At 36.0% G+C, this 72,089-nt stretch overlaps 4 protein-coding genes and 1 long non-coding RNA gene across 10 annotated transcripts; 3 read left to right on the top strand and 2 right to left on the bottom strand.

Moving 5' to 3' along the window:
* Positions 1-1,104: 1,104 nt before the first annotated feature.
* LOC106065189 (nuclear pore complex protein Nup50-like) lies at positions 1,105-14,877 on the top strand. 2 transcript variants are annotated; one of them, XM_056044465.1, is made up of 8 exons: positions 1,105-1,224; positions 3,665-3,744; positions 3,892-3,981; positions 4,892-5,399; positions 7,506-7,667; positions 8,827-8,899; positions 9,305-9,423; positions 10,579-14,877. In XM_056044465.1, exons 2-8 carry the CDS (start codon positions 3,676-3,678, stop codon positions 10,785-10,787), a joined length of 1,230 nt encoding a protein of 409 aa, XP_055900440.1. In that variant the 5' UTR covers positions 1,105-1,224; positions 3,665-3,675; the 3' UTR covers positions 10,788-14,877. The 2 variants fall into 2 exon arrangements, with proteins under 2 accessions (XP_055900440.1, XP_055900441.1); XM_056044466.1 differs by lacking the exon at positions 1,105-1,224 and adding an exon at positions 3,313-3,426.
* Positions 14,878-18,086: 3,209 nt separating this feature from the next.
* Positions 18,087-30,907, top strand: LOC106065188 (nuclear transcription factor Y subunit alpha-like). 5 transcript variants are annotated; one of them, XM_013223955.2, is made up of 9 exons: positions 18,087-18,155; positions 20,166-20,347; positions 21,131-22,117; positions 23,049-23,105; positions 23,750-23,894; positions 24,273-24,403; positions 26,371-26,565; positions 28,580-28,690; positions 28,900-30,907. In XM_013223955.2, exons 2-9 carry the CDS (start codon positions 20,204-20,206, stop codon positions 28,960-28,962), a joined length of 1,833 nt encoding a protein of 610 aa, XP_013079409.2. In that variant the 5' UTR covers positions 18,087-18,155; positions 20,166-20,203; the 3' UTR covers positions 28,963-30,907. The 5 variants fall into 5 exon arrangements, with proteins under 5 accessions (XP_013079409.2, XP_013079411.2, XP_055900828.1 ...); XM_013223957.2 differs by lacking the exon at positions 18,087-18,155 and adding an exon at positions 18,318-18,474 and having other exon boundaries at positions 21,134-22,117; XM_056044853.1 differs by lacking the exon at positions 18,087-18,155 and adding an exon at positions 18,318-18,474 and having other exon boundaries at positions 23,753-23,894.
* Positions 30,908-32,056: 1,149 nt separating this feature from the next.
* On the bottom strand, positions 32,057-34,812 carry LOC106065190 (uncharacterized). The gene is made up of 3 exons (XR_001217304.2): positions 34,653-34,812; positions 33,568-33,731; positions 32,057-32,308 (listed from the first exon to the last, which is right to left on the bottom strand). It is a non-coding gene; the product is annotated as an uncharacterized LOC106065190 (long non-coding RNA).
* Positions 34,813-53,641: 18,829 nt separating this feature from the next.
* On the top strand, positions 53,642-61,981 carry LOC106054266 (E-selectin-like). Its single transcript, XM_056044958.1, has 4 exons — positions 53,642-53,725; positions 54,666-54,779; positions 57,292-57,489; positions 61,232-61,981. Exons 1-4 carry the CDS (start codon positions 53,668-53,670, stop codon positions 61,471-61,473), a joined length of 612 nt encoding a protein of 203 aa, XP_055900933.1. The 5' UTR covers positions 53,642-53,667; the 3' UTR covers positions 61,474-61,981.
* A 1,605-nt stretch (positions 61,982-63,586) lies between these two features.
* LOC129928585 (histidine-rich protein PFHRP-II-like) lies at positions 63,587-64,111 on the bottom strand. Its single transcript, XM_056043251.1, has one exon. It carries the CDS (start codon positions 64,109-64,111, stop codon positions 63,587-63,589), a length of 525 nt encoding a protein of 174 aa, XP_055899226.1.
* Positions 64,112-72,089: the final 7,978 nt, after the last annotated feature.

Below are 72,089 nucleotides of genomic sequence, written 5' to 3'. Positions count from 1 at the left end.
ACAGACCAAAGGATATGTGAAAGTGAATGTGAAGTTAAATGTGAACCAGGCCTAACTAATGTCTTATAATGAATATATAATTGCTCTAATTGTTTTGTAAAGGGACAATCTCTTACTCCTCAAGAAAAAAATACATTACCGTAAAAAAAAAAAATTCCTTTAGTTTAGTGTTCTATCGCCATTAGTATATAGTAGCTGCAGTTCACGCGATTATATGAAAAGCCACTTATTAATTGTTGTTTTAAATTATGTCCAACTTATATGTATAGCCTACTAAATAGATTTTTTTTCTCTTAAAAAAAGTAATTTTATTTGTGTGTAAATGTAGTAGTTAGTATAATAGAAGTTACTTTACTTAATAATACAAATGTAAAAAAAAAATAATAATTTTTGACAAGAAATCTAAAACCGTCTGCATAAATGTATTGAAAATAAGGTAAATTGTAACTTCCCCTGCTAAGGAGCCTTCCGTGTTTGTTACTATTAATAGTGAATAGTCGTAAAAGTCGTGTATTTTTATGAAAAAAAAAAACTGCTTGCATAAATGATTTAAAAAATTAGAGTTTTCGATTTCAGAAAAAAAAAAGTAGCCGTTGCATCAGAACTTTCAATGTTTTAAAATATTTTGATGTCGGATTTTTAACTATCTTTTCTAGTTTACGAGATATAAACGGGACGGGCTGACAGACGGACGGACAGACATTCCACACAAAACTAATAGCGTTGTTTCTGCTTTCGGGGGTTCTAAAAATACAGATTAAAAAAACGAAAACTCAAACAAATCCCGGCGGACAATTGCTTTGTTTGCATCAAATATGTCAAAATATACAGGTCGGAGCTGGATTAGCATATTACAGTTTAATTTAAAGTTCGAAAGTTCTTCTTTATACAAAAGCTATTTAAAAAAAACACTACATGTATCGTTAAATCTTTGGAATCTTCCAAGACATGTAAATAGAAGTCTGAAAATATTCGAGCTGTAGATTGCTTTCTGGGGTATCGATGATTACAAATAAAAATAATAAAATCCCTGACATATATAAACTAGCTTTTTCTTTTTTTTTTTTCTTGCGGTTATTTGCGTTAAAATGTTTACCAAGCACTCTTCACAGCAAAAGGTTGGAATGCAATCTATTGTACTATCAAATAATTTAAAGACCGGATTCTCTTATCAATGAATGTGCGTGTTTCCTACATTAATGTTGATCTAGAGGAAGATCAAGTGTAAGAAAGTTATTCATGGTTAAATTTATTTAGATCTAAGTAATGTTTACTAACTTACTAGATCTAATTTTGCTAGGACCAATTCGCATAATCGCTAGATCTACTTCTTCCCTAGCCTAGATTAAGATTAGTGATTAGATAATCAAAATAGATAGTCTAGACTACTCTAGACCTAGGCCTAGAACTAGAGAATAGATAATACTAATAATAGAGTCAGAGTCTAGAAGTTGTAGAATAAGTAGACTAGTCCAGTCTATATCTATAGATCATAGATGATGATGATACTCAAACTCAATGATAGTACTAGTAGACTTAAATAAAACTAAAAGAGATCTATTCTAGATCTACTACTCAGTCCAGTCTACTGATCTAGTCTACAGTCTAGCACTAGCACTGTAACTTACAGTGTAAGTGTAGCAGTGCTGAGTGCAGTACTGCCAATACTAGCACTAGACTAGTGCAGTCACTAGACTAGTAGAGCCAGGAAAACCAGTGACTTGGCAGAATTTAACTTTTAAGTCATCGGTTAATATGCATGACTAAGCCTTAGGGCTTAGGACGTAATCATCTTCTTTTTTGAAGTAACGTCTCTACTCTGTAGTGTATTAGTATTATATAAGTCAAGTTAATAAGATAAGATTTAAGGTCACTACTAGTACTAGTAGTAGTACTAGATTATAGATAGATAGGTCTAGTACTGTAGTAGTATAGAGTTTATAGACCTAGAAAAAAATCTAGTAGTAGCAGCTAGAGTAGATTGTACTCAATTCTAGCAATTCTACTGCTACGCTAGATCTAGATAGATTGTCAAGACTCAGATTCTGCTACTCACTGCTAGCAGCCTAGCTGCTACTTATTATGAAGGCGCTGAATCAGCCAAGAAAACTAGGCTAGATTGTAGATATTGAATCTAGACTTATTATAATGATCTAGATGTGACTTATCTAGATCTAGACTACAAGAAAAGTAATAATTTTTTCCCACATTCATCACATTGAAAAAGGTGCCAGAAGGAAAAAAAAAAAGCACTAGTCTTGATAGAGACTAGATGTAGAATTTAGACTCGCCTAAAGACACTAAAGTAAAGTATTAAAATCAATAAAGTTTTATAAAGATAAGATTGTAAATGGTCTACTAAGATTCTAATCTACATAACTCTAGACTTAAGTGTGATTAGGGCTTATATGCAGATCTGATTTAAGCCAGCAGTTTTCAAAACTATTCTAGAAAGAATTCTAGATATATATTAATTTGACATAGATTATGATAGATTCTCCTGCACTGTTATGCTTATTGGGGAATTGGATGGCAAGCTGTCATAGACATAAAGATATCTCATCTGTTGCTAGCAATGTTTCCAGCATCTTTCCAACTGGTTTCAACTACTTGAGGTCCTCTATAACGTTAATAAAGGTTACAAATATAAGGTGCCAAGTTATATATGTTCAAGCTCTCTTCAGAGCTTATTTATGTTTCGTCATATATTCTTCACCCTTTTCTCATTAATAACCTTGGTACCATAGTGCTGCTATTACATGTTACATGTCATGTCATGCTTATTTATAATTTGTTTCAGTATTAAAAGCTTTCAACTCATTTTTGCTTCAATAGTTTAATTACTTCCACTTCTGAATTTATCTTTTTGTAATGTTTTTATGTCATCTTGTGGTATTGTAGGAGAGAGATAGACGCAAGTCAGTGATGATCTTTGTCTTTGAAAAAAAGCCTTGGTCTCAAATATGTGTAGATCTTAAATCTAGAATTTTTTGTGATCGCGATTATAGAAAGGAATCTGGGTGGGCTCTGGGAGAGGCTTATTTAATTGTATAAACCTTGGGTAAAGATGCGAGATAGCAATGCTGACATTAAAGGTTCTTTTTTGGGGACCTGGATGGTTTTGGTAGATGTCTAGTTCCTGGTAACTGCTAGATGATTGGAGGTCCTCCATGGTTCTAGCCCTCCTCGGAGATTGTGAATGTTTCAACATATTTTCTTCACCATCTTCTCTCAATAACCTTGGTACTTAAGTGCTGCTATTGTTATATATAATGCTTATTCATTAATTTGTTTATCAAGTGGTAAAGTGTTTGGCTTCTGAACCAAAGTTCAAATCATGGTGAAGAATGAGACTTTAAACGTCAGGATTTTTTGGAAATTTTTGAGTTCATCCAACTTAATGAGCAGCTGGCGTGCATTGGCAAAGTAAGTCATTGTGCTGGCCACATGACACCTTTGTTAATTGTTGGCCATAGGATTAGATGAGCTTTACATCATTTGCCCCAGACATTGCAAGGTCTGCAAGAGATACATTTATTTTCTAATTGTCTGCAAGAGATACATTTATTTTCTAATTGTTAGGCAGTCATTAAATGTATACTTTGTGACACATGTTTATATTCAGTTGAAATATTCAAACTGGACTTTTCGTGCTTGTTTTTAGGTACAACAACTATGTCCAAAAGAGGTGCAATATCTGATCTTAACGACAGAAACTGGGACGAGGAGGAAGAGCCAGAAGAGGTTTTTATCTCTTGAATGAATTTTTAGATTAATATCCTGTCTACTCAGCATTGATAAGTTTTACTAATTAAATGCTTTAATTAAAATATGCATAATGGATCCTGCTATAATTTTCTTTTTCAACGTATCAAATACTCTTTTTTTAAGGCTGGAGTATTTCAACAAGCATCCGACACAGTTTTACAACAAAGAACTTTTAAGAAAGCCAAAAGAAGAGTTGTGCCAGAAGATAACGCTGTAAGTTTCAGCTATGTTTATTTTTCTTTCAGTAGTAATACAATAAAAAAAAAAAAAAAGAGGCATTGCTTTGAAGTTTTGTGATTAAGGAAGACTGCAATTATTTAGCTGTGACGCCCCACATAGTTACGCATAGGATGGCTGCCTGGACTGTCATTCAGATTTATGGATGGTCCCAGGTTCAAACCTGGCCCGACCCGACCATATTTGACATCGGAGTCAACAAATAAGCTTGCTGTGGCATTCATACTCTCCCGCCTTGACTACTGCAATGCCATGCTAGCAGGTATACCCGATGACAAAATAGCCAAGCTGCAACGTATACAGAACAACGGTGCTCGAATAGTCCTTAGAAAAACAAGACAAGATTCTGTTTCTGCGTATGCTCCATTGGCTTCCTGTGAAACCAAGAATCATCTACATGATGGACACACTTTGTCATCAGTGTATATATAACAATTAAATGCCCTTATACCATAACGAACTGATCACTCCATATGTCCCTGGGAGAGCCTTGCGCTCAATGGACTCAACGCTTTTAGTGGTGCCTCGTTTCTCCTTCAAAAGCTACTGTCTGCGGGCGTTTTCAATGGAACTCACTCCCCATTGATCTCAGACAGACAACATGCTACACCACTTTTAAGAAGAACATTAAGACCTATCTGTTTAAAACTTTTTTTAGATTAGTTTGTCATGTTAGCTCTTGTGTTTGTGTTTGTAATGTTATCACAGCGCCTTGAGCCTACATTTTGTTTGTTAACACCGCTTTATAAATAATAATATTATTATTATTATTATATCTGATTACATTATTATATCTGATTACATTGCTAGCTACTTTAGCATAAAGTTAATACTTGAAATGGTTTCCTAAAATAAAATTGTTTACAATGTGACTTTATTTTAACAGATTGCAAAACCTGCTGCCTTTGGTGGATTTTCTGGTTTCGGGCTGAAACCAGCACAAAGCAAGGCTGCTGATTCATTCTTTGGGTTCAAGCCAAAAGATAGTGACGAACAACGGCCGCAGTCGACAGGTGGAGCTGCATCTGTCAATGGAAGCGAAGAGAAGAGTTACGCAAGCCAAAGAGATTCTAAAGATTCTTACCTAAACTTTTTAAAATCTTTGAATGAAAGTGTTTTATCCTGGATAAAGCAACACGTGGAAGACAATCCTTATATTATACTGACTCCCATTTTCAAAGACTATGAAACCTATCTCAAAAATGCCCAGTCAGAAGGCTGCACTAATGTGACTGGAGCTAGAGACATAAAAAGTAATGACAATGGAAGCATCACTTTAAAAACAACAACTGCTAGTCAGGAGAAAGGGCTAACATTTCCATTACCCGTAACTGCCACAGATTCTTCCACAACAAAAGCTCCCAGCATTCCTAGCTTTTCCAGTAATATTACAAGTGAGTAAAAAAAAAAATGAAGTGGTTTTGTTTACAGCTATGTTTGTATACTTTTTATATTCTTATTTATTAGCAGCACTTTTCAGCCCTATTTTCTTTTAATTTGACATTTTATTTAATCTGAAATTTAGATTTTCTTTTCTTTCAATTAACAGTGTCTTATTAAGGCATATCAATTTGAGGCCTAAAAACTGCTAAAATTCAAATTTATGCAAATCATGTGGAAGCAAAAATAATGAGTCGTCTTTCATCCTGTTCCCTGATACTGATTTAAAGCTCTAAAATACATGTTTTGGTCTCAATTTCTTATTTCTTCAATCACCTATAGTCTGTAGGTAGACCGAAGTCATATATATGCTATTTTTTTTTACATTAACTTAGCCAACCCATTATGGCTTTTATTAACTCTTTCTCTCCGTAATTATTTACCACATTCTGGTGGAATCAACGTTGGTATCGTCAGTTAGGAGAGAAAGAGTTAAAGTATTCTATTGTAGGACCAGAGTCATCCTTTTTTATTTTTTCTCTTCATCTATAGATTTATCATGGATACATTAATGGCATTAGTAAAGGCAGTCTAAGTTAAAGATTTTCTGTCCACAGATCTCATTTCAATAAGGGCCGTGTCAAAATTTTAAAAAATGTATATAATGAAAATAATACTGATATAAGCAACCCAGTAACTTTGATGAAAATGCCTTGTCCAATCATCATGATGTTATAAAAAAATTTTTTTTTTTTAATTTACTTTGTTGACATTTCACTATATTTGAGATATTTCTGTTTCTACTCCCCAACTACAGGTTATAAAAAACAAACAAATATTTAAAAGCTTACTTCTTCCTTAAAAATATTGATACAAATAATAACAGCGCCCTGAATGTTATTGTCAGGGTTGTGTTAAAGCCTTAGCTCGTTTGCCTGGGCCCCTGACATTCAACAGGCACCTTTGTGCTTGCAATAAACAGTCAACAATATATTAACAGTATAAATGTTTAATGAGATGAATAGACTTTATGATGTAAAATTGATAAAGTAATATCCTTGTAGTTACACGTTTTACAACATAATTGTTATATTACTTAAATAATCGTAGCACATTTACAAACACAACACAACACACTGCTGACTCGACTCTAGTATGATAAGTATCTAGATCTAGTGTAGACTTCGAATCCCATACTAACTCCCTGTAGAGACAAAAGTAAAGACAAACTATAAAGGTCTAGTATACTATGGCATTGAAACAACTGCGAAATGCAGTCATGCCTTAGATACTCACCCTAAACAGGGGAACACAGAAGAATCTCAAAAAACGTTACACCAGCATAACAAAACCACTCCATAAGCTTAGGCAACAAGCAAGGCAACAAAGAAAGTGTGTTCAAAAATTGTGCACTTAATAAACATTGGTGCTATAATACCATAACCTACGCACCGACAGTTATCTTTGATTATATTCTTAAATAACAAGAATTACCAGCGCTTAATCCTCTGATAGCTATGGTTGTCATCTACTTTAATGAATAATCAAGTTGAAAAGGTTGTCATGCTTTTCCCTATATATACAGCCTAACGTTGTTTCTGTGATGTTAAGTAGTAATTTTTATATAAAAACATTAGTTGTTGAAAAGATTGAATGAAAAACAACTTAAGCACAATAATATTTTGATAAGATAATAATAAAAAGTTTGCAAACGTCCACCAAAACCTAAACCCACTAAGGCTCATTTAATATGAAAAACAAAATTTAATTATAAGAAGTTTAGAAGAATAACCAAAACTGGAGGTATATTTTGATATGAACAATATTGTTTTGTGTGAAATAATTAGGTTTGATTGGAATTTGAAAATTACACATTTCATATTTCATTCAAACAAATTTCTCGGAGCTAAAAAAAAATATATACATATATCAGTTAAACAATATTTTTTATAAATCAAAAATATTTTTGATGTCTCATTTTTTTATGGTGACACACACTGCTATGACTAGTTTTGAAGCAATATCCACAATGGTCTTGGCCTAATGATAGCACACTGTTTAGTTTTAGGGGGTCAATAGTTTTGACTAGTAATGGAATACATGTTAAATATGTTTGCCAGCTTCATTCAAGTTTGGTCAGAAAACAGAAACAAGTACATCTGCTACACCAACATTTTCCTTTGGCTCAACAAGCGCTCAAAAAACTGGATTTTCCTTTGATTTCAAGAAAACATCACAAGATTCAACTAATACTGGAACTTCTCAAGAAGCTGATACTAAAGGTGAGAATTTGAGAGTTATTGGCTGTGGGTAAGGACCCTTTTTTCCCTAAGAAATGTTCTGACATGCTTAGGAAAACATACTTCAAAACATCATTCATGGTGAACCTCTAACACTTGAAGGCATGGGCATAGCAATGTTGTTTTTTTTTGGGTGGAGGTTGGATTAAAATGTAATGAAAATGAAGAAATGTGAATATATATATACATATATATATATATATATATATATATATATATATATATATATATATAATATATATATAATATACAATTTTATTCCCTATATATATATTTTAGATTTACTCTAAATTTACTTAATGAATGTTTGCTACAGCTAGTCTGTTTTGTTTTTTTCTCGGAAGTAGTGCCTTGTACCTATAAGTCTTTTGTACACTAGAGTAGGTTGTTATGGAGTTAATGAAATGAGAGTTAATATATTTGCAATATAATTTTTGAGGTGAAGAGATAGTAATTGTACAAAAGTTTTCCAATTCACCAGTTTGCCTTCCTACAAATGTGTTCACACAAACTTGGTTTAGTGAACTGGTAGAAGACAAAGATGAGACTATATTAACATTATGTCGCTAATCCTACTTTTTATTAAGATCTTTGTCTTCAAGTTGTTCTCTGTTGCTTGAATTCTTGTTGATTTAATTTATTAATGGAGCACAGTGACTAGTAGAAAACAGGTTGGTGTGTGTGAAATATTTTGTGGGGTGGTGAGTGTTTGACACCCCACCCCGTCAGCTGAGCACCAGTCTTGACTACAGCTGGTTACACCTCCCCTTTCTCTTGCAATCTGCTAACTTCACATCATTGAGAATAAAATAATTCCATTAATAGTCATTAATAAAATAGATGATGACACCTTAGTTAACCAAAAGTGTAATATTGTGTCTGTGTGCACTTGTGTGCCTTATTAGTTGAGTGACCACACAAAATAGTTAAGTTCATTAACCATTTGATCTTTGTGTTCACATGACAATTTTTTATCCCTCTAAGATCTAACCATAAGTAAAAGCAAATATATTAGTAATGGTCTATTTATTGAGAAAAAGAATAATGAACTTCAAAAATGCATTTAATGGAAAATCTGTTTTCCGCCGTTCATTTATCATTCGGTCCTTGTGTTCACTTGACTATTTCTTATGTTTCTAAGATGATGAAGACTATGTCCCACCCAAACCAGAAGTCAAAGAGATAGTAGAGGAAGGAGCACTCTTTTCTATAAGGTAAAAAATGTAATTTGGTTCATAGAATGTTAGGCTTCTGCTAAACAGATCTGTAAAATCACTTAATAGTAAACTCATTTTGATTAACTGGGTCATAATACTCTTTATTATAGTTTAGCATGTGATTATCTAAGCTCAGTAAAGAGACAAGGAATTCTTTGAGCTTGTAACCTTTACAAATTAGATTTATGCTCTGTATTTTGTATGCAGTATGTTTTTACATCATGTCCTATTTGTACTTAACTAATATGCAAAGTATTTTGTTCTATTTGTACTGAACTAATGCAATGTCTTTTGTTCTATTTGTACTGAACTAATGCAATGTCTTTTGTTCTATTTGTACTGAACTAATGTAATGTACTTTGTTCTATTTGTACTGAACTAATGTTCTATGTTATTGAACAGGTGTAAACTCTTCCATCAAAAGGAAGGCCAGTGGGTGGACAGAGGTGTTGGAAATCTACATTTGAAACCTGTTCAAGAGGAGAAGACTCAGCTCTTGGTCAGAGCAGATACAAACTTAGGTGGGTCTCGATACATTGCCTTGCCTTGTCAGTACTCTTGGTCATGGTGAACGATAATTTCTTGTTTCATCTTTAACGGAAGAACTCCTGCATCAATATTATTGGGTGCCCACAAAGTTGCTGGGCCGTTAAGAACATTTAGATAACGTTTTTTTTTTGTTGGGTTGATAGACACTCCCTTTAATTCAGAAAGTAACATTAATAGAACTACATATTTCTTGGCTTTTTTTTTTTTTTTCAAGAAGATTCATATCGACAGTAAAAAATGCACAGGCCATGATTGCTAGCTCGAATACAATCAACACAATAGACATGACCTTCTGACAAAGTGCACAGCAACATTTCAGACACCTTGTAGTTTGTTGCTTTTGAACAAAAAAATTTGCTTTATTCATGCTCTGTATCCTGTAAATGTGTAAACCTTACGATTGATTTCCAAAGTTAGTAATGCTCATTTACAACTATGTTATACAATTATTTAGCTATTTTAGGCTGACAAACATTATCTGCCAGGCTTCAGTCTACAGATATAGTTTTAAATGCCTGTAATGGTCTTATACATACACTGCTTCATGTACTAGGAGTTGCTTATTTAGATACTTACAAATATATTGTTGTATGATTAGTCCTGTGGTTAAATATTTTTAAACAATTGCATATTGCCTATGTGGGAAGCATGGTCGAGAGGCTAAGTAAACTTGAACTTGGCTTGGCTACCTATGAAAGGGGCTCGAGGTTCGACACCCTTGAGCAGAGTTGTGTTTAATGAGCGCCTAAAGGCAGCACGGAAAACCTCCATAGCGCTCTTTTTTTTTTTTTTTTTTTTTCAAAATGGCGCTGCACTGTGGCGACGTGCAATTTGTGCTTACATTATTCATTATTATTTCTTTTGTTCCCCTGGCAATCAAATCATTAAATAAGAACAATCTGATATAAACTTTGTCACATGTAAATTATGAGTGAGTCTGATGTGAATGTACACTTTGGTTTCTTATAGTTATAATGTTTTTTGTTTGGTGTAATGCACAAATTGTAAGACAAATTTCCTTACGGATAATAAAGATTATTATTATAAAGTAGCGCTATATAGAAGCTATAATTTATTTAATTTATTTATATGTGTTGTTGAGCTATAAAAAAATGATCTGATTTCAGGCAATATCTTGCTGAATATAATGATGACCTCCACAATGCCATTCAATAAGCAAGGCAAAAATAATGTTGTGTTCATGTGTGTGCCCAACCCACCCATCGATACCAAGGGAGGCGACACAACACCGGTTCCAATGCTGATCAGAGTCAAAACTGAGGAGGACGCTGAGAAACTGCTGAAACAAATCAAAGAAAGACAACAGCTGCTTTGATGTAGCATTTCTTCTAGGGCATTTTTTGAAATAGACATAAGTGAAAAAGTTGACCAGGAACACTGATTGACAGTATAGAAATTTAGTTAAATTTAGGGTAGGACATCATGTGAGTTGGAACACAAATAACATTTTCAAGGTTGTAAAAATATTGTAATGTATGGTTAAAATCTTAGGGTCAAACTTAAAGTTCTACTATGCAACTGTGAGTAGTTACTCCCAATTTTTTGTTGATTGTAGTAAAAAAATTTAATGACTTCCTCAGGCAGTCATATCCAAGATATTTGCATTAACTTAACTACTGGTACTAATACTACAATAAATATTTATCATTGTACATTTATAATTGGTTTTTGTTCTGTCATTGATAATACATAAACAGGTTCTAAACTAAGAAAATCTTATGCTTGCACATAAATTGTTTCTTAGTGTTTACTTTGGATGAGTTTTACTTTTGGTTGCGATACAAACTTTTTTATTTTAACAAGACTATTATTTTTCCTTTATGAAGCCTGTTACTTTTAATGTACTTTGAAAGAAAATAGATTTTTCCTACAAATATTTGAAACTTTGTGTATCAAATCTCATTGACCACATGAAAATGTGCATCCTCTAATTATTGCAAAATCTGTCTATAGAGATCAATTTACTGATCACAAATTATTATTTTTTTGTTATTATTACCAATATGAATAAATTTGTGAGTCTGTTAATACAAAAAAACTGTTTTTTAAGATTCTTGAATCATAATCACATTGGCAATACTAAGAATGTGCTTTGAAATTTTGGATAATTCTGATCTGTACACATTTGTGATGATTCTCTGTTAATAGTTTAAAGGGAAACTCCGATGGTTTTGACAATTTTTGATATAATATGTGTTTTGATTTACAGATAATGAATATATTCTTCTTTTTTTTTTATTTGCAATAATAACTTAGTAATTGATGTTTTTCCGACGTAATTTTCCTGCACATCCAAAACAGTCAGACTTTCACCAGGTTTCTATGTGACGTCACACAGGTGTTTTAATCTTCTGACTTATTGTATAACAGGAGACCATACAGCAAAGTTTACATTCTCGTAAAAGAAATATATCTTTGTCTATGCAGTTAGATCTAGGATCTTGTAAGCAAAGAAAAAATGCGTATTAAAAGTAGATTTACATGCTTGACTAATCACGGCAGTGTGTATTTTCTCGCCAGACCACTCAACACACAACAAACACTATCGCTTGGTTGTCTTGTCATGACCGACTACACGTAGTCTCGACTAGCCATACACTGACCAGCTTGTTCGAATCATTCAGACACACGATCTATTTACTTCTTGGGATAGGGAGAGGCTTAGATGAAAATGTTACTTTTTTTTCTCGAGTTGGTTATCCTAATGCTTTTGGATCTATCTATACATGTTTATATATATAACTGTATCATAGCTCTGGACTAGGCCGTCACTAAGCCTAACATCCTAACAGCTACTGTAAGAATGAAGCGATACGATTGGTTAAATCAAGTTTCTCTTTCAGTATTGTTTAGGGAAGTGACGCATGAAATAACATAAAACAAAATCTCGCAGAACCCCGTTTTTTTTTGGGGGGGCGTGAAGAATTTTCTATCTAATTTATTAAATATAAAATTTTCTGACCATGTAAATAAAAAATAATATAATGTTTACTATTACAACTTTTTACGCAGAATTTAAATAAGTCAATAACTAAAATCTGAAAAACTATCGGAGTTTCCCTTTAACAGTTTAGCATGTCATACGCTGGTTCTGTTGATCATTCTTTAAAAAAAAAACCTATCAGTTGTCTTCTGTGTTTTCTGTTTTACCAACCATTCCTCATTTTATATTAAGCCTGAGAAAAAGTCCAGAAGGTTAAGTGCTCTCAACTAAGTTGATGCTTACTTTTAAGACAGCCCATGTTCTAGCTTGAGAGACATTCATATATGTATATGATAAACCAGTCATGGGACTGAACGGCAAACTCAGAATGAAAATCAAAGGGTCATAGGAAGAAGTTGCAAGTTGAAAAATAAAGGAAGAAACTTTGAAGATATATATATATATATATATATATATATATATAACACTCTGCAAATAGGTAAAGAGGACTGAAAATAGTCTCAATATGTCTGATAAGCTAAGTGAGATCCTCCTCCTAAACAAACAGCCTCCTACTAAAATGAGTAGTTTTCTGGGTGTCTTTGGCCATCTTGTGATGTAAATTAGAACATTATCAGTAAAAATTATAGTTACATCTAGAATCTCCTGGACAATGTTGATATACCAGGTGTGCCAGTCTTAGGATATGTTTTTTGCTGTCAGGTTTTTAATTGCACCCTAAAAACCTGCTTATGCTTGTACTTTTATAGGTATGCCCATTGCTTTAACAATAGCTTCATAATCCTATTGGTTACTTGTAATCTCCATCAAGCCAGCATTAGAACAGTGGCTTTATCAGCATCAGTTTCGCAGTTGTTCACTTTTGCAGCCACCTCAAATTGTCATTAATACATCGACCATGAAACTGTCCAAGTGAAGACTTCAGGCTTGACCTTTTCCATGAATGGTTTGAAGCTTTGTCCTTATGCATTGAACTGGACTCAGCTTATCCTTAACTGACTGGATCTCGTTGTTCAGAACCTGAATCTTTTATTTTGCGAATGTCCTCCTATGATTTAATTCAGTAGATGACCTCTAAATTCTTCAATGTCTGATTTTGTCAGTCACCATTGTTCACATTGAAGTTGCTCTTTTGATTTCTGTATCATGCTTGTTACTTTCCCTCAACATTTTTTTCCTTAAATTCATGACCTCTTAAGTGTCAGTTACATCTGCCTTCTTTCAAGGCACCCCTTAGGACTTTTTATTTCCTGAGGCAGCAATCTCCTGCCATTTAACTCTTTTCTGATTTCATGAATTCTGAGATAATTTCTGTGTCTTGACTCCAAAGAAATACAATTCAGTATTATAATTTAAGTAATATAATATAAATATCTGTGGCATTTTATGTCTCGGAAGTCAATCTTTTCCCTTTGCAACTTCTTGTGTGACTAAAAAGGCCAGTCCTTGATACACAGCTGAGGTCAGAGGTTGGGCATCTGTAATCACCAGGCGCTGTCGCATTTTCACCCTTCTTTCTACTAGTTTTGTGTGTGGCATCTGCAATCCGGGACAATTCCTTTATGCTTGCTCTCCATGTGGATCTGATGCCACTTTTTCCCAGCTGTTAGTGTCGATTTTGAAGAGTTTCATGTCGCGTTTGCATACACCCGTATACAGTAAAAGTGGACGACCAGCGGCTCTCCTGCCTTCTGTTAGATCACCAAACAGAATGTCTTGTCATATAAATATTTATAATACACAAAGTATTAAATGATGCTTCTGTAGTTTGTCAGTAAGTTAACAAATTAATTTAGCATATGCATAAATTTAATCCTGTTATTGAATAAGATAATTCACTTCAGATTCCAAACTGCTAAATTAGAAAGAATATTTATTGCTGCAAGATGGCAATACAATGAAGATCCTATTTTTGTACTAAACTGCTGTCATGAAATTATTTCTATTTGCTCTGCTCTACATTTCTTGTTAAAGTATGAAGTAGAAGGAATGCAGTAAGCAAGGGTAAACAAGTGTTATTGTATATGTCACTATATGAAGTTTACACAAAATAGTTTTAAATACCAGTGGAGATGACTCTTAATGATTAAAAAAAAAGTTTGTTTTTTTTCTCATGAAACTACATGCTGGTGTTCTACTTTTGTACTTGAACATATGTTACAATCTCAGAGCTTTAGGGTTAATGAGATCCAATTTTTTGATTGAACATGAAGTATGAAACAATGAGGTCTAGAAATCATTTTTGCTATGACCTGAAACACATTGACAACTTAGAAGGTTGAATGATAGGCTAATTTATCAGTGGACCTTCAAGGTTGACTGTTCAAACTGTTACACTCATGACATGAAAGTGTAGAATGAATTGTTGGTGCAGTAAATATAATTGAAAGAATGATGATTATCAAACCATAGATTATATAAAATTCTATGTGATCTATGATTAAACATTACTTTAAAGCTGTGGCTGTTTTTATTGTTTATATTGAACTAGACATGTTTTCATTATCCAAGTAAACTCAGCATACTTAGCATTAATCTTACCATGTTACAAATGGTTAATAAAGTGGTCTTCCACTTTCTACATGTATCTCAGCTAACCATACCAAATACTATTTTGATGGTTGCCTACAGTGAAGCAGCTTCGAACATAAAATATCATCTAAAAAAAATTAACACCTGTTCATTTTAATTAACTCTACTTAGTTTTTAATTATTATTTTTTTTAATATCTGTTTCAGGCAACTCTTTGCATATTCTAATCTAATGGCACAAGAAAAGAAAAATTACTTGAATGAATTATTTTTTTTCTAGCATTTATAATTATCTTCCATTTTAATTAAAGTAGTAGGCCTAAGCATTATCGTATGTCTTAAAGTACAGACTTTCCTTTAAAAAAAAATGGGTAAAAGAAATTAAAAATGAAGGTTGGGTTTATATAAATCAGCTTCCTGATATCTTGCTCTTCGTAATTGTCTAAGACTCTTGGAACTCTAGCCCATTGGCACCTCGCCTACCTCTACCTGTCGTAAAAGAAAAAAACTCATCTGGAAGATCCAAGCAAGTGCAAATTTTTACATCCTTATTGTCGATGGCTCGTATCTCAAGATGCTCGGGTTTGAAGCGAGACCGAAGGCCGAGCACACCGGCGGAACTCCCTCGTATTCATTCTATGTAGGCCTACCACATCAGCCGTGAAGGTGTCCGCCATAAAAACGGCAACAAGGAAAGGTGTGTGGATAGTGACATGTTTGTTGGGGCTTTCTTCCATCCCCTCCTCTGTAATGGACTCGGGGGCCCTGTTGTGCTTCCCTATTGACCTTATCGCCTATACCCGAGCGCTGATAAGCATTGCCTTTGATATAATCCGGTATAAATGATCATTCCATTGTAACCTAACTATGGATGATGAATGAATCCCCAAAGTCACCATCTAGCAACGTCCGACCTTAAAGCAGTAGACATCGATGTCAACTACTGGAAAGACAGCCCGCACTAAGTGGAGAAAGGTGGCGACAAAGAAAGCTATGAACAGTGAAAAAAAAAAAGCAATGACCTCAGCTCAGCTCTGGAAGAAAAGCAAGTGAAACGAAAGATTGCTGGTTCTTCGTGTCTACATTTCCCTGTGTTTGTTGAAGGGAAACTCTCTCTACAGTCGCATGGGAAAATGCTCCAAGAGATAAAAATTCAGTCGTTACACGAACGATGGAGTTCAAATATATTTGTTGGCCTACTGGTATCATGTAGCCTTAACTCTTTCTCTCCGTAATTATTTACCACATTCTGGTGGATTCAACGCTGGTATCGTCAGTTAGGAGAGAAAGAGTTAAGGGAACTGGGGAAAGATTTGAGTGCGACACACTTTTCTAGAAATGTGTCGAAGAATTCTACATAACGGTCATTTAGGATATTGACCTATAAGCACATACACTGAGCACCTTGATGGTAGGAAGCTTTTTTTTTTTTTTTTTTACTCCAGATGATTTTTTAAAACTATTAGTTATAGTGCTTTTATTACTGCGTCTTTCTTCAACATGGCATAGGCCTACTCATTTGAGGACGGGGAGGTGGGGTGGGGGTGGGGGGAATCAGGGAGAAGGTGTAAGTAGCCAAACAAACACAAATCGGCTGTAGTCTACATTCGGGATTCTAACTCAAGCCCCCTCGCCTTCTGCAGTTAGGTGGCTAAGCGGGTTATGGCACTAAGCCACACAATTTCAGCCTTTTTTGATTAAGTATGTGTTCAATAATGAATCTACCTCTGACCGCTCGTTTGGGTACCCCCCCCCCCCCTTTTTTTAAATTCTTTAAAAATATTTCATTTAGTTTTTCCTAGAGCTTGTTAAGTAGTACTCTTAGTTAGAATAGACTATATTGACTGATTACGTTGGCTTAAGAGGCATGCTAATTCAGACAAACGTTAAACCGTTAGACACTATTAATTATGGTTTGGCCAATGTTAGCCTAGATCTAGAACTATTCAGGTTACAGTGGAGTAACTGTGGAGTGAACATTTATACCGGGTTATCGGAATTATCGGAACGCTGATTGGTCAACGTAAGGAAGTGGGCTGGCGTCTCTTGATGCATTAAATGCGTACGGCTTCTAACAGAGGTGGGGGGGGGGGGGACTTTGGACTCACAGTCACATACCCAAGCGATGTAAAACCATAATTGCATGATGATAATATATGATCATGAGTAGACAGAACTAGGGACATTTTAGATTTACAATAGGTTATGCACTCTTCGAATAATATAGCCATAATTTGATCGTTTTCCCATAAATTTAGAGCGAACGAAAGAAAACTTTTTTCCATAAATTACATTTTCAAAATATAGATCTAGATTCTAAAATATATCAGATATTTTCGAATCACGAGAATCAGTGCCACAACGAAGAATTTGTATGCTAATTATAAAAGCATATTTATCTTAAAGTTACTTATTTTGATTTTTTTTTTTTTAGTAATCTAGATTACTAGCAGATTATATGAACTTTCTTTTTTCAGTAGGGTCTATGTGGGTATAGATCTAGATCTATAGGCCTACTATTCAATACTAATCAAGAGACAAGTAATCCTCGTATGTCTAGGTTGGATTATTATTCTTATTCAGTTTGACTCGTTGTCAATGGGTTTTCCATTCCAAGACATAGTCTATGATTAGGCCTATTTATTTTTTGAAAATTAGTCACGAATGACTATTTATGTATCATTTCGTAAAATAATAACCATAAACAGGGTCATTAAAGCCAAAGGCCGTTTTCTGCCGTCACGTGTGGTTTATTGACATCTTCTGCTTGCTTCACAGGCCTACGACTAGCCTATAGCCACAAGCCTACCGATCCGGCTGTTGAATCGTCTGACACTGACACGCGGTGATGCATATATTTGATAGATCTACTTTAAAAAAAAAATCATGTTAACCAAATTAATTATCTTGCAAGCATACATATACGTTCTTTATTAAAATTTACATGATCTATAAACAAATATAACGTAGGTCTATGTGTTGTCCATACAATCTAGATTGCCCATCTTTTTATAAACGATTGTTGGTGAATAATTTAGGCTGCTCTAGGCCCACAGACATCCACTTTAGCATGAGAAGAGAGGTCAAACTAAGGACCAATAGTATGCTTGCTTTTATTCCTCTCATTTTGCTAGCATTTCGCTATTCGTTGCGAAAAGAGATCCAGCCAATCACTTGTTAGGTTGTAGTCGCTTGAAGCCTCAATAAAGTAAGTCTTAAAGTACAACATCAGAACATAAAACTTCTGATTAAATTTATTTTTTCTTGTAAGAATCTCCAAAGTTTTTCAAATTGAATTATCTATTAGAATAAACACATTGAAAATATTTCAACTTATTGTTAGCTGTCATGCTCTTGTGTCAAGTCAACCTTTAAAGCGTTGTTTCTTTGTTCGCTGGTTGGTCGAAGTTTGCGCAGTAATTTATGCATATTACAAAAAGCAATGGCCGTACGACTCTCGGACATCGAGCCAATTCACAAAGCACCTCCCTGCTTTTTCAAGGCATTCTGATTGTTATAGGCAACCAGTAAGATTTTGATAGTTACTATTTTAGATCCACGTGTGTGGTCTAGATCTTTAGATCAAATTAGATCTAGATATCTAATCTTGATTATAGATCTAAACCTAAATGTCTAGAGCTAGAATCTAGATTATTACTCTAAATAATGATCTGATTTGTGATTCTGATCTGGTCTACCCCGATTCCGACTACCGTCTATGGTCTATTCTAGTCTAGACTCCATGTCCATGAGACATGATGAGGCTATGGCTATGAATACTATGATTAGTATGATGGCTAGGGCTAGCCGCTAGATGCTAACTTAACTTTTAGACTAGATCTGGTCTATAGATTTAGAATTTAGATCTACTCTGTACATCATTTAGTCCTTAGCCTGCCTTAGGACTAGATCTAGACCTAGGCCTAGAGTCTAGTAGTAGAGTCTAGAAGTCCTAGAGAAAGTCTAAAAGACAAAGTATAGTACTTACTTAGACTAGTATTAGTAGTATTATAAAGTTAAAGGGAAACTGGTGGTTTTTCAAATTTGAGTTATTGACATTAAAATTCTGCGTAAAACGTTGTAATAGAGAGTCTAGTAAACATTTTACCATTTTGTATTTAAATGCTTATAAAGTAATAATTTAATAAATTAGTCAGTAAATTCTTGACATCTAAAAAAAAACCAGGGTTCTTTTGGTTTTAGCTCAGTCAAATGTCTCTTGCCTCATCAATACTGAAAGAGAAACTACATTTAACTAACCGTACTGCTTCATTCATACAGTAGCTGTTATACTTAGTGACGACCTAGTCCAGAGCTATGGTACATTTATATATATAGGGATCTAAAAGCATAGGATAACCAACTCGAGAAAAAAACATTTTCATCTAACCCCTACCCTGTCCTAAAAAGTAAATAGATCTTGTGTCTGACTGATTCTAACGAACTGGTCAGTGTAAGACTAGTCTAGACTACATGTAGTCGGTCATGACAAGACAACCAAATGATAGTGTTTGTGTGTTGAGTGGTCAGACGAGAAAATACACACTGCTTGGTTAGTCATGCATATAAATCTACTTTCAACACAAATTTTTTTCTTTGCTTACAAGATCTAGATCTAACTGCATACAGGAAGATATATTTCTTTTACGAGAATGTAAACTTTACTGTATGGCCTCCCGTTATAAATAAGTCAATAGATTAAATTAATAGGTTAGTGTGAAAATCTCATATCGTTTTGGATGCGCAGGAAAATTACACCAGAAAAACATCAATTACTAAAGTTATTATTGCAAATTTAAGAAAAAAGAATAACGCATTCATTATCTGTAAATCAAAACACATATTATATATATTGTATAAAAAAAATTGTCAAAACCATCGGAGTTTCCCTTTAAGACTAGGATGTATATAGTCCTAGTGTAGATCTTATAGTGACACTGATAGATCGTAGACTCTAACTCTATTGTAACTGTAGATTGTAAGTCACTAGTAAAGTAAGGCATTATCATGATTATGTCTGTGTATAGATCTAGTCAATCTAGATAGAATACTCTAAATGAAAATCACAGCAATTGAAAATATACTGTTATGACACTTACAATAATTGGCATGAATGTACTGCTTAAGTTTGATAAATTGACCAACTACATTTTAATCTAGATCTAATGTATATGACCTCTTTATGTAGTCTGTATTGATATAGATTTTTTTTTTTTAGCTTCCGTGTTTTGATGGCCATTTCCTAATGTTACCTTCATGGATTTGCAAACATCAGTTATGAATTTTGATCCTACAAGCCAGGGTGTTGGTCAATATGTCCAGTCTCAGAATGCACTTCAGAACTTTCAGCTTCCTATCCAGCAGCTCCAAAGTCAAGGGCAGCTCCAAATACAAGGACAGGTAATGTTTGTTAAAATATCATTTTCTGTTCCTTTTTTCTGATATAAAAATGATCAAAGTAACTAACAACACTTTTTTTAAAAAAGGAAATACATGTTTATTTTTAACACAAGAGTTGGAACTGTGAGCCTTGTGTGTACTATGGGTTAGTTATGAGAGGAAAAGTTTCTTCCATTAGAGAGAATATAAGAAGTTTTTTGACTAGGGGGAAAATCACAAAAACATGGTGGTGGTAAATTGTGGAAGGGTGTTTAGTGCGCTCTAGTCCAGTTTCTTTTGTATGTGAGACATATCTGGGATTTCTTAGGCTGGTAAACACAACTCAGCTCAAGATAGAATTCTAACTCGAGCACCTTGACAGTGGCTAAGCAGTTTAACCCACTCAGTCACACATCCTTTTCTCTTTAATTTCTGCTGGAACTTATAACAAAAATTATATACTCTTTACCATAATGTGTCAAATGCAGTCAATATAACATAATATTTAACATTTTTTTCATAGTAATAGCTTGGTAGTAGGCCTACTTACCATTTGAAACTTACATTGCATTTCTTAAACATTATCTAGGACTGCTTGGTTTCTCAGTCACCAGTGTTAAATTATCCTATTTCTCAATATTCTTTTGTAATTGAAGGAAAAAAAAAAAAGAGAAAAATGTGCTTGTTTCTAACAAAATTATATGCAACCATCAATGTGATATTAAAATCTTATCATTGTCATGTTAGAGAACAATAATAGGACAACAATGTTGAAGTCAAATTATTTTTTCTTTATTTCCCCAGCAGCTCCCACTCTTGCAATTAAACCAAGGCGGTCAGTTTCTGATCAATCAGCAGCAGCTGTTACAGCAACTCAGCCAGGCACAGGGAATACATTTGCCCACTCAGGGGCAAGCGATTCAAATGGCTGGCCAGGCACAGTCTATCCAGCTGCCCCAGCATCTTCAACATTTGCAATTGCATAATCAGCAGGGTCAGCCTATTCAAATTCAAGGTCAGAATGGGCAAGCATTGCAGTTGCAAGGCCAGAATGGTCAAGCTTTGCAGTTGCAAGGCCAGAATGGTCAAGCTTTGCAGTTGCAAGGTCAGAATGGGCAAGCTTTGCAGTTGCAAGGTCAGAATGGGCAAACCATTCAATTGCACGGTCAAAATGGCCAACATATTCAGATTCAGACTGCTAATGGTCAACCTATTCAACTTCAGAATCAAAATAATCAGACAATTCATTTACAGGGGCAGCATGGGCAACATATTCAACTTCAAAATGGACAACCTATACAACTTCAGAATCAAAATGGACAGCCCATACAACTTCAGAATCAAAATGGGCAATCCATACAAATTCAGAATCAGAATGGGCAGTCTATACAACTTCAGAATCAGAATGGACAATCTATACAACTTCAGAATCAGAATGGACAGTCTATACAAATTCAGGGTCAGAATGGACAGTCATTACAATTTCAGACTCCTAATGGGCAAACTATTCAAATCCAAGCACCTAGTGGTCAAATTATGCAGCTACCGAATGGACAACAAATACAATTACAAAATCACCAGTCTATTCAGTTGCAAGCTCAACAGTTGCAAAATCAACAAAACCAACAATTTCAACTTCAGAATCAATTAGGTCAAGTTTTACAATTACAAGGTCAACAAATACAAACTTTTCAACTTCCAGGACAGCAGTTGCAAATGATGTCATTACAAGGTCAGCCGTGTCAAGTTGTTCATGTCCAAGGTCCTAATGGACAAATAATACAACAAGTTGTGAGTACATTGTATTAGTCATGTAAAATCACTTTTTTTTTTAATGCCTCTAAAGTCAATTGAATAGCTTTAAATATATACCACCATAAGATCATTAATGTTTTGTATCAACCCCTCCCACACACACACACTTTTTTCTTTATTTCTTGAAGTAAATGCAAAGCTTTTCCTTGCACATTTTTTAGAATATGAACTTGAGGTATATTAGATAGAAATGCTGGAGTGATAATTTTCAATAAACAGAAATAAAAAAAAATATTAACAATGGTGAACTTAATTAATCTGTCATTTAGGATAATCCATTGCCTACTGTCTTACCTTATAATTTAAATCTTCTTCTTGAAATAAGTCATATAATATGCCTTCCTTATATATTATAGTATTGGATATCATCTCACATAAATGATTGGTGTTTTGAAATTTAATGACACAATTTGAGCTGCAGCCTTTACTATTTGTATTCGATTAGAGAGAAATTGAAATGATTGCTGGACATGTCCATTATCTGTTCAGTTATTGAACATTAACAATACAGGCATCAAAAAAATTAGTGATTTTTTTGTATAAAACATTTTTGATGAAATCTTAAGGTTTATAATTATAATAGCTTTAGGCTGCTTGCACACTAAATTCAACTAAAATTTCATGTGCCAAGATATTATTAAACAAAGAACTGTTTGTTTTTTCTAACTTGTCAACAGTCTGTGCAAAAAAATAAGTTACATCTGATTAATCAGATCAGCCACTTATTTTGACCAAATACAGAAACATTTCCTTAGTTTCATCACCTGTTTATTATTAGGACCTAAATGATCACATCTTGATGTATTCAATAAACCAAAGTTTACATTATAAATGTTTATATTTGATCTATTATTGTAGTATCATTTACATATTTTTCATTTTTGTGTATTACATTTGTGAGTTTCAGGTTCCACTAATGTTAGGAACAGAACATATGGGAGGACTAATGAATCCATTACATCAGGTAGTTGTTACTTTCCTAGAATAGTGTTACAGGAGTATATTATAATATATATATATATCACAGAATAAGAAATGTTTTCATTTTCTTGTTTTTTTTTGTTTTTTTTTAAGTTTTCCGTTCTAATGTTTAAAATGTGCAATAAGGTCACTCTATATCGCACCATGCCATCCTTTCTTTTCTCCCTGCATTTCTGGAGGCTTTTAGTAACTTGCTTGAGAGCAAAATATGTTTTTCTACATAGTTATTTTTAGTTGTGACATCATTTACATCTTATTTGTATCTGATCTGTCTGTTTAGCATTATGTAGTGAATGCAAAACCAGATGGTGAAAGAATGTTTTAGAATATACACATTATATAAATACTTTAAAAAAAAAAAAAAAGACATTCAAAATGACTTTAAGTGCAAGTGAAGACAAAAGTTTTACTTTAAATAGACAAAAAAAAACAAGGCAGAAACAAACAAAAGTTTGTGGAATAGTGATTAAGTGCAGTGCAGGCATGCTGTACTATGTCACATTACTGTACATAAAAATACATTTCTTGACTTTGTACATTTATAAGTTTGACTCGGTGATGATTGGTCCTTGAATACTATTGAATAGGAAAACACATTGAATGAATGAACTGTCCTCTTGTTCACAGCAGATGTTTCTACAAAGTCAGACTCAGAGTCCATTGGTTGGTCAATTTGTTCAGACAGAAAGTGGATTAGTCTGGCAACCTACTAGTATGTATGGTTCACTAGAGGCCACTACAGCTACTGCTCTTCCCTTTCCTCAGGCTACAGGTATGTCAAATACTGTCAACTGATGCTTGTAAATTAATTGACTTATAATTGTAATAGAAACTTTGGCCTTACTTGATCAATGTTTTATTATAAGTTACCATGGTACATAGTTTCAATTGTTTTGTATCTCTATATTTAGCTATGTCCATATTTATTAATTAAATAGTCTAATCATGCATTATGTAAAAGAAACTGTAAGCTTGTCATCACTATTTATTGACTTTGATATTACAATGTTTTTAAGAAATATAGTTCAAAGAAAGTAATACATTAGCTTGGTGTCACAAGATGTTAGGAAATTTTTGTTAAATCGCATAGTATGTCCATTATGTAATGAAATCACTAGAAAATGTTAGACCTGTGTTTATTGTATTCCAGTACTGACCCAAAGTCCAGTTGTAGAACAAGTTCATCAAGAAATCAGTGCCACCAATCCAGTGGTAGAGACCCATGTTGAACAGGAGACAAGTGAAGCTCAACATACAACTTTGGTTAATGGAGACTCGACGGTATGATCCTTAAGTTTCTTTCAATAGGTGGCTATTCATTAATTGTTGGACATCGGACACTCCACTGATCGAACACTGCCAGAATTTGAACTCATAGCCTTAGTTAATTAGAAAATAGTTAATGATTTGGCCAACATGTTCATGAGGTTGGAACATGTATATTTAATTAATATACATACCTTGTTGGAACATGTGTATAGTACCCATGTTTTGTATCTAGATCATGACATTTGTGCAGATCAGTTTAAGCCTTAAGTAATTTTTAAACATTTTATTGGAAAAGTGAAATTTGGGCAATACCATTGGCTTTTATTTTTTCCACTGTCACTTGGCTTGAATTCTTATTGTCAGAGACAGTCACTTAAACACAGCTAGCTACTTAGAAAGGTACTTACTGAGCATAAATGTTGTAAATAGTTTGATTAATTTTCTTCCATTGGTACTTTTAGAGTGCCTTCTTTGTTGCACTTCACTGCCAACTGAAATAACTATGATGCATATTTTAAGATCTTAAGAAATGAGTCAGAAGTCTTCATTTAATTGTCTATACACAGCACCTTATGTTGTAGAGAAAAAAATAAATAAAATGGAATCTTATAAATATATTCTTTTAATTAGGTAAAGGGTGTCTTAATAATTACTGTATACCAAAAGATACTGAAGGTATAGAAATATATATCACAATAAAAAAAAACATTTAGAGAAAGCGTACTAGCTTCAGACATCACCTTCACTTTCATCTATTGAATTATTGGGACACCACACATGAACTGTTGACCTTATTTCTCCATTCCTTTCTTTTACCTAGAGTCTTTTTCTATGAGAGGCCTGTCCATTCTTTTATTTTGTCTTCCCATCACTTTCTCTGTCTGCTTTTTTTTTTCTGATACTGTTCCCTGAAGGAAGGTCTTTGCAAGCCTTGAGGACCTTGTGATATAACCATAAAGTTTTAGTTTGTGTTTTTTGACAATAGTCAGCAGGTCATTATGGGATGTCGTGTTCAGAGCCAGCCTTAGGCCACTGCAACCTTTTGCGGGCACAGTGGACCCCTACTTCTAATTCTAGGTGTAAATTATTAAATTAAACTATTATAACTTATTATTAGAGGGTTCCAGCGGTCTCCTGATATTCCAGGAGCTCCTGAAATCTCCTGAAAAATAGACAAAATTGTCATATTGGGATGATTCAATATGTAAAATGCCAATCCTAGTCGCGATAAAAAAAAAAACAACCAAGCATTGTCCGCTTTCATTTAATAGAAATGTAATAGTAGGGAGAATTATAACCAATACAGAAAGTTCAAATACTTAATTTACTTAAGATCTAAATTTATCTCGATCTCATAAAAAATATCACAAGCAGTATTTTGTTGTCGATAGTGAATCTTAAAGGCAGATCTGAATGTTTATTTCGCTTTTTGATGGAAAACAACCTTCTACTGTAGATAGGTTGATAATTTGACAGTGATTTTGTACTTAATAAAGAATGAATAAAATGCAAACTCTTTAAGACTAATTTATTTTCTAATACCAATCTTAATTTTCACTTATTATGCTTATCTTAATTTTCACATATTATCATTATCCCCTACCCAGACTTTCCCTGCGCAATCCATTTCGCCTAGGACCCCACAATTGGTTTGACCGTCCCTGGTCATGTGATCCTGTTTAGAATCTCATTTGTGTTGGTGATACCTACATCTAAATAAATGCTGATCAAAAACAATGTTTCCCAAATAGTAATATTTTATATTCAAAACTTGTGCGTAAGACCTATCTCCTATTAATTCCACATATTTAAAAAAAAAAAATGTTTATAATTGATTTTAATGTACCATTTTTTCTTTGATGCTCTATCATTTTATTGACTTGAAAGTGTGTTATTTTTTTAATTTGTTAATTTGGACCAATGATACTTGAATTAGAGGTGACTTTGACATTAATGACATTTTCTTTTGTCCATTCCAGTCCACACTAACTGGATCTATGAATACAACAACCACTCCCCAAGCCACTGGAAGAATTCAAATAGCAGCTGAAGACCCAGAGGATGAATCCACACAACCTCTCTATGTGAACGCCAAACAGTATCACCGTATTTTGAAAAGAAGAGAGGCCAGAGCCAAACTAGAAAGTTCTGGAAAAGTTGTTCGGAAACGTAAGGTCAGTGATGAGAATCACTGTTCTAAACCTTTTTTTATGGTTTGTAGAGGTATTAGGTTTGTATTTGATGTATTTATTGTCTGTTTGGTGTCAAGTTATACAAGTTTCATTTGGTTTGTATATGATGGTACAGTGCTACTTTCCATCCATCCATCCCAGTGGCGCTACAGCCCATGGAGGGCTCTGGCCTGCTGCAACACATCCTTCCATTCAGATCTCTCCTGGGCCTTTTTTCTCCACACCCTAACCCCAAGCTGTTGCAGATCTGCCTCCACATCATCAATCCATTGCATTCATTGTCTGCCTTTGGGTCGCCTTCCTTTAAAACACTCTTTTCTCATAATAGAAATTACATTTTTACATACAGAGCACAATTAAAAAATGTTTCAATACTTATTAACCATATACATGAAACTGAGAAAACATTTCATTTTTTTTGTATTACTGGCATTGCTAGATGTATTATTCAGGGATGGGAATTAAAAAAAAATAATTTTTGTCTGATCCATTTTTTTAGACAAAACAAATCTCATTTTTTCCCATCATTGTGTGATAAAAAAAAACATTTGAAATTTTTTATAGGATTGTTTTTCTTTTTTTATGAAAAAATAATTAGATTTTTTTTTTTGTTTGGATTTGTTTTGTACATGCACCCATTCAATATCAGACTATTTACATAGTTGAAGGGTTTTTATTTAAAACCATCTCATTTTATCTAGAATCTAGGACTAAAAATCTTGATGCAGATCTTCAGTGATTTTCAATCATTCTAGATAGATATCTGGATCTAGATCTAGATTCTTTAATTTGAATACTTTTTATATAGATCTAGATCTAGACCATGAATGGTTGCCTGTATGACTGGTGTCAGGTGTGCCCCAACCGCTTTGTGCAGTAAATCTCATGTAATGTAATTAATTTGTAACATTATTTAAAGAAAATACTAAATATAGTTAATTTCTACTTCATTTTGAAAGAATTCCACAACTTTTATTATTTAGGTCTTCGCGTCATGGTGATTCACAAACGAGGGTATAGAAAGTTTCCTAATATTTTTGCAAAGTTTGTTCCCACCACTTGATTATTAAAGCTAAAGATACTGTATTTTTTGTTTTTTTTCATTACAAGCATCTGCAAATCATTCTATTTGAATGTTCTTTTTAAAGTAGGTAAAGATTTATATATATTATTTGAATGAGATTAAAAAAAAAAAATAAATATAAAATTTCATTAGGAAAATGTAAAACAAGTTTAAACCTCGTAGCTGTGTTTTTATTTGCACATTTTTGTGTGTGTTTATTTGCCTTTTATTGATGCAAAAAAAGTGATTGTAACAATTAAAAAAAAAATTAACATATCTACCCTTTGTAAATGTTTTCCTTTCCTAGCCCTGAAAAAACATTTTTGTAATTTTGAATGTTACAGATACACTTAATATAGGGCTATAATCAGACCAAAAAAATTGTTTCAAACTCTATATACGAACAAATAAATTCAAATGTGGTTGGATGGTGTAGAAAGTTCAAGTGTTTAAAAATGTTTTTCTATATAGAAAATTCAGCTATTCTCACACACAAGTTAGAAGAATTTATTTTTTTTTAATACTGAAAACCTTAGCTTTTTTTTTTTTCATTGTTTGAAAATTAAATATAATTATTTACTATATACACATTTTGTTGAAATAGTGCCCAGAACTTTCTGTAGGAGATCCTAATGGATTGATAATGAGGCTTTGTTCTGTTGTTATTCTATTCTATTACATTGGTTTTCCTATTTATTTTTAATTTTGAAAATATTTTTGAAATTAGCAAACTTATATTGATTATACAAGATTTTGTGTTTGAGTTATCTTCCTTCCCTTAGTCTGTAAAGCAGCATTTCAAAGGTGCTGTTGGGTTAAAATTATTATTTAATTTAGTAAAAAAAAATTTTAACTCATCTAGTTACCACTGAAGTTTTCTTCATTTTCTCTGTACCCATATATCATATTTAAAAAAAAAAATATTTTTTTCAGAAATATCTTCACGAGTCACGTCACAAGCATGCTTGTCAACGAACACGAGGAACCGGCGGTAGATTTTTCTCAATCAAAGTGGAAAATGAGGCAGAATTTGGACTGAAAGATGTAAGTGTAAGACAAATTTCATGAGTCAGAGTTTAGACTGAAGAATTTTTTTTTGTCCAATGTGTCATCTACTACTTTAACCTGTTTTGTCTTTTTAAATGTGTCTGATAGTTCTTGTGTTCCCTCTTTAGAAATGTCAGATTTAACACTAAATTAGTTCATATTTCCTTTCAAATTAAACCCATTACACTTTCAATGTATTGACACAGGAAACAGATAGGCACTGTGAACATTCTCCAAGCAGTATAGATAATCAAAGTCCTTCACCTTGACATACATTATATTGATTCACTAAAGAGACTTTATCATTGGGAGATTACTAGACAGGATGATTGAGATATCAAGATCTACTATCGACACAATATGGCTTGAAGAGTCTTCATCTGATCTTACGTCTTCTTCCACTGTTCAATTAATTAAGAATGAGTTCCCTTGATAAATGGTGACAATTGTTTGACTGTGATTTGCTAGACATGTATAATATATTAATTTTCATTGTTGTTATATTCTTAGTACATTTGTTACAATTTGTGTTTGTACATTGGGTTGTTTTACTTTTGTGTTAAGAATATCTCTTATAAGATCTTAACTCCCTAATTTCACTCCGTCTGCATTTATGCATCATCTATTGTTTTGTTTTCCTTAGTATTGTATTGTATAGTATAATTTGATTGCAATGGAGAAACTCCCATAACTTTAAAGTAAGCGAAGTGGGAAAAAGACAACTCTTATTTAACATCAGGGTAACATTTTGGATGTCCACATTTATGTAAAATGTGTCTAGCAGTTTTATGTTACACTTTCTTAGACCCACAATTTTAGTATTACCTGAAGTATTAAATGATCTGCTAAGCTTTTTGAAAAGAGTTTACTGCCTCTCTTTTAGTTAGGAAGAAAATGAAAGAAAAGCAAAAAGTAGAAATTCCATAATAAAAAGGTGTGTTTTGGAACTTTTTTTTTTAGGTCTATTTTTGTTGAGATGAAACTTTCTGTCTCAACTTGATGTATCACTATTTAACCGTTTTTTTTTTTTAATTTGTTTATTAAAACATAAATATTCATAGAATCTTTTATTTGAAATGGTATTCCCATGAGGAGTTAAAAAGTTTGAAATGAAGCTTCTGCTTGGTTATAACTCCACCAATGATTATTATGTCCAAATTATTCCGAAGTTTAAAGACTCATATATTTACTCAAATATCTGGTTGATACTGACATGCTCTAAGAATGGATATATTTATATATGTTCTATGTTAGTTTTGTTTAATTGACTTTTTAAAACTTAAACTTGATTTCAATTGGGTACATTTTGTTTTGAATTTATGCTGAGAGTATTGAATTCTTTTTGTCTGGGTGTAGGGACAACCAGGTTGTAGGTACATGTCGAGATTAAAGACATTTTTTTTTTTGAGTTGCCTTCTATGAAGGACTATAAATTTACGATCTTGAACTGACTGAAGTGAAGATGAAATTCTTTGTTAATGTTTTAGTGAAATAATTTGTGTGTAGTGCTATCACCTTTTTTTGCTCTCACTGCCATGTATCATATAATATACAAGTCATTCAGGTGGTACATGTGAAGATTATGATCAAACTACTCAATAGAACAGCAATCAAATGTCATCTCTTTGGTTCAAATTGCTGTTGTTAGTAAGAATGTCTGCAAGGAATCAGTTCGATTAGCACATCAGAAAATCGAATTATAGTTGTCTAATGATGAATAAAACCGGATCTAGGCAGATCATTGAAATCAATGTTAATATAAATATATTGTACAGATTCTATTTACGTTTTGGTGATAGCCAACTTTTTTACACCACTTAGCAGACTTTCTTAAATTTCATTGAAATAGGGTGAGGTTGATTTCTGTTCAAATGTATGTATGCTTTGATTTTTTTTGTAAACATTTTTCTTGTTCAACTTAAGAAAATGAATAATGGTGTGTAGAAGTATTTAGATCTTGTACAATTCTCTCACATCGCAAGCGCCATGCCTGTCAATCACACAGTATTAAGAACTGGGCAGCTGATTAAAGTAAGAAGATTTCAAGAGTTGACAAGTCGATGGCTCTGTTAATATAATGTGACAATACTGAAGCATGGCTTGTGTTGTCTCCCTTGTTCATCAATGTGCAATATTTCTTTAAAACTAATCTCAATACATACAAACATATCTATATTATGATGAAATTAAACATTTTATTTACCTTTAAACAAATGTCTTTTGTTAACTGTCTATAGAGTTGTGCTATGAGAGTTTTTATTCTGAAGTATTTGCTACTTTTCTTATTATTCTGCAAAAATTAGAATTTGTATGTGCACATGTCATAGTGTGCTATGGGTTGCATTAAGAATTGGGCAGAATTTTATTTTGATGTCCAATTGTCTGGATTATGACTTCTAATATATATTTTGAATTAAGCCATGAAAATATAAATTTCTCTGAAAAATTTGATTAGAAAAAAAAAATGTAAATGTGAAAGAAGTACTGTAACTACTAACTCTTATTATTTGGAGTTAGCTTTAAAAATAAAATGTGATACAGCAATATTTGCAAACATCTACTAAGTTAATGTAGATAGCAGGTACTTGATAATTAAAAAAACTCCTTCAAAGTCATGTATTATTTTCAGTAGCTAACTACAAGAGAGACCAACCAATTTAAACAGTTCAAACACTTTTTACCTATTACTTGTGTAAAATAAATATCAAGATAGTGTATGAATAATAGTAAATGTGTAATACCAATGTGGCTATGTTAAGTAATATTCTTAAACGTTGCTTACTGTTTTACCCTCCATCCTGTAGAAGGTTTGAGCTCTGATGTAATACTCATTTCTGTAGGCACTTTAGAAACATCAGAATATTAAGATACAGCTTTATTTTTCAATCCTTTTAATAGTTTACAGTCACTTCTTATCTAAAATACAGACATTACTTCAAAAATGATTATGTCTTACGCATGTTAACCAATGACTTCAATTCGGCCAAGTCACTGGTTTTCCAGGCTGGCTCAGGCAACCCGTTCCATGCTGTAATAACACTAGGGAAGAAGGAGCATATGGAACGAGGAGTGTGCCTTTATCTTTGTGTCTTTCAGAGTATTTTATTACATGTTTTGTATTTGAAGATTATTTCATGGGAAAACGTAAGGTGAATGTTGGATGGGTGAAAGTCTGAAAATTTCCAAACAGAATGTCACACTAATAACATGTATGTCATGGGTTTGATCCACTTACTAGACACTTTCTATAAAGATGTATTTTTGTTGATTTCAAGAAATTAAGAGTTTAGTCAAGTGAGAAGAAATACATTTAACTAATATATTAAGAGAAATCTTTAAAAAAAAATCGTAACAATTGCAATGTAGAAAAATATATTTTTAATACAAAATGTTTCATTTGATACAAACACCCCCAATTTTATAAAGAGTATAAAGTATCAAACATATGTATACCTCTAACAGATGGCTTATACATTAAATAAAGACACAATATAAACTATGGCACTTGAGAAATAGATATATGACAAAACTGAAATGTAACATTTTATTGACAGATGAAATGCTTCAAGCTCTATAAGTATTCTTTGCCCTTAGCTGAGTGATGGCATCATTGACCTGCCAAATGAAAATAATAACAAAAAAAGGTTATGCCATGGATATAAGATTTAATTAATGTTAATATAATTAGACTTAAACGTTAAGTCTCCCAGTGCAGCTTCATGTAATACACATTCAGGTGGGAGAATCAGCTAACAACAATCACTCATATGCTTTTTTTAAAATAAACAAGTGTAAAATAATAACAATTATTATTATTATTAAAAGCTATGACTGGATATTTTGAAAAGAGTCAAGGGTTAAGGTTGAAGGACTCTACCTGTTTATCCATATACTATCTTCTTTGATTTGTAACTTATAAGATAAAAAAAAAAAACTTGTATAGCTCTGTTGAACTACTGATACTGTAAGTTAACACTGGTACCAGTGGTTTAGTGTTAAAACATTAACTCAACTGTCTTGTTTTATTATGTCAGTTCTCTACAATTCAAACCTGGACATTTTTGAAATTATAATGTAGTTCAGTCTCTGCTCTATGTGTCATTATAATGTTTAAGTTTTATTCAATTTGAATAATATGTTTTTGTTTATCCAAATCTTGAACAATATAAATTTTAAACATTCTGGGAGCATCTTTATGTCGCCCACCATTATTACATTTGTTAAACAGATTAATAAAACTTTACAAGTAATTAAAATCAAAGTATATAAGTATATTCAAATCTTGTAAATCATATCAGTCTTTTCTTTGGACAGAATTCTGATTAATGTTAGTGTTATAGGGCAGACTGTATTTTAAAAAAATCATCCATGTTCTTCAATCACGGAAACAAAATATTGAAACCAAAACTGAAATTAAATGATTAATGAGGAACAAGAAGTTTAACAAAAATTCTGAATATTTGTTGATAAATATATAGTTTGTCCATCGTGGTTCGATGATGACCACTTTGTTATCCAGGGGACTGAGGTCTTTGCACTGGGGTTTTATGCCTCCTCATGTGGCTATGACCTATGTGAGCCCGGAATGTTCGGCCGCACACTGGCCAGGTTATTCCAGCTGGAGCTAGTGTCGTTTGCCTTGCTTTTCTTCTCTGGCGTTTTTCTTCTGCCAGCGTTGTTCTTTTTTCCTCAGCAACCTGTGCGCCAGTTTTCACAGCGCGACGCCATGATGCTCTGTCTCCCTGGGTCTATGCTGAACGCCTTCAGAGAAGCTTTGAGGGTGTCCCTGACAATTTGCAGCCTTTGACAATTTGTTACGTTAAAGTGAAAGAGAGAGGAGAAAAAAAAAGAACTAGCATAATATTTCTACTCACTTGATAAACTGTTATCTATTCCCAATGTGACATTTATTTTACTTTGATGACTGCAGCAAAAGGTGGCGCCTCATTAAAATAAATGGAGCAGTTAAAGCACTCCCAAAGAATAGAACGAAATAGATGGTCAGTTTAGTCTTGTTGCGGATATCAAATGGAAGATTCTGGAAGAAAATCAGGAGTATATTTGATGGCATCATTTTATAGTCTTACTATTTATCACATATCAATTATCTACTACAAACAAACTAGATCTAAGTCTGTCAGCAAAACTAGAACTTCCTCCACTTTGTACTCAAATATTAAATCCATGGTTAACTCTCTCTCTCTCTCTTTATATATATATATATATATATATATATATATATATATGTATACTAACAGGATATATATAGATTAGTAAGATGGATTGTGATGAGTTGTGTTATAGAGTCTATTTAGTATGCCCTTTTACAAGATAATAAAGTAAAATGATTTTGCTCCAAAAAAAAAAAAGGCTTTAAAAATTAATGAATACAGATCAGTAATTTCATATTTCTCTGTCCTAGATATCATTCAATGATTCATCATATTTAATCTTCATGTTCAAACGAGAAGAAAATGCCGAATTATAACATTTTTAAAATAGTTTTTATAGGTTAGTATTTTACCGATTCTCAATAGCTTCAAGAAACTGATTGATAAACTTGATGTAGGCCTAAATAGATTCTATATCCACGACATAGATTTACACCTAGATTTATGGATCGTATACCATAGTGTGACCATAGCTTGTCCTAACTGATAGATCTACATCTACTAACTAGATCATCTAGCCGATGTAGCAAAGATATAGATTTAGAACCTAAATCAAGATCTAGATAGGCCTACCGTACATCTAAATAGTTATACTTGTTAGACTTGTTATAGATCTAGATCTATACAAGTCTAGATTTATATTTCCTAGAAAACAACAGTAATCGGCTATTCTACCCATAGCCCCTTCTTAAAGTCTAGATTTATTTTTCCTAGAAAGCAACAGTAATAGGCTATTCTACCCATAGCCCCTTCTTAAAGTCTAGATTTATATTTTTCAAAGAGCTTACTGATCCTGGTATACCCTCTTGCTGCCATCCCTGACTCCTGCTAACAGTGGATGTCTTAAATTGTCTAACAAACAGCCTAGAGACCTGACTAAGAGACATTTTTGTTGTCCTATGACCCTAGGGGCCCTACGTATAGCCTACGTGACAAAGGGCACACAGGCAGATTATATCATGATAATCATTTATAGATAGGCTATAAACAATAACAAATGAAATTATCACGAATTGAAAATAACCAGGTTCTCTCCCTTTTACACCTGCGCTAGGCTACTTAAAAATAAAGCTAGTAGGCCTACTACCGTAGTAACTTAATAGTAGCCTAAGCTTAGCTACTGCGCTTCCAAAACTGTATATTATTTTATCTTATTGAACAACAGACGTTCCTTCAAAATAGAAGATACTTACGTCCTACGTGTATCCACATGTTAATCTAGTCGCGCGCGTAATTAGAGACATTAGCATAAGAAGCATCTATGACTCAGTTAAACTCATTAAATTCGCTGATGATACTGCCATAGTCGGTCTTATTTCAGGAGACGAAACTCAGTATCGAAGCTCGATAGAAGAGTTTACAAACTGGTGCACCGACAACTTTCTAGAACTGAATGTAACAAAAACTAAAGAACTTATAATAGATTTTAGAAAGAAAAAACAAACTATACGTGAACTGCAAATAAACACTACATCTATAGAACAAGTAAGGCATGTAGCCTACATATCTAGGCGTTATCATCAACAACAAGCTTTCATAGGAGAACCACCTTGGAACTCTGACAAAGAAAACAGCCCAGCGACTCTTTTTTTCTATACAAACTTAATAGCTTTAAACTAAACAAGAAGATCCTTGAGACCTTTACGGCGCGACTATACAAAATCTGCTAACATACGGAATAACTTGTTGGCAAGGCAACGCCTCATCTAAACTGTTGCGACGTCTAGAAAACATCATTAAAAAAGCATCAAAAATTACACTCACAACATTACCACATTTAAAGGAACTTTTTGAACAAAAGTGCCTAAAAAAAATCGAAAAAATCTTGGAAGACAACGGCCACCCGCTCCTTCAGAACTACGCCAGGTCGTCGCGAAGTGGGCGACTGTTGTCAATCAAAACAAGAACGGAGCGGTACAAAAACTCGTTCGTACCTCACTCGGTCAGACTCTATCACCGCCACTCATTGATCAGGGAACATGAAATGCACCAAGATACCTGTGTGTAGTCGCTGAATGAACTCTTTATGTTGTCTGTTGTATTTATGTGTATTTTTCTGTTGTGTTGTCTTTATATGAGAAAAGAGTCCTTGTCTCCACTCGGTACCCAACTCTCACCTGTGGCTCCCAGAAGCTGTAGCATGCACAGAGGCCACACCCCGGAAACGGTTTTGACTGGCCGGTTAAACCAGGTAGAGTGTATCTGACGTGTCCATGGCACTCAGTACACTGAGGTTTTGTCAAACCTTGCATGTGAAATCTGGAATAGGCGGCCTGTGCGTAACGTCACAAAACTAGACAACTCGGACAGAAAAGCAAATACCAGCACAGTGCTGTGGAGCACTCTAGAGCAGGACAAGACACACAGAAAGTCTCTGGTCATCCACTGCACCCAAACTGGTCCCCGGACGTCTTGACCAAATCTTGCTTCCAGAAAAGGATGGGCTTGCGGGCGAGAGAGTGAGGTCGACGAGTTGCGCGAATCCTCACTTACATCCAAATTCCAGCGCAAAGTCACTATAATAGCTTTAATATGGTGTTTTGAACCAATAGCGCTTCGTTATTTTTGATTAAAATGAATACGGGAACCAGGAAATCTGAGCTTTAAAAAGTCACGTTGGTGTAATAGCTAAATGAATGGTACCAATCCATCACTGCCTCGTGCTTCATTTCTAGACTAAATCTTTCAAGAACCAATCCAATCCAATGTGTTCACCCCACCTTTTCTGCCCCCCCTCCCCCCATAGGACCGCTTAGCGTGACCTCCGTGAACGCTCGTACAAAAAGGATTCGAAATGCGTAACGCGACGGGTTAAATTCATATTTGCGTACTGGCGGCATTTTTTTGGGGGAGATTTTGCGTAACGAATACGCATTTTGCGTAACGGTAGGCAGGTCTGAATTATAAATATATATTGTTATAACCCTATCCGCGACGCAAAAGGGTTAACTGTGTGTCATCAGCTGACATATGCGACACAGGCCAGTAATACAGTTTAGCGTGCTATATTGAAAGGCAAGGGACAGTACTGGCATGAACTTTGCACGTGAATAGCGCCCGTGTTATGGTCATCTGATCATAAGCCTGCGCAGATCAGAGACACAGTGTGTAGGAAAGCGGCAGTTCAAGACCTGAGAGCGTTGAGACCGGGACTGTTAGTCAGCCATGAAGTCGGTCCTGGTGCAGTCCTCCAGTGAAACGTACGAGTCCAGGAAGAGACAGTAGAGTTGATGAGTTTAGTACAGAGACATACAGTCTAACGTTGTAGTAGTTGATTGTGTTGCCAATTGTGTCATATTGGCTGTTTGATTTGACCATTATTAAAGTACCAGATTATTTGGAGCCCTGTTGTCAAGTTCTTGATGTGTTGTGTTATGTTTAGCAGTGTTAAACAGAAGGCCTGATTAGGAGAGAATCGTAACAATATATACTGGGGTGGGGTTTTAAAGGTGACGCAGACGTGCAGGTTCCTTCCTTAGTGATACAACATTAAGAAGTGAATGAATGATTTAGTATCATTGAGGCTCTTCTTTTAGGCCTATACACTCACGACCACAGTGTAGGATTACGAAGATTGTCAGTTTCATAAAGTTAGTAAATAGCTTAACGTCAGACCTTTCTTACCTAAGTACAAATCTTTTTTTAAAGTCGCACAATAAGTAAATACAAGCTAGTACTAGTAAAGTATCGTCATAGAGTTTGAATATTAAGTAGATTGCAATATTTGAAGAGGCTACTCAAGACCCCATTGTGACCTATTTGTTTTGGCACATCTAACTAAGGCAAAGTCGTGTTTACCATGCATCCGTTTCAATGATTACCACGAATCAGTAGTTTATCAATGTTTACCATGCATCAGTATCCATGGGTTTACCTCGTGTCAGATCAAGTCAGCGTCAATGATTTATTAAGATTTAGATCCTTCCTCGCCATTCTGCGCCTATGGCGTCAAGCTCTCCCCAAAGAGAGCGCGATCGTATAAAGGTAATTCCTAGGTGCCCCCCTGTTAAATAGCTAGTTTAGTTCGTTGGGTTACGCACTTTAATGTACTGACTGTGAACGGATATTTTAGAATGACGACATAGACTTTGGGGTTAGAGGTTAAGATTGACGTTTAGGAATCAGTTACCGCTAGATTCTCAAGGGGATAACATCGTTCTATAGTGACAGACTAGACTGTGGCCCATTCTGTAAATAAACGTTTGTTTGAAGTTCACCTTGAGTCAACTTGGTCATTTGAGTCTGTGTTCCTGTTTAGTACCTTATCTATATTTGTGACGGTGTGCATGAAGAGCTCGCAGATTGAAAATACAGCATACAAGGTACGCACGCACTTAGTCTACATAAGCATATCTAGAAATACTTCAGCTACATCTGACTACACATGCATCTGTTACAACCCCCCCCCCCCTGATGGAATTTCAGTTCTTTGTCTTGGCCTCAATCGAAAATATTGACAAGGACCTTGAGAATTCTCTTGACAAACATGACGGAGTTTATAATATATGGTGAATGTAAAAGGGAGAATTAAAATATTGTTACGATTCTCTCTGTAAACACTGGCTTAACAACACAACTAAGAACTTTAGAGTTTCAAAATAATGTGGTTCTTAAATGAATAAATAACAGCTAATACTACTGCCCCACTAAACTCTACTGCCTCTCATCCTGGACTCGTAGGTTTCACTCAAGGTGTCACTCCATCCAGACTGACTCCTTGGCTGACTATCAGTCCCGGTCTCCTCGCTGTCCTGTACTGAACTGCCCTACCTACCCTGTTTGTTTCTCATGAAGGTTTTAGATCACATGATCAATCACGTGTAATGGTCATACAAGCACTTTCCCTTGACACAGTTGACTGCCATTGAGAGAGCTTGAGATACGTGTGTCAATTGGTCACACACAAAATTAACTCTACTACTCCGCCTGTACAGTCACGACAATATTATTTATATTGTTATATAGTCAGAGTCAGTTCTGCTTATATTTTGTGTGGGCTAGCCTTTTTTGTTATGCACGCGACTCAGTTTATTAATAATTTAAACCATTCTTCGCAACTTCTTTGATAGCTTTATAAGCGGCATTTAGCGGTGTCCGGATACGACCTAAAAAATGTTTGAACCCTTTACAGTCTGTTAATTCTCTTTCTTGAAGTCTGAGTTCCTAGTAGTCTATGTTAATTTTGTCACAGATCAGAAACAGGTCTAGTAGAATTTCTAGTGTCGTCATGGTTTTGAATTTTTGATGACATTAAAAACAATTCACCTCTGCAATGTCACCAAATCAATTTTTTTTGCTGAACTAAATTTATTATGAACTTTTTTTTTTTTGACTACTGGAGAAGTGATAATGACAGAAGACAGCGCGGATCTATTTTGTTTAGGGCCACCAAAAAAAAAAGAAAACAAGGCCGCCTGGTCTGGAGTAAAAATGTAAAACATGGACTTTGCATTTTAAAAGAGATCGATAAACGAGACAAAAGCATGTTTTTGTTGGTTGTGTTGTTTGGACGACCATCTCTAGACCCAAACTCATACAGTTTTACTTGGTCCGACAGGGTTACATAGATGCATGTTTTTTCGTATTTTCTATACAGTCGTTTACCCCTGCAGCAGTAAATCTTTGTTTTGTGAGTCTTTGAACTCATGCAAAGGTACAGATAACATTACAGAGAGTGACTTTTTGCATGGCTTAGATTTGAGTTCTTGTGAGATTTTGTAAGAGAGACTTAGTCGCTTTTTTTGATTGTATATCTACATTCCGTTTGAGATGTCTCCGTAGGATCTTGAATGTCACATGGAAAGAAAAAGTGTGCAATACTGAGATCCTTGCGCGATCAGGCATTCCCAGCATCTTTACAGCCCTCAGACAACGCCGTTTGCGCTGGCTTGGAAATGTTCGCCGGATGGAGGACAAGCGCATCCCGAAAGTCATCCTCTAGGGTCAACTCGCGACTGGCACAAGAAAAACTGGTCGCCCCCACCTCCGTTACATAGATGTAATAAAACGGGACATCAAATCAGTGAACATCAATTCTGACAATTGGGAAGACATAGCTCTAGACCGCAACAGATGGAGAGAGACAGTGACCAAGAAAGCTATGGACAGTGAAAGTACAAGGGTCTCAGCTCAGGAAGAAAAACGCACAATCCGAAAAATGGCCAGCTCCTCTACCACCGAAGCAAAAGCCACCTTAACCTGCGCTATCTGTGGACGGGAGTGTCTCTCCAAAATAGGGCTTCACGGCCACACGAGGAAGTGTGCTCTGAGATGAACCATAGTCGTTCTACAACTGAAGGAGGCCAATGATGATGATATCTACAAATCTACAAATAGTTTGTCAAAAGTATTGAAGCTACGACGGAAATGCACACTTTGTCAGTGGCTTTTCTAAGTTTTTCATAACTTCCTATCGACATCACACTGTTACGATTCTCTCTCCTAATCAGGCCTTCTGTAAACTCTCCTTAACACAACACATCCAACTAAAGAACTTGACAACAAGGGTTCCAAAATAATCTAGTACTTAATGGGTACCTAAAAATAGCCAATACGACACAATTGTCAACACAATATACTGACTACACTGTACATCACCGTACTAAACTCTACTGTCTATCCGGCGCCTTCGATATGTCACGGAGGTCACGCTCTATCTCACCCTGGACTCTAAGGTTTCACTCGTGGACTCAGTTCACCCCGGACTGACATCATGGCCGACTAACAGTCTCCTCGCTGTCCTGTAACCAGGGGCGGACTGGGTGTCAAAATCAGCCCGGGCATTTCTATAAAATTCGGCCCACAAATTCTCTATAATGTGATGGGCATCCATTTCTAGGTGTATCGGTCCTTAAAAATCATTGTTAAGTTTGATAATGTATCGATATGCATGCTTACAGTGAACTCTATATCTTACTAAGCAATATAGCGTCTTTACAAAGGCCCTAAAAAGATGAAGCCTACTAGTAGCACTGTCAACATTCTACATTTTATTTTCCGAAAATGTGTTAGATTATAAGAGTATTACACTGCAATGTCTATGAAAGATTTGTTTAATCACGACGCTCAGAGGGCCTTTTATACAAATAATAATAATAATATAATAAGAATGTTATAAAACCTTTAACAATTTTATATGTGCCATAGTGGCTTCGATTAGGCCATTTCGGTGGCCCTACCGGCCCATTTGGGTACCGGCCCACCGGGCATTTGCCCAAATGCCCATATAGCCAGTCCGCCCCTGCCTGTAACCGAACTGAGCTGCCTTTTCATACTGTCTCCAGCCCACCAATGTTTTCGATCCCATGACCATAATTAGGCTCATATTTGCGTGTGCTAGTACTGTCCCTTGTCCACAGTGACACAGTGGACTCGTGACCTCCGTGACGAAGGTGCCGGTTGACTACAATGCAGCTCGTGAAATTGCTTGTGCTACGTGTGTCAGTTGGTCACAAACAAAATGAACTAAATCGCTCCGCCAATACAGTTACAACAATACTGACTTAGAAATATCTTAACTTGTTACAAATTTGTTACTGTCTTGTCACTAACTTGTTACTATCGTGCTACTGTTTGGTTACTAACTTGTTACTTGTTTGTTACTATCGTGCTAATGCCTTGTTACAAACTTGTTACTGTTTTGTTACTAGCTTTCCCCTGTGAATATTTGGTATATTCTTTTTTAAAATCAACTTTTAATTGTAGTTAGTAAATAGTCAACTTAAAACAAAAGTTCTACTATTTTTACCTCATTAAAATCTGGCAATTCAAATGTATTTAGTTGCTTGTGATTAAAAAAAAATAAAATCTGGAGAAATGTGAACCGATTAGGCAATTGTTTGAAAGGGAGGGAGAAAGAGAACCACGAGTAATGAAAAAATCTGGCTATGTGCGGTACACAGTACATGTTACATCCTACGTGATACATTGTGATGCCTTTAATAATAATGTAACCCGTGAAAATAAATGTAGTAGAAACTTTACTATCCACGAGATGTTTCACTGTGATTTTTTTTTTCAACTACGCTACTCTCCAATATGGCACCACCTAAAAAAAAAAAAAATTCACATTGTAACACCAGACTGGCTTAAAATTTAGATCTATTATCAGAACAAAAGAATTAATCCTCTCCCTTATATTTCCATTATGATGCAGAGCTAAGGACTTTAAAATAAAACTTGTTCTACCCAGTTTAAACACCCAGATCTACTTAAATATTTGTTCCATTGTAACCTTGCCATACACACACCCAGGCCCGAGGAGATCAATGAAACCCAGACTCAGACGCAATTTGATTAGATAAGACTGTATGGGGATTTCTTTACCAAAACCAATATCAGCCTGTACTATCCATTGCGTTAGCCGCTAGCATTTCAATATTGTTTCTTTTAATAATGTTTGTTTAAAAGATTAAAATTACTATTTAAGTTTATTAGATCTCTGTATTTAAAGAGTTAAATCATTGTTTTAATCAATTCATTGTTTTAGTCAATTTATATTTGAATAGGGTTAAATATTTAGCTTTTTTTTTTTTACAAAATAAATTTACATTTGTAAAAAATTATTTGGACAAAATAGTTTGTTCGCTGTGAACCAAGATTTTAATTTTGCGTTTAAGGGGCGATAAGTCAATGTTTTAAACAAATGCCAAAGTCTAAGAGAATAACGGAAAATGGTGAAGTTAGTGTGTTTGTTTAATGTACTGGCATTAGCCGTCGGCGGTAAGTAATTTTTCTTTGTAACGATTACACCGTTATAGATGTAAATTAATAATTTTTAAAAAATATTCTTAAAATCAAATTTTATCTCTACTAGTCCCCCCCCCCCTTTTTTTTTCTCTCTCTCTTTCTCTCTCCATATTGGATTCACCCACTTCTGCATTATCTACCATTCACCCACAGATGTATCTAGATCAACTCTTAAAGAAACTTTATGAATAGACTCCTTACTTGTTGACCTTTAGTGTTTCCACGCTCCAGAGAGCACCAATAGAAGACTTAGGTGTAGATAGGGATAAATAACATTTAAGCAAAAGTGCGCCTGGGTTATTAATATAAAGGTAATGCAGTTTTCGGATGACTCGGTAATAATTAAAACTAAAGTAAAACATTATGCAGATAAAGTTAACCAAACTCGTTACTGTCTTTATTTTATTATTATTTGTTTGCTTGAAATGTTTTTGTTTAGCGCAATTTTTATGCCCATGGCAGTGGTCCTCAAACTGTGGAAAGTCCTCATGACATCCCCATATGTAACACTTATAAGTAATTTTAGCAGTCTCTATTCTCTTATCTCATATTTATATCTTTTTATTTCAACATTACGCTATTCTTGAACTAATCTTGCGTCTTCAAAGTAATAATAAGATTAAGACTTAAGACTGCTTTATTGATCCTTATGGAAATTTGTTGTGATTATTAGTATTATTATAGCTTTTATATAGCGCTACTTTCATGCTTATAGCATGCTCAGAGCGCTTTTGGTCCAATCTCATTTGTGGACCAGTGGGGGGAAGGGGGTATCTAGGAGTGTGTTTTCCGTGCTGCCTTTAGGCGCTCAGTAAACACAACTCCGCCCGAGTCGGGTGTCGAACCTCGAACCCCCTTCTAACCCACGCTTCCCATGATTACAAAGACTCTTTTTCTCATATAAAGACAACACAACAGAAACATTCACATAAATAGAACAGACAAAACATAAAGAGTTCATTCAGCGACTACACACAGGCATCTTGGTCCGTTTCGTGTTTCCTGATCAACGGGTGGCGTTGATATAGTCTGGCAGAGTAAGGAGCGAACGAGGTTTTTTGTACCGCTATTATAATATGCATTTACAATAACTCAAAAAGTGCACTCTCACAAAGAAAGAAAATAATGATGATAATACATGAATTCGAACAAAGCAAGATAATAAAGGGAGTTTGTGTTACACAAAGTTTTAAAAAGAAGCCCCTGCGGGCCAGTCATATTCAAACATTACGATGCACACAAACACAAAAATACAAGAGTTTCGGATTAACAGGAGAAAAAAAAAGTAAAGTTCCCCTTTCAGACCTTGTGAGCTGTAGGGCAGATGATGCTAAGTTCAACTGTTTCTAAGAGCGACGATTATCGAGGATGTCATATGGCCAGCACAACGACCAACAGCCTATGTTTTCCCCAACTAATGTAAAGTACTCATTAGACTCGGGAAGGCTCTGAGAGTATCATATGGTGAGCACAACGGCCAGTCGCCTTTTAATGTTAGGTACCTTTTAAGTAAAGTAAAGTAAAGTTCCCCTTTCAGACCTTGTGGTCCATAGGGCAGATGATGTAAAGGTCATCTGTTTCTGTGGCCTACGGTTAACAAGGGTGTCATGTGGCCAGCACAACGACCAACCGCCTTTACTTTTTCCCTAACTAATGTCAGGTACCCATTAGAGCTGGGTGGACTCAGAGGCGCCCGAAGATCCCGAAATAAAAAATCCCAGTCTTCACCAGGATTCGAACCCCTGTCCCCGGTTCGGAAGCCAAGCGCTTTACCGCTCAGCCACCGCGCCTCCAGGTACCTTTTAGAGTTGGGTACATTCAGAGGCGTCCTCAAAATCTCGAAGTTCGAAACCCCTCCCCATGAATAAACAGGAACATCTATACAATCTTGTCTTCAATTTTGTATATTTATAAATGCGTGTTTTATTTCAAATGTTTTGGATGTTCCTTCAGAATGGAAGAATGTTACAACCTAGCCCAAACCACTAACAGGACTTCGGGGGGGCGGACAGTTCTAATGTTTTCTAGGACTTTCTTTTTCTTTTTTGTCTCATAGTTGCATTTTTTTTGAAGGAACACCTGTAGCTTATAAGATAAGATAAGGCACGGAAGAATTAATTAATTAATTTTTCGTCACTAGAGTCGTTGTCGTCCGGTGCGGTTAGTTCCATATCCCTTCCTATGAAATTTCCCCTAAATTTTTTTTTTCGTGGCCCCATTAGTAGGTAAAGGGACTGGGGGAGCGCTGCAAGCTCCCCCCCCCCCACAGCGTGGTCTAAGGCATAACCCCTAGATCCAAGCGTTTTTCTGCATCTCAGAGCTTCAAAAATTCATTCTACTGCACACCTTTTCTGAGAAGATTACAGGTTAGATTTATTTAATCTAGTACTAAAGTTTGAGAGACGCTCGAGATGCCAGTGTAAGTAAGTTTGTGAAGAGCTTGAGCGTCGTAAGATCATCCTCGTGTTCAGAAAGACCCTTTGTAGCGGGCCCGTTCTGTTCACGCAAACGTAAAAATACAGTTCCCCTTTCGGACCCTGTGGTCTATAGGGCAGATGATGTAAAGGGCATCTGTTTCTGTGGCCTACGGTTAACGGGTGTGTCATGTGGCCAGCACAACGACCAACCGCCTTTAACTTTCCGTAACTATTGTCAGGTACCCCTTAGAGCAGGATGGACTCAGAGGCGTCCAAAGATCCCGTAATTAAAAATCCCAGTCTTCACCAAGATTCGAACCAGGGACCCCCGGTTCGGAAGCCAAGCGCCTCCGTTCTTGCAAACGACGTCAACAAAACGATTATATGCCCCCATTGCTGATACAAGGTCGATGAGATGTAGCTCCAGATAATTAGTCAGACTAACATGCTGTTGGGGTCTTAATTTCTTAATACCGAAATGGAATGAACTTCCTCCACTTTTCTATCACTGGACTTCAACGCTTTCTCTCTACTTTCATTCATCTATTTATAACCTCAACTACGAAATATTCCCTTATGGTTACATCAGAATCCATTGATCCAATAGAACCTAACCATATGTCATAGCGTTACTCAAGGGTTACATCAGAAATACGCATACACTCCATGATACACATCTCTTGAAAAGAGACTTTATTTTTTTACAAAGCTTTTATCAACCCACTCTGTCTGTTTGGGTGGATTCTTTTAAGCGCTTTTTCCTTCCACTTACCATACTTGGATCAAGTCTAAATTTTGTACAATTATTCATTGTCGAAGACAATACATGAATCAATGAAAAAAAAAACAATAAGTTTATCAATTAGTGGTAATTAATTAATTTAGTTTTATATAGAAAAAGGGGAAATAAAACTTGCAGTATCAAGAGATATGACAGTGATTGTGCGGTGCTTTCCATTATACTAGCTATGTTTTCAAAAGTATTTTTTTTTATTTCCTCACAACTAAACTAATGCCAGAGAAAACGTTAAAATCTCTGTCAGGTGTTGACCTGACATTGCCCAGATCAAATATTATGTAGGTCATTAAAACAGGATGTCATTAAGTTCTTATTGTTCAAAGGGCGAATAATCAAAATCTGGAAGTCTATCAAGGGAGATCAATTTGTAGATCTATACATAGTAATTTTACTCATTCTTGTCGCAAGACGAAAACATTGACAGCGTGTCTTTATTATACCTCCTATTGGTTGACGCATTAACTTAAAAGTATTGTGATTACCGCGGCCACAATTTTCCAGTGAGAACAAATAACCTAAATACGTCTAGAGATTGTTTCAGGAGGAAAATTTTATGAAATCAGTCATTGACCTTTTAAAGTGATCTAGATCAACGTACAGATTTAGGTCACGCGGTCCACGTGAACCTGAGACCGCAAACTGCGTAATAACTGGACTAGACATATAGTAGGTAAGAGCACGTTGCCCTGCCTCATCGTGGCGCCCGCGTGGAAACGGCCATTAGAGGAAGTGGCTAGGCTAAATGGGTAGCAACACAAGACTCCCGTGGAGATGCCCACGGGTAGACGAGAGTCCACTCATTGCACGGGCGGAGTTGTAAAAAAGTCCCCACAAACCTGTCACCAATCCATGCGCTGTTCCTCAAAGGGACCGTGACATAAATGGCGGGTCCCCGACAGTTAGCTTGGTATAACGAAGGAAAATGGCGGAGGTTCCCGGTGCACTCGGCCTTCGGCCGTGTCTAGCCCATGCGTTGGGGGCCAGATGCATCGGAGATAGCAATGCTTTACATAGGCATTGACTTGGGTCTCTTCCATACAGAACTGTGTGTTCACACAGGGTTTTACCGTTTGACGCTCAAACAGTTTTTTTTTCAAACTTAGAGCTCGAAGAGCCTTCGGCTCAGCTCTTAAGACGATCAAACGGTATAAATGAAATGAATATAAATGAATAGAGGAAAAAAAAACATTTTTTTTAAATCTTATCTTCTTATCTTATATAATGCAGACGTTACTTCAAAAAAGAAGATGATTACGTCCTACACATCATGCATTTAGTCATGCATATTAACCAATGACCTAAATTCTCCTAAGTCACTGGTTTTCCTGGCTTGCTCGGGCAACCCATTCCATGCTCTAATAGCACTAGGGAAGAAGGAGTATATGTACAAATTTGTCCTAGCATATGGAACGAGGAATGTGTCTTTATCTTTGTGTCTTTCTGAGTATTTTGTTAAATTTTGTTTTTTGTATTTAAAGATTATGGTTCAGTGTTTTATGTATAATTTACTTTTACTTTACTTTTGAGCCTTCTGTCCTGAAGGCTTTCTAAATTTAGTGATTTTACTAAAGGTGTTACTCTACTCAAATGTGAATATTTGTTTGTTATGAATCTCACTGCTCTATTTTGTGTCTGTTCCAGTTTCTTAATGTTTTCTTGAGTTGAGAATACGATGGACTTACTTACACAAGTTACATAATTTGAATTTAACATGACAGACATTTATACAACATTGTATTCAGGGCCGATCCTGACAATTGCGGGGCCTAGTCTGGGTGGGAATAAGGATCATAAGTGAAAATTAAGATTTTGTATTAGAAAAAAAAAATCAACTTTACTAAGTACAAAATTGCGATCAAATTAACTTTACTTTACGAACCATGCAACCTATGGCATATTTATATGCCAGTAACTATAAAAGTAAATAAAGTATTGTAGCTTCCGATTAAGGGGAAAATTCGCCCGATTATTACATTTTATTACTTGAAAGCTGACAATGCCTTTTTTCTTTTATCGCGCGTAGGATTGGCGTTTTCCGCAATGAATGACGCACACCAATGACAATTTTGTCTACTTTTCAGGAGATTTTTATGAGTTTTCAGGAGATTTTAATAAATTCAGGAGATTTCCATGAATTTTTCGTATATATTTTGCAATTTAATACTTACACCTAGAATTAGCGCGGGGCCTATGAAAGCGCGGGGCCCACTGCGACCGCATAGGTTGCAGTGGCCCTAAGACCGGCCCAGATTGTATTTTGATGATCAAAAGGGTGGGTTTGTCTGAAACAGCCAAGAAAACCAATGACTTCAAATTAGTTCAAGTCTTTAATCAACATAAATTACTTTAATAGCAGGTAGATAATGTCCAAACTAAAAAAACACAAAAAACGTCTGGTTCCTCTACCGCCAAAATGAATGCCAACTTTATTTGCGTTACATGTGGGGTGGTAACGCCTCTCCAGAATAGAGCTCTACAGTCACATGAAAAAAGTTCAACGGCTGAAGTAAGCCAAAAAAACAAGCAACAACACACTATTTCGGGCGCATACATATTAACACTTTCCCCTCCGTAATTATTGTTTCACATTCAGACGGAATTCTTCCTTTTGCTCATTAGTATTTATTATTATAGCTTTTATATAGCGCTACTTTCATGCTTATGGCATGCTCAGAGCGCTTTTGGACCAGTGGGGGGTGGGAGGGCGCTCAGTAAACACAACTCTGCCCAAGTCGGGTGTCGAACCTCGAGCCCCCTTCTAGGTAGGCAAGCCAAGCCACTTGGCCTCTCGACCACGCTTCCCATATTATGCTTTAGCTTTATATATTAATAGCTTTGTTTCATTGTGATCAGAAAATGTTTTATTTGGTCTAGGATTAAAGGGGAATGCATGCTCCTTCTATATAACATAAAGAAAGGGTTTTAAAATTAAATATTTCTTTAACTCTTTCTCTCCTAACTGACGATACCAGCGTTGATTCCACCAGAATGTGATAAATACTTACGTAGAGAAAGAGTTATATATAATGATGGTTAAATCAACGATGGTATCGTCGATTAGGAGAGAAAGAATTAATGGTTGGGAGGGGGGGATAAAGAGAAAAGAAGACTGCTGTTCATAGATTATAGAGATTACATGCCACATCATTTCTCAGCCGGCTGAAAAATAAAACAAAAAAAAACAACAACAAACAAACAAAAACAAAACAACAGAAGAAAACTGATGGGCTTTACGACTTCATTCAAGATATTTTGAATAGAAATTTATTTGCTTTAAATTTGGTGTAGGTGAGAGTCAGAGCTATTCAGAAATATACAGCATTATGAATAAGGCAATCATCTTGAAACAGCTTTTCTGTTTTTCTTTTTTCCAACAATCAGAAGTCTGCGAGCAAACTCAGACACACAAACCTAGACACACACAGCGACTATATATAGAAGTAAAAGCCATTGACGCAAACGAGATGATGAAGCGGCAATTAAACAAAATAACAGAACATTATTTAGAAATAAATTAGGTTTGAAAATCTAATATGCTAAGTGTTTCTCGCTTTTATTTTTGAAGACAATTTATGTTTCTATTTTTAGGGCACCTAACCTGCAGAGTTGTTCCGCTTACTTTTCACCGAAACGTCGGTACCACAATCAATAAACTAGTACAATACAGACGTCTTAACTCTTTCTCTCCGTAATTATTTACCACATTCTGGTTGAACCAACGCTGGTATCATCAGTTAGGAGAGAAAGAGTTAAGTAGTTTACTATTAGATATTTATGCAATTTTTGGTAAATATACAACGTAACTTTGACGTAAACTTTATAGCATAAACAATTTTTTTTTTTTGGGGGGGGGGGGGCCTAAACAAATACCGTAAGTCACACACACACACTTATAATAAAAGTATAAATAAAATCTATTATACGTTGACTTCTGCTAATCGCGAAATCATGCTGCAGGAAGTCTATTGAATTCCACTTCCGGCACCAATGGGCCAGTCAGACTTCCACGACAAGTAGATCAAAAGTTCTGTGCCTATAAATGGCTAACAGAGACACCTCTCGACTCTCTATTTTGACGGTTGTTTGACCTAGGCGAAGTAGAAAAAAAAAGTTATTTTCGGGCTTAAGTTTTCTTGTTTATATACATGTATGTGGCTTTCGTTGATTGCTGTTAAAATTAGATATGATTTGAATTAATTAACCTCTTAGGAAATTCGATACAAGTAACAAGCCGTGTAGGCCTACGTAACGTTTACAGGAATACATTTCAAGAGATTGACCTGATTTCATTCAGAAGTATAGATCTAGTCTGGGTTTAAAGTCTATGTTTATGGTCTAGGTTTATAGTCTTGGCTTGAACTCTAAAAGTGATATCACATTCAGACGTCACAGTTTATAACATTACCAAAATGCATGCTAAAAAATTTGGAGATGTCCAGATAAACTAAACCATGCCAGGAAGGTTAAGTAAAACGTCAATGTTGCCAGTTAAAAAAAAAAGCTACAATCGCAAGAGCTTAAAAAAAATATAATTCTGCACAGCTAGAAAGTGTAAAAAAAAATTTTAAGGAAAAATTTCAAGCGTATCTACACCTCATTTATTTTGTAAATAAATATTTTATAAACCGAATACACACAAAAATAATAGCGAAACGGGAGTGATTGCATGTATAAAAAAATCTCAAATAAACACAATTTGTTTCTAATAATATTTTCTCGGTTTTTGGTTTCTAGGATTTAATATCGAGTCTAGATTGATGTCTCTCTGTTGATACTCTCTGTTGATACGTGACGTTGTTATGAATGCTATTGAGTTCTCTAAGAGGATTAAGAAGTGTGTGCGTGTAGTTTGTTAATCTAAGATGAATGATCAAACTTAAAGTATGTGTGTTTTTACATTTGCCTGGTAGTTTGTCCTTTTTAACTTATATTTTATATTTTATTTAAAATGGTGTCAGAAAATGGGATAATACATTTTTATTGATTATGGATTGAAAACGAGTCTAATTGAAACATTGTCAGAATCTTTACAAAGACAAGCCACGAGAGTACATATGATCGATTGGCTGATAAATGATTATGGCGAAGACAGAGATTTATCTACTAGCATCAGGGGCAGATAAGAAATGTGACTGTCAAATAACTTTTTTTTGTTTATGCATAAATTCTGTTACAGAAGCTACATGACCACAGGGCACAAGTGATCCAAGACATAATGAAATACATGAATTCTCTTAAGTCTGTTACATGAATAATGTATCTATATTGTTGTGACTGCCTCGCACATGGCCTCCCGCACTATATTATGCACTGTCTTGTACGAGAGAAAGTAAGATTGTTATAGAGAGACATTGAGCCTAAAGTGTGAGCTGAACAGGGTCCAAGGCATAAATGTGAGAACCTCGTGTCCTGTGTGACCGTTGTCTCTATTGGCCTTATGATATTTAAGATAATAGAGCTTTAATGAACTGTTCTGTTGAGTTTCCTTTTGTTGAGCTGTCTCTTAAAGTTACAACAATATAAATTGTTTAAAAATAAGCTGATAATACATAGGCAGAAGAGTGCAGCAATAAAGATAGGGAAAGAATTTTAAGAGATATTTTTTTGTACTTCTGATACAATTTAACAACAAAAACGACAACGTTGTACAGATTCAGCAGTACAAAAGCTAAAGCACTATCTTATCTTATATCATACAGACGTTACTTCAAAAAAGAAGATGATTACGTCCTACGCGTCATGCATTTAGTCATGCATATTAACCAATGACTTAAATTCTGCCAAGTCACTGGTTTTCCTGTCTAGCTCAGGCAACCCATTCCATGCTCTAATAGCACTAGGGAAGAAGGAGCATTTGTACAAATTTGTCCTAGCAAATGGGACGAGGAATGTGCCTTTATCTTTGTGTCTTTCAGAGTATTTTACTAAATTTAATTATTCAAGAGTCTATGATCAAACTTCAAATTGTGTAAAAGAAATGACTAAACGATCGTGTACTTCTAATGTTAATTGACTTGCTGGAGCAAAAGACGAATAAATTTCATTAAAAAAAACTACTCCATCAACTGTAGGCTTTATGGACGAAAATGTGAATTTAGACTGACATGCCCTGCTGGGGCAGGACATTTTAAAAAGGTCAAACAATGAATCACTTTGCTGTGAAGTGTGAGCCATAAAATTAATAAAGTGGAAAAAAATTTAAATAATCAGTTGTTTTTTTCTTTGGGTCATCGTCTCAACCGAATCAGCGTCGAATCTTAGTTTGAGTTTACCAAAAAAAAAAAAAAAAAAAACAACCCCGCCCAATTACATATTATAGTTTGAAAAGAAAAACTTTTTTTTTTTGATGTATCATAACAAAGTTGACCGTGAAGCTTATTTTTGGTTGATGTTTGATAAAAATCTGGCCTAAGTTTGTCATATTAGCTGTACATTAAGTAACGGGCTCAAGTACACAACATGATCTGCCAGATTTGCTGTCACAAAATAAAAACTCTTTTTTACGTTTTGGGCGTTCCTTCAGAATTGAAGATTATAAAGTCCTGGTCCAAAGCTCCAGCAGACGACAAGAGATGGAAGTTGGAAAGGTTCAAATTTGGAATCATCGTGATGACATCCAAAGCGCAATTCACGCAACCAGTCATCAGACCAACCAGAATTTCATCAGGCTAAACTTTTAACACAGGATATTCAAATACCCACTACCACCTACTGAGCCAGTGACCTACATTTGTATAAAGTCCATTCACTTTACGTCATTGCCAAACTACTTTTAACGCTGCAAAAAAGATTTGAGTCAATCCACTTTGGCCAACAAACTTTAGTTTTTATTCAACTACTCTGTGTGTGACTTGTCAATTAATGATTATCAATATCAGTCCATGTATAATTGTCTTCTTTGTTCTCTGGGCTTTTTATTGAGCTCTAGTATTGGTCATCGATCTCATATTGAAAACAAACAGTACACTAGAAGAGGGTTTCTAAAACTGGTTTCTTCGGCGTAGGTCTAGAGCTCTGCCAAATCTTTGATCTCCATATTGAAAATATTCCCCATTTTCCAAACCTCACATGTTATGCACTTTAGATCTAGTCCAAATCAAACCATCTTTTTTACTTTCCCTCTTATCAGCTTGCCAATTCTTCATAGGAAGAAACTGGACAGGGAATCGGTTTTAAATTATTTTTTTTAGAAATTTGACAGTTTGGCCAGAGGGGGGAAACATATGATTATAACGAGTAAACCAGAGTTTTCCCTGCGTGGCCAATTAGCTAATAATTTTTTTTTCTCAAAGAGATACATAAACTATAAAATTTCTAAGAAAATTTTTTAGAGCCGTTTTCGAGATACATGTTCACCCAGTCTAGTTTTTGGTTCCACATATGCAAAGTTTGCAAGGTAATAAAAGAACTACTAGCCACAACAAATTTTCAATAATAATCAATAAATCAGTCTTAGTCTTACTAATAAATCAGTCTTAGTCATATATCAATCTTAATCAATAAATCAGTCTTAGTCATAAAACAGTCTTAGTTATAAATTAGTATTAGTCTTAAATCAATCTTAATCATAAATCAGTCTTAGTTATAAATCAATCTTAATGTTAGTCATAAATCAGTCTTAGTCTGAGTCATAAATCAGTAATAAAAACATCTATGGGAGAATGCTCTACTGTAAAATGGAGAAACATTTTCGCCCTACCAGAATATTTTTTTCATAAAAACCTCATTGGAAGATGGGCCACTTTAAACAAGTTTTGGGCTCCCGCAATGATTTCAAATGCATTTATTGACTTATTTCTTTCAGCCAAATGGTTTGAATACCAAGGCTCCTGTTATACAATGCCAAGTCTGCAAAATATCACTTACCAAACGTCCGTCTCAGAGTGCTCCGCCCTTGGTAAGTGCAGATCTGCTGATAGTAGTTAATACAATACCTTACTTTTTTAAAATAAATATATACACAATATAGGTCCCGAAGTCTTTTCGCTAATTTGTTAATGAAGAAAGATATGTGCAGCCAATAATTAGCCCATACACTATAAACATTGTCGATTTTCATACATTGAGGCTAATCGATATACATAAGAACACTTTGGGTGTATCCGGTGTAAAGAATACGGTTGATATGAGAACTTTCTTAACTCTTTCTCTCCGTAATTATTTACCACATTCTGGCGGAATCAACGCTGGTATCGTCAGTTAGGAGAGAAAGAGTTAATAAATCTTTTTTTTTTTTTTTAACTTTGCAGCAAGTAAAATCAAATTTATATATTTTTTTCTTGTTTGTAACACAAAGAAATGTTTTTAATTTCGTTAGAAGCAGTGATTTTTCAATATGGCGTCCTTGCTATTGTGTACTTTTTTGATTTAGTTCAAAATCTCGCCGATCATTCTTTCTTTTCATACCTGTTTCTTTATTTTCCACTATGTCGCCACCATCAGAAACGAACTGGGAGTCAAATCGGCTTTGGCATACAGTCCGGCCCACAACTTGCGTTTCACAGCTCCTGGGCACTGTATTCATTCATAACGCTTTCTATTCTTCTCTCTCTCTCTCTCACTCAACTGTATTTTGAGTAATTTAAAGAACGTTATAGGGATATTAAAAAAAAAAAAAATCACAGCGTAAGCAAAGAGAAGATTACTCTGGTTAACTTTTGGTGATAAAATCACTAATATAGATATACTCTCTGTAAACAAATTTTACCGAAGAGCATTAGACATATTATAAGAAGTAGTATTAGAAGTTCTTCGACACGTAGCCTTGACGTATTTAGTTTTTGTTTGTTTAGGCCTAAATGAACAAAGAAATATTGCTATCTTGATTAATTCTCTAGGCTCGTACTTGGCAGAACTGAACACCCTGGAAGAATTGAGTTACATTCAGGTCTTAGCGAATGGTAGCAGTTCCAGTTTCTGGCTGGGTCTGAACTTCAACAATGGCTCAGGAAGTAAGTCGTTTGACTTTTCAACCAAGAAGCTCTTCAGATTAGTGAGTTTAAACACTACGTAACGATAGGATTATTAAATGTAATTTGATTTAAGAATAGTGTTTTTTTTGTATTTTTTAAAATCCTTTATAGTGGAATTATTGATGACTTATTGATGAGGACAGAATTAGACGGGGAAAAGAAAATCTAAATCGACCACTGGCGCAAACAATGGTTATGTCTGCACTGCATGTTGCAAACTATGTAGGTCACCGCTGGGGCAGCGTAGCCACTGGAAATACTATATTCCTCGTTAATCTTCGGACTCGAAGACACGCCTTATTATTATTATTATTCATGACGTAATAATGATTCATCGTTAAATATGCACCTCCCCCACACACACATATAAACACGAGTCTATATTTAGACTGATGAGTTTAGACGTTATAATGGACCTCATTCACCAATCGTAAACAAACAACATTTAGCCACGTGATAATATTGATAAAACAATGAAAAAAAAACATATCACGTGACAGCCTTTATGGACTGTAGTATAGTATAGAAGAGATAAGAGAATCACGTGGCTAAATGTTGTTTATTTACGATTGGTGAATGAGGTTCATTAGCTTTATCAATTTACAAGTCATGTGAGTTTAGCAGGACAAGACACACAGAAAGTCTCTGGTCATCCACTGCACCCAAACTCGTCCCCGGACGTCTTGACCAAATCTTGCTTCCGGAAAAGGATGGGCTTTAGGGCGAGAGAACAGAATGCGACAACACATCTACCGGAAGCTCAAAATTGGAACCAGTGAAATCTGCCCAAGTGGAGTATCACCAGAGAATGCCGACCACGTCCTCCAAAACTGCTCTCTATACCAAGAGGCCCGTATAAGACATTGGCCCCAAATCACCCCAATAGAAAGGAAACTATATGGAGAGCTCCCTGTTTTGGAAACCACTGCGCAGTTCATCTCATGTATTGGTCTAGTCATCTGAACACTCCAACATAACAATGAGAACGAAGAAGAAGAAGAAGAAGAAGAAGGGCGAGAGAGTGAGGTCGAAGTGTTGCGCGAATCCTCCTCACTTAAATATAAAATCCCAGCGCAAGTCACTAGTCATGTATATACATACACACATTATACACACACACTTAGTCAGCTAGGGAAACTGATGTCTATTAGTCGAGTTTAAAGTCTTGACTAGATTAATACAACGAATGTAATAACAAAAGACAACTTCGACTGTTACAGTTTGTTGATAGCATTTGTTATAATAGAATACTATTAGTAATAAAACTGTTTTTGTTAGCGCGACTATCATGCTCATAGCATGCCAAGACTACTGAATAAATACAAGGCCGGCCTTAAGCATAGGCCAACAAGGCAGCCGCAAAGGGCCTTCGATTGGTGGGGGCCTCGAACGGGACTCAAAGAGAACATTTTATTAGAGGAGAATGGACCTCATTCACCAATCGTAAACAAACAACATTTAGTCACGTGATCTTATTGAGAAAACAACGAAACAAACGGTCACGTGACAACCATCATGAATTAAACATGAGATCGTAAATTATATAGAAGAGATAGAGCACCACGGATATAATCGCCAACAAAGAAGAGCTCTATGGGACTACGTCTGCTGGCCTAGATCTAAGTCTCGACTATGATTCGAGATGAACACAATCACAATTCGAGACGGAGTTCAAACTCGAGCCCTCTTTGATAGGTAGCCACGCTGTTTGCCACTTAGCCACTCATTTTACATATAGATATGACATTGGCAATATGATCCATTTCTGACTTTGGTATAACAGTTAATTAGTAGGGGGCGCAATCGGTAGTGTTTTTTTTTTAGTATATGTAGGCCCCCTATACATGTGTGTGAGAGTGTGTGTGTGTGTGTGTGTGATGTTAATAAATGTCTGGTCAGTGAAGTGTGAAAAGAACACTTGTCACGTGGTCCAGCAGACGTGAAGGCGAACAATCTGGGGAGATTTTAAAAATCTTATCAGGATTTAGTATTATCACTTTCAAAGATGTATCAACTGCCTTATGTATTGTACTACTGTTGCACAAGATATGTTGTTGTCACCCTGCCTTGCACCAGTGCTTGAGGTGCGCACTAGCGCACTAGTGAACGTAAACAGGAAGACACCAGAATGGAGAGAAGAACAGTGCATCAGGGATTGTGAAGAGTCTGAATGTTTGGGAAACTAATAGGCCTGCTTTTGGTGCTGCCTGAAGGTTGTAGTAGGGACCTGGAGCGAAGCGGGGAAGGCTGTCGTTGGTCCACATTCGGGTTAAGTAGCAAAGGACTGGTATACTTAGTAGTAAGACTCTGAGGAAGCTGAAGGATGTTATGTGTTTGCCCTAGTGAATAAACACAACTAAGACTAGATTAGTAAACTCATCTTCGGAACACAACCTTAACTTAGTGACATTAAATGACACCCAGAAATGTATGTTAATATTTGCGTGTTTGAAGCATCATTCTCTGTCACTCTCTCTCTCTCTCTCTCCAGAGTTTCACTGGAACAGAGCCGGGACTGAACCTATGACTGGAATGTGGATAGATGGAGAACCGAATCTAACTGGTCTTTGTGTCCGGCTTACCACGGAGGTTTTAATGGGCGCTCCTACCGCAACGCCCAAAGACATTTATTTGCTGGCTGACAACCCGTGCTCAAGTCTGTACATGTCTTTGTGCGAGAAGTCTGCAGGTAGTGTCAATAAGTGTAGCGACATTTAGACTATTGTAATAGATAGTAATAAACAAAAACAAGTTATCAAGAACCTCTACAAAGAGGCCACCAGTGCGGTGTACTTCGACAATAACATTGGGCACTGGTTCGAAACCACAGTTGGAGTAAGACAGGGCTGCCTACTTTCACCAACACTCTTCAATATCTTCCTTGAAAGGATAATGGAATATCGAGGGCTATGAAGGTACTGTAAGCATTGGAGGAAGAAGAATTACTAAATTGCGCTTCGCAGATGACATTGATGGCCTAGCAGGGACAGAAGAAGAACTAGCTGACTTGGTGATGCGCATTGACAAGACTTCCGCAGCATACGGTATGCAAATAAACGCCGAAAAAAAACTTTAAAATCCCCTTTAGGTGCCGAATCGCTTTAACTGACACAGAGATGGGCACTTGGCATCAGGCGGCTTCCAAACGAAACAGCTGGGCATTTCTACCCAATGCCGCGGGTTACACATTTAAGATCAAAAGAATATCCGCTGCCGATGTAGACGGCAAAAAAAACAACAACAAACCAGATCGACCAGCGGCGGACAGCGGTTATGGCTGTGCTGGATGTGGCAAAATATGTAGGTCGCAGCTGGGACTCCATAACCACCTGACATACTGCACTCCTCAATCTTCGGACTGGAAGACAATTCTTATTATAGACGAGAACACATATTCTGTTTCTTATGATTGCACAAGTACGGCACAATCATCTGTCTGTGTAAAATTATGAACTTAATTTTATTTCGCGGATTTCTGGAGATGGATCGAGGCCCCCGCTCCCGCTAATAAGTTGTTTCCTTCAACAGCTTATTCTATACACAGAGCAGAACTGGAGAGGTGCCCTCAATATTTTTTATGACTGAACTCACGGCGCGAGTTGGGGTGACCATGCATGGCTGGGTCAACACATTGGCCGAGGTCACAAAAGGGTAACAAAAGAACGGACAATCGACAAAGAACTGTTATACATCGAGTGGACATGACCAGGCAACTTTCACGAGCAAACTGACAATAGTCGCTTTTTTTTTTTTTTTTTTGTTTAGCTTGAAGCTTAAGTAAAACCTGCATGATGAGAGAGTTACACTGTTATTTTCACTACAGTTCAGAAATGTGTAAAGTCAGTCTTTTGGTGATACGTTTGTACAGTGTTCAGCTTATTTAGTACGAGAGATATAGCAGTCAAGTACCACGCAAATTGACTTCTCCCACTCCTTTAAGTTGCTGTGACTTATCTGTCTACACGTAGCTTTAGAAAAACAAACATGAAGAGAGTAAAATGTTTGTAAAATGTTTTACATAATTCGGATGTTCCTTCAGAGTTGAAGATAGTTTACTTCCTAGTCCAAACCTCCCGCAGGACGACGGGGGATGGGAGCGGGCAGGGTTTGAACCCTCGACCGTCGATAAATCCGAACGACAGTCCAGCGCGCAAACCGCACGACCAGGCAGCCAAAGAGAGAGAGACAAAGATAGGCAGACGTAACACTATAGTTGACGATTTGGTAGAGTAGCAAGTTTTGTAAAGTGTTTTGTAAAAACTTTTAAATGTTTCGGATGTCCCATCAGATTTCGAAGTTGATTACATCCTAGTCTAAGCCGCCCGCAGGACGACGCGTCGGGCAGAGTTCGAGCCCGGAACCGTCTAAAACACCAAAACGACAGCCCAAAGCGCATACCACACGACCAAGCAGCAGTCTTTCACAAACATAGTAATAATAATAATAATAAGGCTAGTCTTCGAGTCCGAAGATCAGTGAGGAATGCAGTATTTCCCGTGGCTACGCAGTCCCAGCTGTGACCTACATATTTTGCCAACCGACATCACAAACATAAAGCAGTACAAAGTGCGAGAGCTAGACAACGACAACGGAGAAAATGATTGAATTGCAGCAAAGAGTGGACCAGAGTAGGTCTTTGACCAAGACAAAGGCCCGATGACTTCCCCATTCTTCCCGATATTGCGTACAGGGCTGGATTTAAGTATGTGGAGACCCCGGGACATAATTTTCTTGGAGGCCCCGGGACATGATTTTCTTGGAGGCCCCGGGACAGGATTTTTTTTATGGAGGCCCCAGGACAGGATTTTTTATGGAGGCCCCGGGACAGGATTTTTATGGAGGCCCCGAGACAGGATTGGAGGTCCCTACAAATTTTCGAAATGTTTAAATGTATACGAATAGGAATACTTTATTTATTATAGCTTTTATATAGCTCTACTTTCATGCTTATAGCATGCTCAGAGCGCTACAGTCCTATCTCATTTGTGGACCAGATGGGGAAGGGGGGGGGGGGGAATCTCTGCCCGAGTCGGGTGTCGAACCTCGAGCCAAGTTCAAGCGCACTTCGCATCTCGACCACGCTTCCCACATATACTTACATCTGAAAGCATGTCATATTTTAGAAGAAAGAATAGCTATTGAAAATTTAATCTCACTTTCCGTTTGAAAAATATTTAATATGCATATTTTAGTTTTAAAAAAGTGTATATTTTTGAGTTTGAGGAGGCTAAGGCTCTGGGTAGACTCAATGTCGTGAATTTACTTATTCCCATCATGCTCCACTTCTCTGCCACGACATTTTTTTTAAGTCGTAAAAAAGGTGTAAGATAAGGGGAATAAAAACGTAACAAGGTTTCTGCCTCGTCGAAATTCGGATATACATTTATCTCTTTTAAAGTCTTTCTTGTGAAGTCCCCCAGGGCTGAAGCCCCACCTGCCCTTACCTAAGTCCGGCTCTGACTACGCACAACAATCCTACGATGTAATGCACATAGCTACTGGAGGCCCGGGGACATGATTTTTATGGAGGCCCCGGGACATGATTTTTTATGGAGGCCCCGGGACATGATTTTTATGGAGGCCCCGGGACATGATTTTTTATGGAGGCCCCGGGACATGATTTTTATGGAGGCCCCGGGACATGATTTTTATGGAGGCCCCGGGACATGATTTTTATGGAAGCCCCGGGACATGATTTTTATGGAGGCCCCGGGACATGATTTTTATGGAGGCCCCAGAACATGATTTTTATGGAGGCCCCGGGACATGATTTTTAATATGGAGGCCCCGCTGCGGGGAAGAAGAGGAAACCGTGCCTCATATTCTGTTTGACTGCCCCAGACTTGCTGATCTCCGTCTCGACAGGTCTGGGAAACCCAAAATTCTCGACCTGTATGGCGACATTCATGCACTACGCAAGACAGCAGGGTTTCTGTCCAGGGCTTTTGCAAGAGAGGATTTGAGCCTCTCAAGCCCTCACTCTAATGGAGTTTGATGATGATGATGAATAGTTTACTATGAGCTTTCCTTTCATCTACTACAAATGCAGTAAAATTTGTATAAAAAACATATATAAATCTAAAAAGTCATCTTGTGTGTTTTCTAACATCTATGTCGACCAGAGGTTTTCAATTTCATAACATTGTAATAAATATATAGTAAATAAAGACTAAAATTAGCAGTGTTATGTTGTAGCCATAGACATAAATAAATATAGACTGGCCGATTAAAGAGTTTTATGAAACGAAAATGTGTGACTTGCAAGTTTGTGTACTTTATTAAACAGCATTTATGAGCAGTATAAAAGTGAAGTATTCATATCTATTTCAGCCATAACCTATATATATTGTAAATAAGGAGGCAGTGTAGTTTTGTCTATTTATATATGTCTATGGTTATAGCCTATGTATTTGACTTTTTGTCTCCCTTAGATCTAAAAAAGCCAGTGTATTACGGTAGAACAAGTGCTTGCAAGAATTGCTGCCCCTTAACTCCGCTCACCACTGCTAGAAGATTAGATTGTGCATGGGCGTGTTCCAAGTTGAAAGAGTGCGTTGGGTTCCAGTTCACTCGGACTTCATCTCAGTGTCTTCCACTAGTCTTCAACACCTCGTGCTCCCTGAGTGTCAGCTTGAACTCTGTCATGTACACGGCGATCCAACCAAGATGTTAAGCCTGCACAGCTTTTAGCAAAACTTTTGAGCTAATTAAGTCCTGTTTTAAAAATAATTTAGTCTATTTCTAAAATAATTTAGACTTCAATTTGAATTAATTTAGATATGAATTTGAACTAATTTAGACTTGAACTGGAAACAATTTAGACTTAAAAAATATGTTCAACTTGTGTTTTTAAATAAGTTTAACCTTTTTCCTTACATCTATTCATTTTATTGTCACTTTTAGATTAAGAATATAATCTAAGACAAACGACGATATATTTGGTTAAATTTTTAAAATAGTTGAGGCATGGTGGATGAGTCGTAAAATGCTTGGCTTCCCAAACCTGGGCTCTCGGGTTCGATTCCTGGTGAAGACAAGGATTTATACTTTTGAGATCTTTAGGGCGCCTCTGAGTCCGTCCTGAGACTCTGAGCTGTAATGGGTAACTGACATAAGTTGAGTAAAAAAAAAAGCGGTTGGCCACATGACACTCTCGTTAACCCTGGGGTACATAAACATATGTTTTTTACATCTGCCCCACATATCGCAAGGTCTGAAAGTGGAACTTTTAACAAATAGTCTTATCTGTTAAGGTATTTTCCACCCACCATTATTCTCCTGTTACTTTTATTTGTTCAACTCACTTCTAGACTTACCGACAGACCGACCCTAAGGTCATTTGTTTAGACACACCTATAGCTCACTGTAACTAGGCCTATATTTGTTCAACTCACTGACAGCTCTGTACAGGCTTAGGCCTATAAAGGGTAAGTTGTCAACTCAATGTAGCCCCAAAGAGACCATAGGTAATATTACGATTTTTTTTTTCAGTCGACTTAACAAGGGCAGAGAACTATGACTCTTTGTATAAATAATACTGCTTATTATATATAAACATCCCCCCCCAGAGAAACTTTGTTTCAATCTTGCACCAGGGGCGGACTGGCTATATGGGCTTCTGGGCAAATGCCCGGTGGGCCGGTACCCAAATGGGCCGGTTGGGCCATCGAAAGGTCCGCATCGATGCCACTAAGTATTAAATTGATTAAGGTTTTATAATATTCTCTTTAAAAAAAGCGGACATTTGAGTATCGCATTTAAAAGAAATCACTCTACAGTGTAATACTAATTTGTTCTAGTAAACTTTCCGAGATAACGTAATAGCCTACATCCGTAGACAGCGCTACTAGTAGTTGGCTTCACCCTGGGCTATTAAAAAGCAACATAAGGCCCTTTTTCAAATACGGCGCTCACAACTATCGACACTCAAACTTAACATAATGATTTTGAGGACAGGTAGGCCTATATTTGGATGCCCATCACATGATAGGTAATTTATGGGCCCGATTGTATGGAAATGCCCGGGCCGATTTTGACACTCAGTCCGCCCCTGTCTTGCACGTTTCAACAATTTAAAATAAATAAATTGACATTTAAAATAAACAGCGGCCTGGATAAACATATTGGGGATGATATGAGATGAAATTGTAAATTTAAGAGAATAATAGAAAATAAACAGCCGCAGAAGAAATATGGACCACGAATTCGAATGGGCTGGTAATTGTGAAATGTCGCTTCTATCCACAATAGTTGTTAATATTATTGTTAAATTATACCAATGTTAATTAATGTGTATGTTTGGTTGTTAATGTTATATCACTTCTGATTGACGCAATTTAACAAGCTGCCACTGATTCTTTGGAAAGTACTATATACTTTGTGAATTTAATTCAGAGGCGTCACTAGACGTGGAGTCACCCGGTTTGGTTACGGCAACTTGCACCCTCCCCCCCCCCCGCCCCCCAAATTACATTCACTGAATCAACGAGAGTACTTTCAGACTAAGGCCGCTTGCAGACTACACGGTTAAACCGTAATACAAAAAAAACCTACGGCTGAAGATGTAACAAACGTATGGGACCTTTTTCATGTTACACCGTGACGATCAAATGTCTGTTAGGACACAGTCGTGTCATGCTACTAAAATTAACAGTCGCCTAAAACCGTACAGCAGGGGTTCTCAACCTGTGGGTAGCGACCCATTTGGGGGTCGAATGACCATTTGCCAGGGGCCGCATAAGACCGTCGAATTTTTTTTTCTTTTGGCTATTTTTGAACGGAAGTTTTTATGTTCGTTTTGAACGTGTTGTACCAAGCCTATGTGCACCATGGTTGGTATGTGCACCATGGTTGATATGTGCACCATGGTTGGTATGTGTACCATGGTTGGTATGTGTACCATGGTTGGTATGTGCGCCATGGTTGGTATGAGCACCATGGTATGTGCACCATGGTTGATATGTGCAGCATGGTTGGTATGTGTACGGTATGTGCACCATGGTTTGTATGTGCACCATGGTTGGTATGTGCACCATGGTTGGTATGTGCACCATGGTTGATATGTGCAGCATGGTTGGTATGTGTACGGTATGTGCACCATGGTTTGTATGTGCACCATGGTTGGTATGTGCACCATGGTTGATATATGCACCATGGTTGATATGTGCACCATGGTTGGTATGTGCACCATGGTTGGTATGTGCACCATGGTTGATATGTGCACCATGGTTGGTATGTGCACCATGGTTGGTATGTGCACCCTGGTTGGTATGTGCACCCTGGTTGGTATGTGCACCATGGTTGGTCTGCATTTACATTTGTAGTAATGGCGGATAGGGACATGACTTAGATATAATCACACAACGATCGTCAAGCATCGATAAAATAAACTAAAAAAGTGGGTGGTGACAAATAAGTTCTCTCTGCCGTATGTACGAGGCAGATAAACCTCCGAGCTTTGCGGATAAATACATCCAGTATTTTAGTTTTGAGGTCGGTAAAGTCAAGAAATCCAGACTTGACCAAGGAGGCAAGTAGCATAATTAAAACATAGCAGCCCTTGAAGCTTTTTATTTGGTGGCTCTCATCATTGCTAGAGCCATGAAACCTCACACCATTGCGAAGAGTTAATATTGCCAGGGGTTAAATTGCTCGAGTTATGAATGGAGCCAAATTTGTAACTACACTTAGTGCAATTTCATTATCTAACGAGACTGTTCACAGGAGAAAAAAAATGACATGTCTTCTGATTTTATCAATCAGGCAATTTAGGAAATATGATATCTGACCCATACACCAATATTAGGCCTCCAAATAGAGAAATCCAAAGACGTAATAAAGTGTTCACATTTACTGTTTATTTCTTGAGACATAAACATAATAGCGATCATAAAGATTAGTTCCTATGCAAACTTCTTGAAATGAAACGAATGAGAATTTATGGTTTGGGGGGGTCGCCGCCAAGTGAAAAATTGTATTAAGGGGTCGCGGAGCTAAAAAGGTTGAGAACCGCTGCCGTACAGTGCGCTAGTGGCCTTAAGATGTAGTTATTGATAAAGTGATGGTCAAGCAGGACGGGTAAATGTTTATGAAGAGCGTAACGCTATAAGTCAAAATGTCATTGAGAAGACTCTCTCTATGGCATATGTACTATTCCAGCCCTGACAACTGCAATGCGGTGCTAGCTGGTACGGAAAACAAGACGCATTTCTGCTTCTTCTCTCTTTATTTTCTTCCAGTGAATGTTAGAATCGACTACAATTCGACCATACTTTGTCATCTATTACAAAGAAATGCCATTGTATCTTAGTCAACTGATCACTCCATAGGTCCACCAGAGAGCCCAGCGCTCCGTGGACTCTTGTCGTGCCACGTTTGTCTCTCAATATCTACGGTCTGCGGGCTTTTTCAGAACATAGATCAAAGGTTTGGAACTCATTCCCCATTGATCTCAGACATGCTTCACTTCGTTCAAGAGGAACAGTAAGATCTATCTGTTCAAAACTTTTTACCCTAGTTTGTCATTTTAGCTCTCGTCTTATCTTATCTTATCTTATATAATACAGACGTTACTTCAAAAAAGAAGATGATTACGTCCTACGCGTCATGCATTTAGTCATGCATATTAACCAATGACTTAAATTCTGCCAAGACACTGGTTTTCCTGGCTAGCTCTGGCAAGCTCTCGTGTTTAAGTTATGTTATCATAGCGCATTTAGCCTACATTATAAATTAAATTATTATTATTATTATAAAATCAAAACAACACCCTATTTCAGAGAATTTGAAACAAAACTTCATGTCACGTGGGTAATCACAAGATGAGATGGAGAATTCTCGCTACTGTCTCAAATTGCCTGCTTTTGCGAAAAATTATCTTTTGTTCACTCTAGTGTTACACCTTGTCACCCTAATGGGTGTCTTTTGCTGCAATCCGAGTCCGCCACTGCATTCATACCTAACAGAGAACATTTTACCAGATGATTTTAACCTTCATTTAAATTTTTAAAATTGTTTCGGATCATTATTTGTCATGTTCTTAAAAAACATTATAGAGTATGAATAGAACTCTCTGATCGTCTGCTTCTATGAATTGTGGGAAACTATTCCATTGAATGATATTGTTTTACCTGCTCATTGTTATTTATAGACTTTATCATTTCGTATAGATATTGATATATTGAACAGATGGAGCCAGCTTGTTTTCCATAGAATGCCTTAGTGTTATGCTAACATTCCAGTGTTACAGAATGTAGGCCTTTGATTATGAAGCTCTATTATTATATTTCATTACGCACTAGTTTCACGACATAAGTTAGTTTGCTAATAAAAAATAAAAATAGAAAAAAAAAATGTTGATTGTTTTATTGTTTTATATTTGCATAAAGGTCTCAAATAATGCGGTCGGGTCAAGCTAGGACAATATTTTCACACTAGGTAAACTCAGTCAAACACTATAAAACTTTATTAAATATTTAAATAACATTTGTAAGCCAAAGGTTACAATGTGTATAATGTGTCTCAGATTCAACAGCATTTTGTTAGTAGAATGTATTCTTAAAGCCTGAAACACATAAAGACTCAGAACTTGTAACACCATTGGACCAATTTATTGGACTTTAATTCGAGAATAGTTCCTAGATTAGATAGAACGGGGAGGAGGAGAGGCGGGGAGTAATTAACTGATCGGCTACCAATCCAGTGGTCATGGATTTAATTTTTGGTGGTCTGAACTGAAATCTCCGAGTCCACCCAGAGTTAAATGGGTAACTGGCGTTAACTTAAATAAAAGTGCAGCCGGTTTTGTGTGTGTGTGTGTGCTGGTCACATCAAACTCTCGTTAACCTTGGACTAGAAATAAATGAACTTAAGGCAGATAAAACTTAAACAAAGACATGTCTGGACCAACAAAGTCTCTCAGTGTGTTTTCACAGACTTTATTGAATGTTAAATTCACTTGAAATCAAGGGAAGCATTACTCGCATTGATTTGCGAACGAAATTTATAGTTTTTAATGAAATAATCTCATATTTAACTTATGTCCTTAAGATTTAGATATCTAATACGACACCTTCAACTTTGCCTTGTCTGTAAACAAGGTTAAAGTTCAAACACGAAAGCGTTGCGTATAATTTGTTAGCAAATTTGTGTGCATGTGTTAGAGAGTAAAGGAATCTACTTCTGGTAAGAAGTGTGACCTTGTGATTAAGATTTCTATCGAGCGTATTCAGTTACTCTCTAAATCATGGACCCTTATTTTTTTTTCACATAATCTCTAACCCAACGTCTTAATGAGTAAACTTGTCTATATAAAAAAGTGAAGAGTCAAAGATTTTTGAAAGAACCGCAGACGTTATGGGAGACATGATGAATCGAACAGAATAGTGAGAAAATAAAACAACTTCAAAATCTGATTTGAAATAGGAGTAAATCAATATGAAACTCGGAACAGTTTAGAACAAATAGAAAGGATTGCACAAAGGGCTTCAATAACAGAAGGCTTCGTAAATTTAAACAAGTTCTTGACGCTCATTCTTTCAACTGCAATTATGTATCCATGGCAACATCGCTTGCCAGTTTGATCAATTTAAATATTAAACTTTCCCGCCGAGTGAATGCAGCGCGTCATGGGAGAAACAATGGATGAATTCGAAGTCAGGTGAGATCTAGCGTTAGCGGTTAGGCTTTGAACGAGACCAGGGATTTAGAGTGTCCTTCTCTTCTTCCTCGTTCTCATTATTATCTTAAATGGTTCTGATGACTAGACCAATACATGAGATGAACTGTGCAGATTTTTTTTTCAGTTTTTCTTCAATAGGTGTGTCATGGGGTCGGTGTCTTGTGTGGCCCTTGATGGAGATTGCAGTTTTGAAAGACATGGTCGCCATTCTATGGTGTCACAGGGCAAATTTCATCAGCGTATGACCTGATGATTGTGATCTTATTGTCATATCGTGTTCTATTGTATCTACCCTAAATTCAGTTTTAAAATACATATTTATTTACATTCATTACATAAAAAAGGTCTCGAATAATTAGAATAAAATTTATAAAAATATGTAAAGACTTGCCAAATATGTTGTCAAAATTTGATTTGTTTTCTTTTTTTTTTTTTTGGTTGGATAAAGAATGGAATACTTTCAAATGAATTTTATGATAAAATAATATATTAAATATTACAGGATCTAAATTTCAATTTTATAATTCTGTAGATTAGATTTGAAAGCATAAATACAGATAAATAACTGATGACTAAATAAATGTATAATGCAGAAAAACTGGCCCTTAAAAGAGTAGAGATGCGCCACACCCACCGCCAATATAGCTTGGTTTGAGAAGAAATCAATAAATTGACTTCATTAATTCAGTGCCATTGATGGCTTACTTAAGATCGTAAAGACATGACATATTGCATATGTGGTATTGTGAGAGTGATTGAGGTCTTATTTTTTACTATTATACCTCTGTACAGCTACACAAAAGTTCAGTTTAAACGACATTTATATTTACATTCATTGCATTTAAAAAAGGTCTCAAATAATTAGATTAAAATGTATAAAATAAGTAAAGACTTGACAAATATTGTTGTCATATCACGTATTTGGTACTGAGAGAGTAGATACGTCTGACCGAGACCAATCGTCATAGAATGGTATCGGTGTAACGGGGACTAAGGTCGCGCTGTGCCCAGGTAGGTTACACTGACCCGTATGATATAAACAGATTTTTGAAAAAAAAGTATGAATAGAATTTATTCGGTTTATATCAATGAATTAATTGAATCGCCCCTAAGAAAAGCACAGGGACGTAGCTAAAAATTTCCCATCGTTTGGGGGCCTGGGGGATTGTCCTCTTTAGGGGGCCCTATATTTTGCGTAATAATTAATTTTTAATATAAAAAACACTCATTTGGAGGCCCCGCTAAAGTGGGGGCCCGGGGGGATTTTCAAAAGTCTCCCCCCTCTTTTCCCCCATCCCCTGGAAAAGCCCTTGCAGAAGTCGAAGAGAAAACCTAAGTAGACCCTCGATGGACAACGGCTTTTTCTGTATTACAGGTGGCAAAAAATGTAGGTCGCAACTGGGTTTGCTTATTCCTGTGAAACACTGCACTCCTCCCTAATCTATGGAATCGAAGACATCGCCATTAGAATTAAATTCCTCTGTCTGCACCCCCCCCCCAAGTCTTCCATCATAAGATTGTATAATGCTTGTGTACTGGAGGGTTTTCACAATAGACTAAACAATGTCAAGGATCCTAATATGGCTTGTGTCAATTGTAAGTATTGTAACATCTTAAACCGTTTGTAAATAAAACAAAAAAATATCAGAGGCCATTGAATCAATGGAGCCATTAATGCCAGGTTTGTAAAGCGCATCTTTCATGATAAAGTTTACTCACTGCGCTATTGTCCAATCTCTTTAGTGGACAAGGCGGGGGGAGGGTGAGGGTGTAACACCAAACATAACTTGGGATTCGAACTCAAGCGCCCTCGGTAGGAAGCCAAGTGGTTTATGCCTCTCGGTCTTCATCAGTCTGTACACTTAGAAGCGCTTAATAAATAATGGAGAAACCGATCCAAACAACTCTCTTCTGTATTTAAAGTTTGCTAAGAAAACTTCCCAGTTCAACCAAGACATATTTGCTGCGGAGTGTTGTTACAACTTTATTTACATAATTTCAATTAAGAGGTCAGATGTTAAAGTTCATGGTGACTACTAAATGGTTAATGGGAAAATTTCCATACAGAAAGTAATTTACCTAGCAATTTGTTTAATTGTAATATTGGTGTAGATTACGGTAGTGTGTAGAACTGTAGATTGTAAATGCTTGCGTTAGAACTTTAGCCTAAGGGAGGTAATGTCTCGCATGGAACAGATGATTCAACAAAAAAGCTATTATTTCCCTTTCTCGACAGGACGATAATCAAAGTTCGACCACTCAAAGCTTTCGAAATCTATTTTACGAATTCATCTACATGTGTCAGTTGCTGCTGTCTTTCCTATTAAAATTATATAAATATAGGTGCAAAATAAGGCAGATGTTTTTGGAATAATACGCCCCACTTTTTTTTAAACAATATTTAGACCCTTCGGCCTCGGAAGACAACAGCTTTGTATCAGATATGAAAACCATGTAGATCTAGGTCTCATCAAAGTCTGTGTCTTCATATTTGTAATATTTTACACAACCTTAGGAATCTCTCTCTCTCTTTCAATATGTCTCAATCGATCTACCAAACTTTATAGATTTCGAGTAAGCCAGTTTGACGCAGCCGTTTTGGCGCGAGAAGTTCTGGTAGTAATTTCTTAAACACGAAACTTTTCACACTAAACAATTTTTTTTTCACTATTCTAAACAATAGGTTTTTTCTTTTTAAAGGTTTAAGAATTATGATTTTTTGATGAATGCATATTGCGAACTATGGGTGCTGCCAGGTCGTCTGTATGTGCTCGGAACTGTCCATTCGATGGTCCCGGGTTCGAAACCTAACCGCCGATATCCACCGCCGTCCTGTGTGAGGGTTGGGTTGGGATATTAACATGTTAAACATACAAACTCTAAAAGGTCAGATTACTTCCTAAGAAGACGACATTAGGGCTACCAGATGTCCGGCTAAGCCCAAGGGATGAAATTGATTAGTCTTATCTTTTTAAGAGATCTATCTGGGATATTTGACGTCTCAAGAGGTGCTCTTTTCCCTTTGCAACTTCTTGTGTGACTAAAGAGGCCAATCCTTGATACACAGCTACGGTCACAGGTTGGGCATATATAATCACCAGGCGCCGTTGCATTTTCACCCTTCTTTCTGCTTCTGTTGTGTATGACATCTGCAATCCGTGACCCTTCCTTTATGCTCTCTCTCCATGTGGATCTATCCAGTGCCACCTCTTCCCAGCTGTCAGTGTCGATTTTGAAGAGTTTCATGTCGCGTTTGCATACATCCGTATACCGTAAAAGTGGACGACCAGAGGCTCTCCTGCCTTCTATTAGATCACCATATAGAGTGTCTAGTGGAAGTTGACCTTCTGGGATTCTATGTCAAGTCTGAGATACCATAAAATTATAACTATTTTCGTGTGAAATATTTGTTCTTGTTTTCTTTAGGGTAATATAATGGCCCACATATATTATAATTTTAGTGACAGTTATTTAATTCCTAATCTAACCGACCAAAAAAAAACTTCTGATCTTTACAAAGAAAAAGCAAATTTTGCGTGTACCGCATGAAGTCAAAGTGTGTACCGCATGAAGTCAAAGCGTGTACCGCATGAAGTCAAAGCGTGTACCGCATGAAGTCAAAGCGTGTACTGTATGAAGTCAAAGCGTGTACTATATGAAGTCAAAGCGTGTACCTTATGAAGTCAAAGCGTGTACCTTATGAAGTCAAAACGTGTACCTTATGAAGTCAAAGCGTGTACCTTATGAAGTCAAAGCGTGTACTTATGAAGTCAAAGCGTGTACCTTATGAAGTCAAAACGTGTACCTTATGAAGTCAAAGCGTGTACCTTATGAAGTCAAAGCGTGTACCTTATGAAGTCAAAGCGTGTACTTCATCATCTGAGTCAAACAGTTCGTCAACGAAGTTATGCTCATTCATTATAACCAAAATAGAAATTGTTTATTTATACGTCAATAAAGTTAAAGAAAAAGAAACTCTGTTTTTCTTTACTTAATTATTTCATGTTTTTTTTTTAAATTACTTAATGCAGTCTTTATAACATTTTACGTGACCAAAATACAATTGCGGCCGAGACCTCTTAGCAAGCGATCGTGTTTGGGTGAACGCTGTAAGCTCTGAGCCTAACAGGGTACCGGGCATAGCCATAGTGCCAGCAATTTTTCCTGCATTCCCTGGCGTCTAAGGGCTCATTTTAGCATAGCTAAAGAAATGCAGGTCGAATCAAGTCATGTAATGAAATGGGGGGTAAGCACGGGACTGCACTAAAATTCTTCGTGGCTTTTTTAGTGTGATCGTCGTCAGATCACCTTTGTGTTTGTACAATGTTTTACATGTTTCGGATGTTACTTTTACATGTTTCGGATGTTACTTCAGCTTCGAATACAATCTACTTCCTAGTACCAATCTACCGCAGGACGACGGGGGAAGGCAGCGGGCAAGGCATGAGCCTGGGACTATCAGGACAACCGAACGTCAGTCTAGCGCATGCCGCTCTACTAGGAATTTGTCGTGTGACTTGATCAGGAAATGACGTCAGTAAAACGATGGCGAGAATCGCGGAAGACATTTCACCGTTATGTCGTGAGGAAAAAAAAAACAACAACGATTA

This window comes from Biomphalaria glabrata, chromosome 10 (assembly GCF_947242115.1).
Source record: "Biomphalaria glabrata chromosome 10, xgBioGlab47.1, whole genome shotgun sequence".
Classification (NCBI taxonomy): Eukaryota; Metazoa; Mollusca; class Gastropoda; family Planorbidae; genus Biomphalaria; species Biomphalaria glabrata.
Note: the sequence above shows the minus strand (reverse complement) of the source record. Positions and strands in the feature narration are given on the sequence as shown.

Coding starts and splice junctions, on each gene's coding strand:
- LOC106065189 (XM_056044465.1), top strand. CDS start 3,676: ATGTCCAAAAGAGGTGCAATATCTGATCTTAACGACAGAAACTGGGAC. Junction 3,745..3,891: donor AGGAGGAAGAGCCAGAAGAG/GTTTTTATCTCT, acceptor TCTTTTTTTAAG/GCTGGAGTATTTCAACAAGC. Junction 5,400..7,505: donor CTTTTCCAGTAATATTACAA/GTGAGTAAAAAA, acceptor TATGTTTGCCAG/CTTCATTCAAGTTTGGTCAG.
- LOC106065188 (XM_013223955.2), top strand. CDS start 20,204: ATGGATTTGCAAACATCAGTTATGAATTTTGATCCTACAAGCCAGGGT. Junction 20,348..21,130: donor AGCTCCAAATACAAGGACAG/GTAATGTTTGTT, acceptor TTATTTCCCCAG/CAGCTCCCACTCTTGCAATT. Junction 22,118..23,048: donor GACAAATAATACAACAAGTT/GTGAGTACATTG, acceptor TGTGAGTTTCAG/GTTCCACTAATGTTAGGAAC.
- LOC106054266 (XM_056044958.1), top strand. CDS start 53,668: ATGCCAAGTCTGCAAAATATCACTTACCAAACGTCCGTCTCAGAGTGC. Junction 54,780..57,291: donor CTTCAACAATGGCTCAGGAA/GTAAGTCGTTTG, acceptor CTCTCTCTCCAG/AGTTTCACTGGAACAGAGCC. Junction 57,490..61,231: donor TTTGTGCGAGAAGTCTGCAG/GTAGTGTCAATA, acceptor TGTCTCCCTTAG/ATCTAAAAAAGCCAGTGTAT.
- LOC129928585 (XM_056043251.1), bottom strand. CDS start 64,111: ATGCAGACCAACCATGGTGCACATACCAACCAGGGTGCACATACCAAC.